Source organism: Leucopleurus acutus (genome assembly GCF_964270905.1).
Source record: "Leucopleurus acutus genome assembly, chromosome: 2".
Classification (NCBI taxonomy): Eukaryota; Metazoa; Chordata; class Mammalia; order Artiodactyla; family Delphinidae; genus Leucopleurus; species Leucopleurus acutus.
The window spans coordinates 43,666,359-43,738,447 of NC_139143.1; the positions used below are offsets into that span (position 1 = coordinate 43,666,359).

A 72,089-nucleotide genomic window follows, 5' to 3' on the forward strand; every position below is an offset into this window, starting at 1 on the left:
TTACATTCCCAACAAGAGTGTACAAAGGCTCCCTTTTCTCACCTTCCTCACCAACACGTTACTTTTCATTCTGTTGATAACAGTCATTCTAGGAGGTATGAGGTTAATATCTCATCATGGTTTTGATTTGCATTTCTTTGATAATTAGCGGTATTGAACACCTTTTCATACACCTGTTGGCCGTTTGTATGTTTTCTTTAAATAAATTTCGATTCAATTCCTTTGTCCATTTTTAAATTGAGTTATTTGATATTTTGCTATTGACTTGAGGGGGTTCCTTATTTATTTGGGATATTAACCCCTTATCAGATATATGGTTTGCAAATATTTTCTCCCATTTCATAGAGGCCCTTTCATTTTGTTGATGGTTTCCTTTGCTGTGCAGAAACTTTTTAGTTTGATGCAATACCGCATGTCTATTTTTGCTTTTGTTGCCTTTGTTTTTGGTGTAATATCCAAAATTTTGCCAAGACCAATGTCAAGAAGCTTCTACCTATATTTTCTTCTAGGAGGTTTATGGTTTCAGGTGTTACGTTTAAGTCTTTAACCAACTTTGAATAGATTTTTGTGTATGGTATAAGATAAATTGTCCACCAATAAAATAATAAAAATACTGGGAAAATGTACATAAAGGATGTTTTATCTTTGCCTTATTTACAATAGTGAAAAACTGGAAAAAAACCTAAGCATTCAACAATAGGAGAATGATTAATAAGTTACTGACAACATAGAAATGGACTATATTTTAAAAGTTTTTATTCATATAAGAATGTTCACCATATAATATTAAGTAAAAAATAATATGAGAGAAAAAAGTCAGGAGGGAATACACCAAGATACTGAGTGGTGACTTCCGATCGTTCAGTTAGAAGTTTTTTTGTCTTTAATTTATATTTTACTCAATGTCAATAATATGAAATCTATATTAGTATGTAATATGTGATTTGACACTAATTATTTTCTCTTTTTTAGAGGTAATTCTGACTAACAAGACAATTGTCAAGCTTCTAGAAAGCCAAACACTCATAGATTATGTTTTGTATGCATCTTCATATCTTTTTATAACAAAACTTTGATTGCTTTCTGCTCAGCAGATTAAAAAGAAGTGGTTAGTATTTGTGTAAGATGTAGAACAGAAGAAAAAGAAGATAGCAAGTGGGAGAAAGAGAAGTTTGGGAAAGTCCAGGTGTTGTTGTGCATGTGATGTTGTAGCTCTGGCAATCTATTTGGGAATCTGAATTCCCATCAATTAAAAGTTCACTGCACAAAGCTTTGCACATAGTAGACAATCAACAAGTATTGAATTAATTAAAAGTTTAGGAGGTTCATATTTCACCTATTCAGAATATTTGTTCTTTAGAGTTTTCTTCAGGTGAAGTTTGCCTGTAATTTAAAAAGCAGCAGCTAAAAAGGAGTTAAAATTGTAGAAAAATCTGAGAAAGGTTTAAAGAGTCTTTTCCTGGAGGATTTGCCATTTAAAACTGCAATTGTTTTTATTGCCAGGTATCCTTGGTGGCCAGTGACTCGTGAAAGCTTAGAAGCTGCAGAAAGCAGGGTTCAAGCGCTCCCGGAGGGCATGGCTTGTAGTTTTCCACCCGTTATGGAATCAAACCTTGAAAGCCAGTGCCCAAGCTGAGCCCACTGCACCGCCCCACCAGAGAGAAAGAAGAGGTAAGAGGATCTGAAAAGTAGAAAATGGAAGACACTTGGACAGTTATTAAATTTAAGGAATCTAATTGTTAAAAAGATTTATGCCTCGTTTGGATATGAAGAGAAGAACAGTAGAACATATGGCAGAGCAGTAGCTAGGCTGACGAAAGGGGTAGGAGATAAGGGTGAATGAAATTTCCTGTGGAGTATCCTTGGAGGTATAAGATGCACGATAGTTTCCTACTTCTCTCACTTTTGATTTCAATAATATCAAAAGGATCTTTCCTCCTTTGCTTCCTCCTGATTTTTCCTGCACTTATCTCCTAGGTCCTGAGGCAAATTCAGTGTGTGTCATAATTATGTCTAACACTTCCAAACCACTTTTAACTTAATCAATCCTGTTTGCATGGAAAGAATAAAGGCCTTGGAGCTGGAAAAATTTGAGTCTGGTCCTCCTCCACTACTTCCTAATTGTGTGCTCTTGGGGAGTTGTTTAGCCTCTCTGATTCTCAGTCTCCTTGGATGGAAAAGGAGGATCAATACTACCCACTTCTAAGGACTATGCAGTAGCCCAGTGCCTGGTGCCATAGTAACCACATAGTGAATTTCAGTTGTTAGTATCTGCTCAACAAAATAACATATTTCAGGCTCTTTATTTACTTAATATATGCTACATACTTAACATATAGGTCCTTGCTTTCAAAATCAAGGTAGAAAAATGCAGTGCAACAAACCAGCCTAGGCAATTTAAAAAAGTGATTGAATAACAGTAAATAACATGGGGACCCAAGGAAAAAAGAGATGATAGGGATGAGCCCCTCTCAAACCTCCCATTTCATTTGACCCTCAGTACAGTTCTGTTAGGGAGGCAGGGAAGTGATGAATGTGTTTGACAGAATGGAAAACTGAAGCACAGGCAAGTCCCGGCTGCATTTGTGATGGATTAAGAAAATTCTGAAATTTCTTCCATGGCTCTGTTTCTATTATTCTTTGTCTTTCCTTAAGTAAGACTGCTCGTTACTAGGAGATTTGATACTGGCACTCACATTTCTTGATTCTAAGCCCAGGACTTGGTGCCTAAACCAGAAGTGCTTGGGAAGTAGGAGAATCTTGCTTCAAAGGAAAATTAAATTTCCAGCTGTGCAGAAATGTCCTTTTCCCTTTTCTACTGACATCATTTTCATATAGGCTTAAAATCTCAATACAGTGGCTGTGGCAATGTGTGTTTAAGTGTGCTCATGCCTGAATAACAATTTCCATCTTCGGACATCAAAGAACTTTCACTCTGTTGTAATTACACCTTCTTCCTATACAATCATGTTTGTTCAGTTCTCTTTGAAACTCCTCCACACTCCCCGTACCAAAAGAAACAAAGTTTTCCACCTCTTGGTCTTACTTCCTTTCTTTTTAGTTGTTTACTCTATTAAAATAAGTCAATCTTGCTTTCCAACAATAAGTATTTAAGTTGAAGTTCTATTCTTCTGTCAAAAGACAAAATAGACATCCTAGTAAAAGAACCAACCACATGTTTAGAGTACTAACAGTGGGAACCCAGGATTTATATTTGTGGGTACCTCAGTGTATATATGAACATATACTATGCTTCTGGTGTACTTTATGGCTGACTTCTTTAGACTCCAATTTGATCTAAAGTCCAAAGTGGCCTCAACTCCCCAAAGACCTTGGGGCTTTATTTTGTTCCAAGAGACAATGCCATAGCAATATCATGTTTGCCTAGTTACAGAGACTTCCACAGAGGCCAAAGTATTCCTGGCAAGGTTTAGCAGGCACTGGATTTGAAATAATTACAGCATCTCTATAATTTGTTTCTGACTGCTTTTCTTCAATGAAGTCTGTCAACAGGGATGTATGTAGTGCCTCCCTATTATGCGGATAAAGGAAAATATACATGACTAACTTTTTTAAATGGATAAATTACATTTGCATTAAAGGTAAAAATTGCTTTTGGGTGTCATCTTTTACAAAATTCATTACTTTATTATACCTATTAGATGATAAGCATCTTGATATGTGGAACTTGTTCTTACTGCCCTCATCAAGGACCTAGAATAGAAATTGGTACAGAAGGGATGCTACATAATGTGTGATCCACATAAATGTTAAGAGCAATATGACATATCTATCAAGATGCTAGATACATGACATAATCCACACTTATTCTGCTAGTCATAAGTAGACCAAGAACTTCAAGTCTAAGAATAAATGGACATTACAGAAGGTCCACTAGAACTCCAAAGGGACTATATGAGAGACGAAGGAAAAGGTGAGGAAGTCAAAGATTGCCCGGGTTTGTCAGAAGAAAACACAAAAATAGCCAGTACACAACTTAGGCAAAGTCAATATCAAGATGGTCTTTGTTTACATCTTCTTCTTCTTTTCTCTCCTCTGTTACCTCATATTTATTGAAATCTTATTTCTCTCAAGCTCTGTGCTAGGTCTTAGATTTCAAGAGCAAGCAAGACAGACATGGCCCCTTCCTTCCTGGACCTGACAGTTGCTCCTACTCGTCATGTCCACCTATGTATTGCCTGGAAGCTGGGGACTGGATCCCATGGCCATACCAAAGCCCAAAAGTAGGGAGAGGACTGACCTGCAGCCGTATAGAACAAGGGGCCAAAGCCATTAAATGGGGTCTGTCCATGAGAGCACTTCTTGTGAATACTTTGACCTTTTTCCTTGTATTCTCTTGGACTATGGTTACAGTTATGTTTAGCCAAGAGTTTTGGTTGTTATTGTTTTGGTTTGCTTATCTTTTAAATTTCCCATTACACAGTAGGATCTCTTTACCTACCACCAACTTGTCAGAAAATTTGATGTATCAGGATAACTTTACATGATAATGTTGCAAAGAATAAATGGATGGAGAATTTTTTTAAAAAGTGTGGCCTGTCCTATATTTACCCCTCTGCTGAATTCCAGCATGACTTTGAAGAGGCAGTGTCCATGTGTTCCAAGTGGTGATTGGCAGCAAAGAAAAGTTTTCTCCTGTTGGGTTTAGGAGAGTGGAGGAGAGTTGAGGAGAAGCAGACAGTGGAGTGAAGCAGCTTCCAAGGGCTCAAGAGACAAAGCCTGCCTTCTCCTGAAACACTGGTGAAGTGAACCTTAAAGTGTGTTTCCCTAATTAGGGAAACTCCTCCACTGAGATTTAGAGAGAGAGATGTTGGGGAGAGTGTAGATATTTGAGAAAAGTGGAAAAAGTGTGAAATAGGTGAGATGGAGGATGAAAGAGAGATTTGGTGGAGAAACACAGTCCAGATGATTTAGTGGCCATTGGGTTGTCTTTATTTTCTCTAGTAGATTGCCTGAAGATTTCGAAATGGGCTGCATGGGGGTTCATCCCTTTGGTATTTGATCAGGCAGGTACAATGGGAGAACAGGGTAAGAAAGTTAAGGGCATTGAAAAGAAAAATGAAGTGATGGGTCAGAGAATCTCAATCAGAAAGGAAGAAATGAAAACAGGAGTTGAGAGAGGGTTAGAAAGTAGAGGAATCTATGTATTGGAAGTCTCACTGAGGACAAAGAATGGTAGATTGGGAGTAATTGATTAAAGGTTATGTTCAGAGTCTGGTGTCTAACAAAATATTTTTGGAGCCAGAACAATTCTAGGTGAAAAGTTCCAGGGTGTGTCTACGGAAATGGGTGGCTGAAATAGGGGAAGTCATTGAAAATAAGGAAATAAGTGTCTAGGATGTTAAACATGGATATGATGACAGCCTGAAAAATGGGTGGATTCTGGATGGAGAGGAAGCCTGTGAGGATGCCAAAGGCTTCAATAAATCAAGAGCAGTGGTAAAGAGAGGTCAGGAGCTGACAGCAAGAAGAAGGCATGGAATAGTATTGCTCAATGGAACTGTTTCCATAGAGGCTGGATATTTTTTAAAGAGATGGTGAAGAGAAAGAATCTGAAATTCTTTATTTACTAATAGAAACCACAGAATTGGCAAGGCTGTGTTGGCATTTTTAACTTTTTCTTTTAGAAAATTTTAAATAGAAAATGAATTAGCATCTTGTAGATAGCATGTATTTTGTTCGCTTGCTTGTATATTTTCTGTGTCATGTTTTCTGCCTCTTGAGTTTATCCTAGTTTTAGGCTCTCTTAAAACGGATCTGTTCTGCTCTGTGTGTGGTAGAAGAGTTGACTTGTTTGGAAAGTAAACAGCCCTGTAGTATATTATGACAGAGGGAATCATGTACCACACCCAGATCCCTGTGACTCACAATTCCTAGGAAAGATTGAGAGATATTTAATCACTCATTTGCAGCTAAGTGATCTGATACTTTATTATTATAAGTCCATGAGATGGTGGCTACTATGTGCACAGCCCCTGACAAAAAGAGTTAATGAAAGGAAAGAGAATTGAATCAAATCTCTGTCCTTGGCAACTTCACTCATTTATCCATTTATTCACATGTCTATTGAATGTATCTTCTACGTCATACACTGCTAGACAAACATAAAGGTAGTTGCTAGAAACATAAAGGTGTTTAGTTCCTAATCTTTATTTTTGAGAGACCATGGTTTGGTGGCATCAGCAAATATAGTTGACCATATAACAGCACGGGTTTGAACCTTGTGGGTCCAATTATGTGTGGATTTTTTCAATAAATGCTACAGTACTGGTAGGATACCTTCAAGATGGTGAAGGAATAAGATGTAGAGAACACCTTCCTCCCCACAAAAAACATCAGAAATACATCTACATGTGGAACAACTCCTACGGAACACCTACTGAATGCTGGCAGATGACGTCAGACTTCCCAAAAGGCAAGAAACTCCCCACGTACCTGGGTAGGGCAAAAGAAAAAACAGAGACAAAAGAATGGGGATGGGGCCTGCACCTTTGGGAGGGAGCTGTGAAGGAGGAAAAGTTTCCACACACTAGGAAGCCCCTTCACTGGAGGAGACGGGGGTGGGTGGGGGGAAAGCTTTGGAGCCACCGAGGAGAGTGCAGCAACAGGGGTGCAGAGGGCAAAACAGAGAGATTCCCGCACAGAGGATCATTGCTGACCAGCACTCACCAGCCTGAGAAGCTTGTCTGCTCACCCGCTGGGACTGGTGGGGACTGGGAGCTGAGGCTCCAGCTTCGGAGGTCAGATTCCAGGGAGAAGATAGGGGTTGGCTGCGTGAACACAGCCTGAAGGGGGCTAGTGCACCACAGCTAGCCACGGAGGAGTCCGGGAAAAAGTCTGGAACTGCTTAAGAGGCAAGAGACCATTGTTTCGGGGTGTGCGAGGAGAGGGGATTCAGAGCGAGCTACGGAGACGGGCGTGAGCTGCGGTTATCAGTGCGGACACCAGAGACAGGCATGAAATGCTAAGGCGGCTGCTGCAGCCACCAGGAAACCTGTGTGCAAGCACAGGTCACTATCCACACCTCCCCTCCCGGGAGCCTGTGCAGCCCGCCGCTGCCAGGGTCCCGTGATCCAGGGACAACTTTCCCGGGAGAACACATGGCGTGCCTCAGGCTGTTCTAATGTCATGCTGGCCTCTGCTGCCCCAGGCTTGCTCCATATTCCGTACCCCTCTCTCCCCCAGCCTGAGTGAGCCAGAGCCTCCAAATCAGCTGTCACTTTAATCCCGTATTGTCTGAGCGAAGGACAGACTCCCTCAGGTGACCTACATGCAGAGGCGGGGCCACATCCAAAGCTGAACCCCAGGAGCTGTGCGAACAAAAAAGAGAAAGGGAAATCTCTCCCAGTAGACTCAGGAGCATCGGATTAAATCTCCACAATCAACTTGATGTACCCTGCATCTGTGGAATACCTGAGTAGACAACGAATCATCCCAAATCGAGGCGGTGGACTTTGGGAACAACTGTAGACTTGGGGTTTGCTTTCTGCGTCTAATTTGCTTCTGGTTTTATGTTTATCTTAGTTTAGTATTTAGAGTTTATTATCAGTGGTAGATTTGTTTATTGATTTGGTTGCTCTCTTCCTTTCTTAAAAAAAATACATATATATATGTATATATATATATTTTTTCCTTTTTCTCTTTTTGTGTATATGTATGTGTATGTTTCTTTCTGTGATTTTGTCTGTATAGCTTTGCTTTTACCATTTGTCCTAGGGTTCTGTCTGTCCGTATTTTATTTAAGTATAGTTTTTAGCACTTGTTATCATTGGTGGATTTGTTTTTTGGTTTGGTTGCTCTCTTTTTTCTTTCTTTTTTTAATTATATTTTTATTTTTAATAATTAAAAAAATTATTTTAATAACTTTCTTTTCTTTTCTTTCTTTCTACTTTTTTCTTTTGAGCTGTGTGGCCGACAGGGTTTTGGTGCTCGGCCCAGGTGTCAGGCCTGAGCCTCTGAGGTGGGAGAGCCAAGTTCAGGACATTGGTCCACCAGAGACCTCCTGGCTCCACGTAATATCAAATGACAAAAGTTCTCCCAGAGATCTCCCTCTCAATGCTAAGACCCAGCTCTATTAAATGATCATCAAGCTAACAGTGCTGGACACCCTATGCCAAACAACTAGCAAGACAGGGACACAACCCCACCCATTAGCAGAGAGGCTGCCTAAAATCATAATAAAGTCACAGACACCCCAAAACACACCTCTGGATGCTGTCCTGCCCACCAGCAAGAAAAGATCCAGCCTCATCAACCAGAACACAGTCACCAGTCCCCTCCACCAGGAAACCTACACAACCCACTGAACCAACCTTAGCCACTGGGGGCAGACACCAAAAAGAATGGGAACTATGAATCTGCAGCCTGCGAAAAAGAGACCCCAAACACAGTAAGTTAAGAAAAATGAGAAGACAGAGAAACACACAGCAGATGAACGAGCAAGGTAAAAACCCACCAGACCAAACAAATGAAGAGGAAATAGGCAGTCTACCTGAAAAAGAATTCAGAGTATGATAGTAAAGGTGATCCAAAATCTTGGAAATAGAATGAAGAAAATACATGAAACGTTTAACAAGGACCTAGAAGAACTAAAGTGCAAACAAAAAATGATGAACAGCACAATAAATGAGATTAAAAATTCTCTAGAAGGAATCAATAACAGAATAACTGAGGCAGAAGAATGGATAAGTGACCCAGAAGATAAAAGAGTGGAAATAACTACCACAGAGCAGAATAAAGAAAAAAGAATGAAAAGAATTGAGGACAATCTCAGAGACCTCTGGGACAATATTAAATGCACCAACATTCGAATTATAGGGGTTCCAGAAGAGGAAGAGAAAAAGAAAGGGATTGAGAAAATATTTGAAGAGATTATAGTTGAAAACTTCTCTAATATGGGAAAGGAAATAGTCAATCAAGTCCAGGAAGCACAGAGAGTCCCATACAGGATAAATCCAAGGAGAAGCATGCCAAGACACATATTAATCAAACTATCAAAAATTAAATAAAACAAAAAATATTAGAAGCAGCAACAGAAAAGCAACAAATAACATACAAGGGAATCCCCATAAGGTTAACAGCTGATCTTTCAGCAGAAACTCTGCAAGCCAGAAGGGAGTGCTTTAAAGTGATGAAATGGAGAAACCTACAACCAAGATTACTCTACCCAAGAAGGATCTGATTCAGATTTGAAGGAGAAATTAAAAATTTTACAGGCAAGAAAAAGCTAAGCGAATTCAGCACCACCAAACCAGCTTTACAACAAATGCTAAAAGAACCTCTCTAGGCAGGAAACACAAGAGAAGGAAAAGACCTACAATAACAAATCCAAAACAATTAACAAAATGGTAATAGGAACATACGTATCGATAATCACCTTAAATGTAAATGGATTAAATGCTCCAACCAAAAGACATAGACCGGCTGATGGATACAAAAACAAGACCTGTTTATATGCTGTCTACAAGATACCCATTTCAGACCTAGGGACACATACAGACTGAAAGTGAGGGGATGGAAAAGGAAATTACATACAAATGGAAATCAAAAGAAAGCTGGAGTAGCAATTCTCATATCAGACAAAAGAGACTTTAAATTTAGACTATTACAAAAGACAAAGAAGGACACCAAATAATGATCAAGGCATCAATCCAAGAAGAAGATATAACAATTGTAAATATTTATGCACCCAACATAGGAGCACCTCAATACATAAGGCAAATGTTAACAGTCATAAAAGGGGAAATCGACAGTAACAAAATAATAGTAGGGGACTTTAACACCCCACTTTCACCAATGGACAGATCATCCAAAATGAAAATAAATAAGGAAACACAAGCTTTAAATGATATATTAAACAAATGGAATTAATTGATATTTATAGGACATTCCATTCAAAAACAACAGAATACACTTTCTTCTCAAGTGCTCATGGAAAATTCTCCAGGATAGATCATACCTTTGGTCACAAATCAAGTCTTGGTAAATTTAAGAAAATTGAAATCATATCAAGTATCTTTTCTGACCACAATGCTGTGAGACTAGATATCAATTACAGGAAAAAATCTGTATAAAATACAAACACATGGAGGCTAAACAATACACTACTAAATAACCAAGAGATCACTGAAGAAATCAAAGAGGAAATCAAAATACCTAGAAACAAATGACAATGAAAACATGACGACCCAAAACCTATGGGATACAGCAAAAGCAGTTCTAAGAGCGAAGTTTATAGCTATACAATCTGACCTCAAGAAACAAGAAAGAACTTAAGTAAACAACCTTACCTTACATCTGAAGCAATTAGCGAAAGAAGAACAAAAAACTCCCAAAGTTAGCAGAAGGAAAGAAATCATAAAGATCAGAGCCGAAATAAATGGAAAAGAAATGAAGGAAACAATAGCAAAGATCAATAAAACTAAAAGCTGGTTCTTTGAGAAGATAAACAAAATGGATAAACCGTTAGCCAGACTTATCAAGAAGAAAATGGAGAAGACTCAAATCAATAGAATTAGATATGAAAAAGGAGAAGTAACAACTGACACTGCAGAAATACAAAGGATCATGAGAGATTGCTACAAGCAACTATATGCCAATGAAATGGACAACATGGAAGAAATGGACAAATTCTTAGAAAAGCACAACGTTCTGAGACTGAACCAGGAAGAAAAAGAATATATAAACAGACAAATCCCAAGTACTGAAATTGAGACTGTGATTGAAAATTTTCCAACAAACAAAAGCCCAGGACCAGATGGCTTCACAGGTGAATTCTATCAAACATTTAGAGAAGAGCTAACATCTATCCTTCTCAAACTCTTCCAAAATATAGCAGAGGGAGGAACACTCCCAAACTCATTCTACAAGGCCACCATCACCCTGATACCAAATCCAAACAAAGATGTCAAAAAGAAAGAACACTACAGGCCAATATCACTGATGAACATAGATGCAAAAATCCTCAACAAATAGAAACACCAGCAAACAGAATCCAACAGCACATTAAAAGGATCATACACCATGATCAAGTGGGGTTTATCCCAGGAATGCAAGGATTCTTCAATATATGCAAATCAGTCAACGTGATACACCATATTAACAAATTAAAGGAGAAAAACCATATGATAATCTCAATAGATGCAGAAAAAGCTTTCAAGAAAATTCAGCACCATTTGTGATAAAAACTCTGCTGAAACTAGGCATAGAGGGAACTTACCTCAACATAATAAAGGCCATGTATGACAAACCCACAACCAACATTTTTCTCAATGGTGAAAAACTGAAACCATTTCCACTAAGATCAGGAATAAGACAAGGTTGTCCACTCTCACCACTATTATTCAACATAGTTTCAGAAGTTTTAGCCATAGCAATCAGAGAAGAAAAAGAAATAAAAGGAATCCAAATCAGAAAAGAAGAAGTAAAGCTGTCACTGTTTGCAGATGACATGATGCTATACATAGGGAATCCTAAAGATGCTACTAGAAAATTACTAGAGCTAACCAATGAATTTGGTAAAGTAGCAGGATACAAAATTAATGCACAGAAATCTCTGGCATTCCTATACATCAATGATGAAAAATCTGAAAGAGAAATGAAAGAAACACTCCCATTTACCATTGCAACAAAAAGAATAAAATACCCAGGAATAAACGTACTTAAGGAGACAAAAGACCTGTGTGTAGAAAACAATAAGACACTGATGGAAGAAATTAAAGCTGATACAAACAGATGGAGAGATATATCATTTTCTTGCATTAGAAGAATCAACCATGTAAAACAACTATACTAAACAAAGCAATCTACAGATTCAATGCAATCCCTATCAAACTGCCAATGACATTTTTCACAGAACTAGAACAAAATATTTCACAATTTGTATGGAAGAACAAGAGACTCCAAATAGCCAAAGCAATCTTGAGAAAGAAAAACAGAGCTGGAGGAATTAGGCTCCTGGACTTCAGACTATACTACAAAACTACAGTAATCAAGACAGTATGGTACTGGCACAAAAACAGAAATATAGATCAATAAAACAGGATAGAAAATCTAGAGATAAACCCACGCACATATGGTCACCTTATTTTTGATAAAAGAGGCAAGAATATACAACGGAGAAAAGACAACCTCTTCAATAAGTGGTGCTGGGAAAACTGGACAGCTACATGTAAAAGAATGAAATTAGAACACTCCCTAATGCCATACCCAAAAATAAACTCAAAGTGGATTAAAGACCATAATGTAAGGCCAGACACTATAAAACTCTTAGAGGAAAACATAGGCAGAACACTCTATGACATAAATCACAGCAAGATCCTTTTTGACCCACCTCTACAGAAATGGAAATAAAGAGAAAAATAAACAAACGGGACCTAATGAAACTTAAAAGCTTTTGCACAGCAAAGGAAAACACAAACAAGATGAAAAGACAACCCTCAGAATGGAAGAAAATATTTGCAAATGAAGCAACTGAGAAAGGATTAATTTCCAAAATTTACAAGCAGCTCATGCAGCTCAATATCAAAAAAACAAAAAACCAATCCAAAAATGGGCAGAAGACCTAAATAAACATTTCTCCAAAGAAGATATACATATTGTCAACAAACACATGGAATGATGCTCAATATCACTAATCATTAGAGAAATGCAAATCAAAAGTGCAATGAGGTATCACCTCACACTGGTCAGAATGGCCATCATCAAAGAACTACAAACAATAAATGCTGAAGAGGGTGTGGAGAAAAGGGAACCCTCTTCCACTGTTGGTGGGAATGAAAATTGATACAGCCACTGTGTAGAACAGTATGGAGGTTCCTTAGAAAACTAAAAATAAAACTACCATATGACCCAGCAATCCCTCTACTGGTCATGTACCCTGAGAAAACCATAGTTCAAAAAGAGTCATGTACCACAATGTTCATTGCAGCTCTATTTACAATAGCCAGGACATGGAAGCAACCTAAGTGTCCATCAACAGATGAATGGATAAAGAAGATGTGGCACATATATACAATGGAATATTACTTAACCATAAAAAGAAACGAAATTGAGTTATTTGTAGTGAGGTGGATGGACCTAGAATCTGTCATAAAGAATGAAGTAAGTCAGAAAGAGAAAAACAAATATCGTATGCTAACACATGTATATGGAATCTAAAAAAAAAAAAAAGTGTTTCTGAAGAACCTAGGGGCAGAACAGGAATAAAGACGCAGACATAGAGAATGGACTTGAGGATGTGGGGAGGGGGAAGGGTAAGCTGGGACATAGTGAGAGAGTGACATGGTCATATATACACTACCAAATGTAAAGTAGATAGCTAGTGGGAAGCAGCCACATAGCACAGGGAGATCAGCTTGGTGACCACCTAGAGGGGTGGGATAGAGAGGGTGAGAGGGAGATGAAAGAGGGAGGAGATATGGTGGTGTATGTATATGTATAGCTGATTCAGTTTGTTGTACAGCAGAAACTAACACGCCATTGTAAAGCAATTACGCTCCAATAAAGATGTTAAAAAATAAATAAAAAAGAAAAAAAAAAAACTACAGTACTACATGATGGTTGAGTCTGCGAATGGTTGAATCCATGAACCCTACAAGGTCTGTCTGGCCATCGTCAGGGTCTGAGCTGTTATCCTGGGAGAGACAGGAAACTGCTGGTACATCTGAGCTGAGAGGGTCTGTGCTTGTTATGCTGAGAACATACTTCTACAGAGTCAGGACAGACCAGGAGACCTGAGCGGAAGCAGTCATCCAATCTAGAAATGAAGCCTACTCAGACAAGACTGTAAAGGGTGGAGGTGGGGAGATGGAGTCAGATTTGGGATGTATTTGGATGTAGAGACAACAAAATTTGCTGATAGATTCTACACAGGATGTGTAAAACAGTGAAGCATCAAATAAGACTCCCAGGATTTTTGGCCTGATCTGGAAGGATGTGGTTTTCATTAACTACGATGGGGAAAACTGACGTTGGAGGTGGGGTAAAAAATAGGAGCTCGGTTTTTTACCTGGTAGGTTTGAAATGCCCATTAGGTCTCCAAGCAGAGTTGTCAATTAGACAATTGGGTAGATATGTTTAGAATTCATGGGAGTGATTCAGACTGGACATATAATTTTAGGAATCATACCAACAATTTAGACTAGATGTCATCAAGGAAGTACGTGTTGATAGAGAAGGGAACAGGTCAAAGGACTGAGCACTAAAGCACTGTCTTTAGGACTGGGGGAAATTCAAAGGAGGCAGCAAAGCCAACTGGGAAGACACAACCAGAGAAATAGAGGAAAAACCAAGAGAATGTGATATCCCAGAGAAGAAAGTGCATTAAGAAGAAACAAGTGGTCAACTGTGCCACGTGCTGCTGCCAGTCCCAAGAAATGACCATTAAGAAGTGTGAGCATCATTAATGACCTGGATAAAAGCAGTTTTAGTAAAGCGATGGGGGGAGGGGCAAAATCCTGATTGAAATAAGTTCAAGGAGGAGAAAAATTAGACCCAGAAATTATTTACAAATCTTTTGAAGAGTCCTAAGGGAAATAAAAAATGAGGCAGGGGGGCTTCCCTCGTGGCACAGTGGTTAAGAATCCACCAGCTAATGCAGGGGGACACAGGTTTGATCCCTGGTCTGGTAAGATCCCACATACCGTGGAGCAACTAAGCCCAAGTATGCCACAACTACTGAGCCTGCATGCTGCAACTACTGAGCCCGCATGCTGCAACTACTGAAGCCCACGCGCCTACAGCCCGTGCTCCGCAACAAGAGAATCCTCTGCAATGAGAAGCCCACACACTGCAATGAAGAGTAGCCCCTGCTCGATGCAACTAGAGAAAGTCCGCACAGCCACAAAGACCTAACACAGCCATAGATAAATAAATAAATAAATAAATAAATAAATAAATAAATAAATAAATAAATAAAATGGGACAGTGGCTGAAGGGAGAAGTGGGTCCAGAGAGGACTTCTGTTTCTTTGAAAATCAGAGAAATAAGAGTATGTGTGTATGTTTTCAGGAAAGATCCAATTGAGAGAAAAAACTGATGATGCAGATGAGAGGCGAGACAATTGCTGGAAGAATGTCCTAGAGTAGGAGAGGTAAAGATGGGATCCAGGGCCTGAGTGGAGTCTTGGAGCCTAGACAACAATACACACTGAGTCCTGGGTCCAGCATGCAGGCCGCAAGTTTGCAACATCAGCACATTATATCTGCTTATCCTGAAAATATACTAGACATTGTGGGTCCTTCACAGCAGAAAAAGCTTTCTTTGGAAACATCACCAACATTCAGATTTTCCTCATTGTAAACATTGCCAAGATAAAGCTTCTGCCCATAATTGGTGGGACTTTGAGGGAATCATGTGCTCTGGAAATAGCTGAATTTGGGTTTGAAATGAATAAATAAAGCTTGAAGTGATTTAAAATTGTATCATCCACACTAGAACTACTTACATTTCTTTTTAATATTTTGGTCTTAGTTCACCAGGAACAGATAGCCACATAAATTCAGCCCCTAGATTAAAACCACTGACATCTCTCCAAGAATCTGATTTGCCTTTTAAGTGTATGTTGATATCATCACAGAAAAATTCTTAGTTTGGGGACCTCCTCTTGGAAGCTTGGACTTGTCACATATTTGAAATGATAAAAACTTTATTTCTGAAATAGTACTTCAGTTAGAAGTAAAAATATTAGTGCTCTGTGCACAGATTGAGCTCCTGTGATCCTTGGCCGCCCTTCCGTATTGGCTGCTTTAGAGAAGGAAGGCTCTCCTTGGGTCAACATGTCCCATTACTTTATCCATGGTGAATAGCACTTTGTCAAATGATTTTATTAAGAAACGTGACTAGAACCTGAAGATTGTCTTTAGTAACTCACGATTGGCTTAGGAGGCCATGTATTGACGCACTTTGCTGCATTTGAGGTAATATTTTGGATAAGAAGAGCCTACTCTCTAAGCCATTTAAAAGGAAACAACTAATCCACAGTTTGCCTTACTTGCTGGATGTTTCTGTCCTAAGGACAAAGAAGATTTTTAAACTCTTGACTCTTTTCTCTATTTTTAATTGATATATCTAGTTTTCTCAAAGTTCCTACCCAGATGCTAAAATAAATATTGGCTGATAAAGATGTTTCTGTTCTTTAAGTGACAATAGCATCACACGAAATAGTTAAGTGGTAAATATATATATATATACACACACACACACACACACACACACACACACACACTCACACACACACACTGACTTCTGGTTTAAAATGATGAAAAATGAATATTCATGTTTATTATACTCTTTCCCAAAATGCCACTAAAGTGATAGGAAAGGAATTTTTAAAAATAAATTTATTTATTTATGAATGATTTATTTTTGGCTGCATCGGGTCTTCACTGCTGCGCGCAGGCTTTCTCTAGTTGCCGCGAGCAGGGTCTACTCTTCGTTGCAGTGCGTGGGCTTCTCATTGTGGTGGCTTCTCTTGTTGCGGAGCACGGGCTTTAGGCACGTGGGCTTCAGTAGTTGCAACACGCGGGCTCAGTAATTGTGGCTTACAGGCTCTAGAGCGCAGGCTCAGTAGTTGTGGCACACGGGCTTAGTTGCTCCGCGGCATGTGGGATCTTCCCAGACCTCGGATTGAACCCGTGTCCCCTGCATTGGCAGGTGGAATCTTAACCACTGCACCACCGGGGAAGTCCAGGAAAGGAATTTTTTTTTAAGGCAGAAAAACATAAGAGAATGACCATGGGTGAGGATATGCACACGGGTGTCCGAACGGTAACTAATTTAGCAGAGAGTAGGAAGTTAAAACCTAACTGCCTGCAGAGGGAGAAACTGGTCTGTTTATGCTGAAGAACCTCAGAAAAGCTGAGAAACTGGAGGCACCAAGAACCTCTGAAGATGGGGGAAAGAGGGTTTGAACTGAAATTAGGAGAATGGGTTGAAGATATACATGAAGTATATAGACCTCCAAGGATCCTTCTCATATCCAGAGCATCCAGGTGACTACCTTGGCAGGAGGAAGCGGGTATGAAGTGGAAAAATCAAGACAGAGTAATTCTCGACTCTAAGATAACAGAAAGCAAAAGAAGAGGGGTAGGAAAGACAAATAGTAAGATCCCAGGATGTTAGGAGCCAGGCTTATACCTCTCTGTTCCATCCCAGGCAAGGCTTTGGAGGATTTCTTTCTAGAGAAACAGATAGACCTAAGAGAAAATATTTTCAGACAATAACATATGGGGCTACTTCCTACTGTCAATAACTCTACAGTCAAGCCAACGAGGAAACCAACCTGGACCATACACACACAGAGGGATTTGTACCAACTTTTTGGAGCCTTACTCTTCAATATTAAAGGAAAATTACAAATCATAAGAGAGCTGAGAAGAGCCTCCAGCATGAGAAACAGAGGCCAAAACTAAAAAAAACAGAGACAAAAAAAAAAGGAACTCAGAAGACACATGCAGACAGTGCAAACAGTGGAAGAGTTACCCACCACCAAAACCAAACCAAACCTGCATAATTAATATCATCATCTGTAAAAAAAGATATTATATCTATGAAATGAGAAAAGGATGCTGGTAAAAGCAAAGGAATATTCAGAGACTAAGTAAGAGCTAATGGTAACTGAAAAGATCATAGCAGTAATAAAAGTCAAATAGAAGGACTGAATGATAAAATTGAGGACATCTTTAAGGAAATATAACAAAAGGACAAAGAGATAAAAGATAGAAAAAAAATACAAAGTTTAGAGAACTAATAGGAATCTTAGGACTAATGGTCTAACTAATAGGAGTTTAAGGAAGAGAATACAGAAAAAAAATTATCAAAAGAATAATATAAGAATACTTCCCAAAACTGGAGGATATGAATTTCTAAATTGACTTGTCCAGCAGAGCGAATGAAAAAGTCTAATACAAGGCATATTGAGATAAAATTTCAGAGTTCCAAGCTCAAAGAGAAGAAAGTATAGCTTTATAGAGAATCAAACTGGGCCAAACATAAAGAATTTGGGGTCAGAATGACATCTAAATTCTGGAAGTTAGTAATCCTGAAAATAGATGACAATAGGGAAATGCCTTTAAAATTCTAAGGAAAAGAAATTTCAACTTAGATTTAAAAAACCTAGACATACTTTCAGTCAAGTTTGTGGGTAAAACCAAGATTTTTCAAACATTCAAAAAATTTAGAAAGAGAAAATTATCCCCAATGCTCCCCCTCCCCCTTTCAGGAAGCTATGAAAATGAGGAGAAACTCAAGACAAGAAGACAGAGGTGCAGGAAGCAGGAAATCCAATAACAATAATAACAAAAGAGGCAAAGTTAATTCTCAGAATCATGATAAAAGGAAGTCCCAAGATGACAGAGGTACAGATTGGTATAAGATAATGAAATACTACAAAAGTTTGTACTCCGAGAGGAAGAAAAAAAATGGAACTCATAGTTTATTTAATGTTTGACCGTATTTTAGGGAGTTTTACAGTTCTGTGTAAAGTTAGTGAGAGGTACATAGAAAAGTGAGCAAACAGTAGAATGAGGCAATTATCAATGGAAAGAAATATTTTAAAAAGTAATGCAAAAAGAAAAGTTAATAATAATGTACTACATACGAATCTGTTAATATTTATAGTACTAATATATAAATACTGAATATTACTTTATGTAAAGATTGTTATATAACTATATTGAGAGCATGAGGGAGACGGGAAGTATGTGGGGAGAGTAGGGGTGTAAGAGAGTTAAGTTCTAATCTTCCATAAGAAGAAGTCAACAGATAAGGTCTAAAAATTGATAAAGAAATAGTAAGACATGAAGAATAGAGTTATGGAGGTATATACCTGAAGATATAGTTAAAAGTGCTGAAAATTGCTACCTTTTAGGAGGATGCTGGGTCAGGGAACTACTGCTTCATGCCCTTAAAAAGTACTGTTTGGATTTTTCTTTTTTTTTTTTTCGGTACGTGGGCCTCTCACTGTTGTGGCCTCTCCTGTTGCGGAGCACAGGCTCTGGACACGCAGGCTCAGCGGCCATGGCTCACGGGCCCAGCCGCTCCGCGGCATGTGGGATCTTCCCGGACCGGGGCACGAACCTGTGTCCCCTGCATCGGCAGGCAGACTCTCAACCACTGCGCCACCAGGGAAGCCTGTTTGGATTTTTAAATTGCACGTACACACACATATAATCTAAAATTTATATTAAAAGTCACATATAAAGCCATGTAGGGAAAAAGATTTATTGTGAATATTTAGTAAAATAATGGGTGTACAGCACATAATATAGTGTTGATACATCATAGATTATTAATAAATTCCTAAGATTTACCAATTTGTAATATAAAGGTGGTCTCATTAACAGAATAATCAGCAAATACATGTACATCTTTACTCATCATTCTCTAGTAAAACATTGTTTTACTAAGAGCTGTGGAAGATATAAAGAACTATGAAACATAATCCTCACACTAAAATAAGCCATGACAGCTACTATTTAATTGGTGTAAAATGCACACCAAGCATGGTTCCAAGTACTTTAAATTAACTCACTTAATTCTATGAGTTAGATACTATTATTATCTCCATTTTATAGATGAGAAAACTGAGGCCCAGTAAAATGAAGTAACTTATCCGGGTCATGGAGCTCATAAGAGATGGCGCCAGAATTCAAACCCAAGTAGAAGGCTTGAGAGTTGATGCTGTTATCCACTGTGTCAGACTGCTTTATGTCCTAGTTGAGAAGAACAAAAAGAACTAAATGACCTTATGAGATTTAAAAGAGTTCAACATAATGCTAGAAGAGATGTCTCAAATGCATGTAAGCATTATTTTAGGGAAAATACGTGTATTACTGTAAGATTCAGAGGAGAGTGAGAATCCTTCAGGCTAATGGTCAAGGAAGAATTTACTTGGACCAAGCTGGGCAGCGAGGGCATTCCTTGTGAGTAAGTCAGGATGTGGAGGTGGGAACTGGATGCCAGAGGTCAGCAAGGAAGGTGATTTGACCAGGGCATTGCAAGTTTTGTTCATCCACACACGAGACCAGTGAGAACAAGGCAGGAAGGACCTAATGTCAAATTACAAAGGGCCTTGACGGCAGGCTAAGAAAACTGAACTTGATCCTGTGGAAATGGGAAGTCATCACTGAGCAGGTGGGAGTTTAATCTGGACACGGTACCCATAATCAATGGATAGGAGAAGAGGAAGTGGGAAGAACACGGAAGGGCTTATTGTGACAGTCTGGATGAGAGTTTTCAAGATCAGACTGGGGTTAGCGAGAGTGCAAAGAAAGGGCTGGATTCTGGATGGGAAGAACCATCAAGACTTGCCAAAAAATGTTGGATTTTGTCTTCTCTACCAAGGAGAAATTTTTTTCAAACTAGAAAGGATGGAACTGATATGATCAAAATGGAATTAAATTGCAAGAAGTTCAAATAAATAAGTTCAGATCACTAGATTCAAACAAGTTACAACCCAACACAATCAAATACTGAGCAATTATGATCTTGAATCAGCAGATAGGATTTCTTTTAAAATGAGAGTAAGGATTTCTAGAATTAATAGTAATGTATGCTCAATAGAGAAAATAAATTAAAATAGAAAGAAGAAAAAAATCAGTAAGCATACTCCACAGATATATCCTTAGTTGACATTTGGGTTTATTTATTTATTTATTTTTAACATCTTTATTGGAGTATAATTGCTTTACAATGGTGTGTTAGTTTCTGCTTTACAACAAAATGAATCAGTTATATACATACATATGTTCCCATATCTCTTCCCTCTTGCGTCTCCCTTCCTCCCACCCACCCTATCCCACCCCTCCAAGCGGTCACAAAGCACCGAGCTGATCTCCCTGTGCTATGCGGCTGCTTCCCACTAGCTATCTACCTTACGTTTGGTAGTGTATATATGTCCATGCCTCTCTCTCGCTTTGTCACAGCTTACCCTTCCCCTCACCATATTCTCAAGTCCATTCTCTAGTAGGTCTCTGTCTTTATTCCTGTCTTACCCCTAGGCTCTTCATGACATTTTTTTTTCCTTAAATTCCATATATATGTGTTAGCATATGGTATTTGTCTCTCTCTTTCTGACTTACTTCACTCTGTATGACAGACTCTAGGTCTATCCACCTCATTACAAATTTTTTTTCAATCTCTTTTATATATAACTTTGTTTTCATGTTGATACATAGATTGATGATCATAATATGTATAGAATTTATAATTTTTATCTTGCTTGAATAACATTGTAATAAAACATTTCATATTCCGTTACAAATTTATTTGTATATATAACTCAATCACTACATAACGTTCAGTATTGTGGGTATACATACCAAAAGGTATGTAACCAAATATCATTGGATATTTAAGTACTTTAAAAAAGTTTTTTTTTATATAAGTATAGTATCTTTTTGCTTAAAGTCTTTTTTTTCTGAATTGTGAATTAGGTCCTTAGGCTAATTTTCCAGATAAACATCTTTAGGAGAAACAAGAGAGTATGAAATGAGCAGCCAGTTTAAACATAACTTCTATTTAGGTGGAGGTGAAAGAGTTAAACTGCAAAACCTTAGTGAGACAACAAAATGACCGTTTGTTTTAACCACACTGCTGCCCCTGAAGGACAACTGATAATGACACATGGGAAATAGCTCATAGAAAACGTCCAAGTAGGCACAACTATGGTCTGATAATTAACATCAGAAGCACACTCTAGTTATGTCTATATTTATGTGTTTTTATATTGCATTTACCTTTACAGGTATTTTCTAAGATAACTGGGAAAATGGACATAGTACATTCTTAAGTGTGGATACAGTTATTCTCCTAATTCATCCTACTGTTGTTTAAAAATCCTGAATTCATGGAAACAGTAAAGATTATGGGAAAGAGATATCTGATCCAGTTAGTACCCACTGACACTTAGAGTGAAAATCATGTGCTTGGAGTGGTGCCTGCAGGAGCTGCCGTTTCATTTTGCAGGACATATATTGTGAGGTGTGAGTGGTATGACGGACCAAGTGAAAAATCTGTAGTCAGATGATTTGGGTTCAAGTTTTGCCCTGATCATTACCAGATGTATGACTCTGGACTAGTTAGGTAATCCTTGAAACTCCCTTAGGGGAGGATCATAGCACCTATCTCAAGGAGAGGATGGAGGACTAACTGAGATATCAGTGTAGGGCACCCTAGAGGCAACGAGACCCTCCAAGCATCTGAATTGTTGCTGTCATCACATCTGTCCCCTACATTATGCTGGCACAAGGTTTAGTGGGGATTCACTACATGGGAGAGGTCATTGGAGGAGAGCCAGAAACTCTCCTCACTAGCTCTGAGAAATCAAATTAGTGGCTTGTTCTCGCAGCTCCTCAGATGGAACAGTGAGAACAAGCGGGGGTCAAAACTATACAGTTAATGGAATCTTCCTGGTTTCCTTTTGATGGTAAGTCACGCTGGAAGTTCCCACGGATGTTCTGGTAATGGTGAGCCCTCTGATTTGGCCCCGGGCCTCTCAGAATATAGTAAACAACCAGGATTATACTACCCAAATCAGAAGATGGATCCAACATGCTTATAATTTTTTGTCATGTTGTCAATTTTCTCATATATAATAACTCAGTTTTTTGGAAGTCAGCAAAGGCCACTACTGTTGTTCCTTATAGGCTAAGATTATTGCACAACCAAGGTTAACACTACTTAATTAAAACTGTTCTACTAAATTAGGGAGCAAAAAGGGAAGAGGTACGTTTGATTGTGCTGTCCTCGATATAATGATTTACTTGGTCCTTTGTTGCTAAAGCCCACCAACTCCAGAACTGAAAACTTTGATCTCATTTTATGGTTCTTAATCAACTTTATGGAGGTGCACTTGATATAAGCCAAATGGAAACATTTAAAGGATTCAGTTTGATGAGTTTTGACAAATGCATACATGCATAACCACCACCCTGATCGATACACAGAGCATTTTTGTTGCCCTCAGAAGTTCCCTGTTGCCCTTTTACCAGTCCTCCGACCCCTTCGCAGTGCCCACTCTAGACAGCCACTAATTTGATTTCTATCACAGTAAATTGATTTTGTGTGTTCCAGAACCTCACACAAATGGAATCATATAGTATGTACTCTTAGGTGTCTAGCTTCTCTTGGCTCACCATGTTTTTGAGATTCATTCATGTTGTTGTTTGTACCACTAATTTGTTCCTTTTCAATATTGAGTAGATATGGAAGTACCAGTGTATGTAGGCACTACAATTTGTTTATCCATTCTGCTGTTGATGGACATTTGAACTGTTTCCAGTTGTGGCTAATTAGGAATAAAGCTGCTAAGAACATTTATGTGCAAGTCTTTTGTAGACATGTTTTTATTTTCCCTGGGTCAATACTTAGAATTGGAATTGCAGGGTCATAAGGTATCTGTTTTACTTTATAAGAAGCGACCAAAGTGTTTCCCAAAGTGGTTGTACTATTTTACATACTCAGTAACAGTGTATGAGAATTCCAGGTGTTCTTATCCTCACCAATGAAAGGTCTTTTTAAACTTTAGTCATTCTAATGGGTGTTTAGTAGTAGCTTATTGCCTTGTTGCTTTTCATTTCCTTGATGAATAATGATGTTGAGCTTTTCTTCCCCCGTGCTTATTTTGGCCATTCCAATACTGTTTTTTTTTTTTTTTTTTTTTTTTGGTAAAATGTCTTCAAGTGATGAAAGCAATAGATGGCGAGGCACCTAAATCTGGGTGGATAAAGATACCATTCTTTGAATGAAGCAGGTTTGAAGTAGAAAGAGAGGTGATTGATCGAATATAAAACTGAGCTCACTTCCATATAGTTCTCAAATAAATTCAAAATCTTCTTTATAGTTCTTTTATCCTGGAAAATTCTTTCCTCTCTTTTCTATCTAGTGAAGTTCTAATCTGATACAGAGGTCAGGGAAAGTTTACCTAAACTATGAATTACGAGGGAGGAACGGCCAAAGGTTGAAATAATGTTTTCAGTCCTAATCTTACTTAATATATCTGCAGTACTTATTAAACAAGTCAATAAATTCCAGGGTCATAAAGAAGATAGACTGGTAAATACAACTTAATGACAATTTATTCAGTGCCTACTTTGTGCATGGAATTGCACTAGGGAATAAAAGATAAAATGGTAAATTAGATCTTATACTTGCCCTCAGTAAGTTCAAATCTCCTTGCAGTTTAGACTGGTCCTACAATTAGCCCATATGTGGCAGAACAGACTAAGAAAGTACCAGCAGGGAGAAGCCAAGTGCTTCGAACCACAAGGATTCATGTGTAGGAGAGGGGAAGAAAGGATACCATGGAAGTCTTAGAGGAGGTGATAATAGATGGAGACCTTGAGGAAAGAGCATTTTTAACAGTGATTGCAGTTAATGCTTGTTTGAGGTAAATTGCCTTCTTTATAGCAAACTATTTGGCTTTATATGAGAAAATACAATTTATCCCAAGGAAATGCTCATCTTTAGGTAATTGGGTTTTATTTGACAACTAAAAGAGAAGTGGTAGGAAAATATTTACCCACTAATGAATACTTCTGAGAAATATCAAGGAACAGTTAGCTTTAATTATATACCAACAACTATAAAGTAATGTGTAGTGGAAGTAGCATAATTTTTTTTTTTTTTTTTTGCGGTACACGGGCCTTTCACTGTTGTGGCCTCTCCCGTTGCGGAGCACAGGCTCCGGACGCGCAGGCTCAGCGGCCATGGCTCACGGGCCCAGCCGCTCCGCGACATGTGGGATCTTCCCGGACCAGGGCACAAACCCGTGTCCCCTGCATCGGCAGGTGGACTCTCAACCACTGTGCCACCAGGGAAGCCCAGAAGCAGTATAATTTTAAAGCTACTTAGACCTGGATTCAAATCTTGGCTTTGCCGTCTGTATCCTTTGGTCTGATCATTTTCTCCTCTGAGCCTCAGTTTTATCATGTGAAAATGGACATAATAGTAGTTTACTCATGGCACTGCTGTGATGGTTAAGCAGTTAGGTTAAGCCTCAAACTAAGAGTAGCACATGTTATGTGATCCTTAAATACAAATTTCTTTCTTCTCTTCTCACCCTTGTGCAATTCCAATGAGCTCAGATTGTAGTTCTGTTTTTTAATTTGCAAGATCATAAATCAAGGCAAACAAAACACAGATGGGACTACAGGGGAGGAAGGGAAGGAGGACAATGTTTAGACAAATCTGGATCTTTGTAAATGACGTAATCTTTGCCAAAGAAGAAATTCTACTGGGTGGGGAAAGAATAAGGAGAATAACTGAATGATCTCAACACTATTAGCATCTCCTTTATATTTCTTTTATAGATTTTTCAAATTCTCTGTCATGACATGCTCTTTTTTATAAATTACATGAAAAGTGGGCACATCCTGGTATATGAAGTGTTCATTCATGCCTGTCATTGCTATCAATTGTTGCCAATATTTATTGAGTATTTATTGTGGGTCAAACAATATACCAAATGCTTTACATACATCATCTCATTTGTCCATCACAAAAACCCTATGAGGTAGGCAACATTATCACACCTGAGTTATAAATGAGCAATTTGTGTCACAGAGTGGTTGGATACCAGCCCACCACACAGAAAGTAAGGGAGCAATAGAGTCAGTATTTGAGACTAAGTCAGTATGACTTCCAAGCCTGCCCACTCAATCTTTGTGCTATGTTGTCCTCCATCACACACTCATACACACACGCTAATACACATACCTACACATGGATGTACATACACACACCACACTCACACATCCACATCCTCTCAGATGGACAGCCACACACACATTAATACACATAAATACATGCACATAGATGTATACTCAAACACACACACACCACACACAAGTTTCTGGCTCCTGCCACCACCTCCACTTTGGCAAAAATTCATGCTGTCTCACAAAATTAGGGCTCGACAAAGAAACATTTGCTTATGTGAGTCAAGCGTCACGCTTCCATTTGGCTGCTGAGCCCTTCCTCACACACAAGGAAGCCAGAGGCAGGGCAGGATGCCATTGTGCCAGGTGAAAATGTCTCACGGTATTAGGTCACTTTTACTGGGTATTGCTAAACCGCACCCAGTGGAAAAAAAGAAAGCTATATCTGATGTAGTAGACTGATGCCTTGATTAGTGAATTCCTGGAGAATAAACTCCCTTTATAAGAAATGGGAGTCTGCTCATTTGTTTTCACTTACTTTTTAAGAATACACTTTACTTATTCTGCACAGCACAGCTGCTCTGGTTTGCAGCTGCATGACAAAATACCTCAATAAAAAGGTTTTGTTGGCCATTTTAAGACTGATTGGGGATAATTCTAGGCTGAGTTATGAAGGCAAATATGAAACAGACTGATTTTCTAGAATTGAGGCACTGAAAGACATTGAAAGACTGGGGTACTTTGGTACTAGGTCTGACGTCATGGTCAGGGAGGTTTCCCAGAGGTGATGCTGAGCAGTGTAACAGGAGTTAAGATCCTAAGCCCCAGCTCCACCCCTCATAATCCAAGTGATTTGAGGCTAGTTACTTCCCTAAACGCCAACTGTCTCATTTATAACTAGGGTGATAATATTTGGCTCATGGTTTTGTGTCTCTAGGCTTTCAGGAAATTACGTTCTCCTCTTCCCTTTCCACTATGGTCTCCTTCCACTTTATTATTTGTACTCTAATGTGGGGGGTGGCAGGGAGGGGGGGTAGCAAGGCTCACTCCTCTGGCCTTTGAGCTTCTGTTTACACTCCTTCCCTTGGTTACCTTGCCTTCAAGCCAGGTCTCATCCACGCTTCAGCCTAATCTCTCCTACATTTTCATCTCATGCTGTACATCTCCAAATGGACACCCTGTCCAGGCATTTTGTATTCAACAAGTGCTCAGTCAAATTTTTATTTCTTCCCTAAATTACCTCTTGACTTTGGAATAGAAAATTCTTTCAAATAGGGCCTCTAGTCTCACAGACACCAAACCACTGAGCCGGCTTTAATGCTTTTTTCCCTTGTTCCTTATCAGTCACCAAATTCTGAGTTCTTCCATTGAAATGTATTTGGTCGGAACAAACATAGAAACTCAAATGGCTATAATAATTGTGTCAGGGGATTTTAAGAGGAACAAGATTGTGTCCTTAATATAGATTTATTAATTTAAAATTAAAGACGTTTCTGACCTCCAATCTGAAGTCACTGGACCATTGCATAGTTAGCTAAATTGAGTCTTTACTCACAGTCATCCCCAGTGCAACATCTTATACACAACTGCCAAATTAACCTCATACTTCCTGCTTAAAATGTTCAACTGGCCTCCAATGCTTCTGAATAGCATAAAATGTGGAAGCCTTCTGTTTAAGGCTCTCTCAAGTCTGTTGCCAGCCTATCTTTCAGCCTCTTCTTCCATGAATCCAATTCAGTTCCCCAAGCTCTCCCTAAAGGAAACTCCTTACTATTTGTGGAATCAAATGAGATATTCCTGACCCCAAACCTTTGCTCATACCATTCTTATCTTTTCTCATATTTTCCCTATTGCATTGATATTCATTTTTCATATTTAGCTGAATCACTAGGCCGTTAGCCTCTTCCACCCCAATTGCCATGTTCCTTTTTCTCTTTTCTGAACCCCCATACTACGTTGATTGTGGCATGTTCACAGTATTTATCATGTAAAACCTCTCTCCTAGGTTACAGATTCTGGAACACAAGTATTGGCACCTTTTTAGTGTGCTTCTGAGTACTAAGTGGCCCTCAATTTATTAAAAACCTTTGATGTAGTCATTGGATGGTTCCTGGGACAGCGGTGGGAGCCGTGTTTTCTAACCTCTGCCAAAATCATAGATCTATTTTCTATTTTGTTGAATGTTTTTCAATTTAGTTATATAACACTGTTTTGGAATTGGAGAGCTCTATAGAGACTATTTTAGTCCCAAACTCTTTCTTAATCAATGGGTACATGAGTCCCTGAGAATACATAGCTGGTTTTTGGTAGATCAAGTATGAAGGCTCAGCACCACTGCTGACACCAGATGCAGCTGGGTCTCAGATCACCTCCCCAAATTGCCTAATTCAGTGTCCTCCACGCAGAAGAAAGCTTTGCTGACTGATTCCAACAGAAAGGATATAGTGTGGTAGGGTAAGATAGGTAAGTGTACTTTTGGGAATCAGACAAACTGGATTTAGGTTCTGGCCTCGTCACTTAGTAGCTGCACAGATGTGGGTAAATTGTTTGCCTACACAGCTTGTTTCCTCATCTATAAAATGTGGACAGTTGTCTCCACTTCATGAAGTTGTACTGGAAAAATTGTATATAATGTATATGAAGTGACTGGAACACAACAAATGGAGGCCAAAACAATCTTCAGTAAATTATGAGTTTGCATATTTAATTTTTCTTAATCATGTATAGATTTTTGTCATAGAACCTTTTTCTAAATTGAATAAATGGATACTGGATTTCTTTTTTTTTCTTTTTGCAACATTCTGAGGAAATGTTGAAATTTCCTGGGAGTGGTATTACTAAAAGTGTTACTAAAGAGTCCACCCAGTTATTTCTCATAAAAGTTCCTTTAAATAATGTATTATCAACTAAGTAGTTTGGAAGGTAAATGCTTAGAGCATTTAGTGTGGCTAAGCTGGGTGAGAGACATTTTTTTTTTTTGCAGACCTCATTGTTTTCTTAGGATAAAAAGCTATTATATTCACTTAATAAAAACTTAGAGAGCTCTAAGTTAAGTCTTAAGCCTCAAAGTGAAGCCTTCTAACAGTTCCATAACTGGACTTGACCTTCAACTATTTTTTATGATGCCACCTTGCCTTTCACACGAATTCTATGAGCTCCAGCAGGAATGTACATTACCTGCCTATGATGATGTGGCAGAAGGGAGTGGTAGTTAAGGTCATGGGAGGCTCTTTGGAAGAATAAATGAAGACCTGGTATTACTTCTAAAACACTGCTGGGCCCTGATATACTTTGTGTTTTTATGTCAAATATGGGAGTAAAAATAAGGTGTTTTAATATCAAATATGAAGATCATATTAGATGGTTTTAAAAGCACCTCCCCTACCCCCCTTCTAAACTCTAGAATGTTTTAATACTGATAGGTCATGAAAGCCTATAGGAGTTCCTTTCCTGGAATCTGTACAGGACTGGAACGCACTGGGTGACACAAGGTTCCATTCAGTACAGTAAGCATGAGTTAGAGAAAACGCTGTTGTCAAAACTGTTGTTTTCCTCCTTATAAAGCTCATACAAACCAATAAAGAGTGATCAGAAAGCATTTTGGAAAGGATAGGGGTCATGGTTTCCACAGCTGGTCTGTGGAACAAGGCATAATTCCAAGTCAGGGATTCCATTTAATTAGGTAAAGTGTTTGAAGGGCATAGGAAACCTAGGCTAGGACTCTGCTAACCAGATCAGGTAAATTACTTAAGGGAAACATGTACTTTGAGTTACTCTCCTTGAAGATGAGTAAGTGGCCTTCTCATCAGTGTCCTTTAGTGTTTTTGACAGAGACAGTCCTGGGCTGGGTGGATCTTCACTCTGACCAGCACCATATAGCTCTGTGATTCTCAACCTGGCTGCAAAGTAGAATTACCTGGAGCGCTTTAAATAATCCTGATGCCCGGTCCTATCTCCAGAGATTGTAATTTAACTTGTCAGGTGTAGCTTGAACATCTGGATTTTAAAAACACCCCCCGCCCCCGACAAACCCCATGGGATTCTAAGGTGTGGCCAGCCTGGCAAACCCTTGGCATATACTTAAGGTCTTCTAACAAACCTTCCTCTTAAAATCCACCATACTACCATTTAGCTTTCTGGCTCTCAGTTTTTGTTTTGTCACCTTTCTCCCGGCCCGACACACACGCATACTCCACAGGATGGTGACTTTCTATCTGCAGTCACACTACAATAGTCCCTAAGTTGAATTCAAGAGGTGTCCTTGGTATATAAGGAAAACCCTGGAGAGGAATGCGATTCTCATGCAAACACGGTAAAAACAATGTTCACTCCCTGTTGTGTTTCTTGACCTGTTTTCTGGGGTGGTTTCCCACTTGCTGTTTTCATATTACAGAGTTTCCTAGGAGACAACACACTGTGGTTTTTATTCTCCCATCCCCTTGTTGGCATTTGACAGACCTCCTAGTTGAAGACACCATGTCCCTGGGTGGGTCCTATTTCTCAGCTCCGGGAGCAAACTCAAAATCCAACGCACATACAGCTCAGCTTTGTAGCACTCAAGTGCGCTTAATTTCCACTTAAACTAATTCAGACTCCCGGGGAGCAAAGCCTGCGCCTCTTAACCATTCCGCTCTCTCTTCAGTTCCCCCATTTTTTTGTTTACTTAAGAAAGCCGATATTTACATTTCCACTTGGCGACTCATTGCAGCTCCCCCCGCCCCACCAGCGTCCAGCGCCGGAGAGCTCCTCTCCTTGCCCAGGATCCCTCTTTCCTCTGCTTGGGTCCCCAGAGGCCACTGACGATGGAGCCCCCGCCCTTACCCAGCCCAGCACCTGGTGTGAGCAAAGCCCTTCTCCACCCATCTCTTTCGGAGATTCAGAGCCCCGGCCCCGCCCAAGGCGCTAATTTAACTCAAATTGAAGAACTACCGGGCGCTGCTCCTACTTCCAGCTCCTGGCTCGAGCCTGCTTGGTCTTAACCTCAGAGACCGCGGAGCCCCAACGCCGGATCCCCGTCCCCGCTCGCCATGAGTCTCGCGCGGCGGAGCGCCCCAGTTGTGCTGCGCCTACTGGGCGGGCTGGCCCCGCCGCTGCTGCTGCTGCTCCTGCGTCCTCCGGCTGCGTCGGGTGAGTGGGGGTCGGGGACCCCCCAGGGACCCCCCACCCCACCCCACCCCTCAGGCTAAACCTTTAGGCAGTGTGGGAGGGGAAGGGCCCGTCTCTACAACAACCGGAAAGTCGGCGAACCAGGGTCGCTGAGGAATGTCGGCATCCCTAATTGTTCCCGTAATCCTCTACCTCTATCAGCGCTCCTACTGGCACGATCTCTGGGGACGGGAAGAGGCTCTCCGCTGCTAGCCGGCAGTTAGGAAGCTTGCTGTGCTGGACCCCAGCTGGCAGGGTTTTAGGAGTGAGGCGTGGAGGGTACAGGGAGCAAACACCCGGAAGCCAAAAGGTAGGGCTCGAATAGAGCGAATCCTCAGCATCTCCTTAAGGGTGGAAGGCCAAATAGTTGACCACTCTCACCTCTCAACAGGGTCCAGTCGTGTACAGACTTGGCGCTACAAGTTTGCGCTGTCATCTCCTCCAGGTGTAACGTTCCAAGGGGGCGTCTGTCTTTATTGTGTGCCTAGCAACAGTATGTATGTGAAAGTCTAAAGCACTATATATATATTATATATGTACATATGTGTATATATATATATATGTGTGTGTGTGTGTGTGTGTATATATATATATGTATGTATATATTAGATAACGAAGGGCAGGAATTTATTTTCGACTATTTTAGTTTTGAATTAATTGACACAGGAAGCCTAGCAAGTTCTCGGTATGTCAGCTGAGCATTGGATGGGAATGTTATGTGGGCATAGAAAGCCATTGCTGCTTCCCTTATTCGTCTTGGGAAAGGAATGCTGCAATGAATTGAAAAGTTGTATTTCCTTCAGTTCTGTTTTTTCCTCCCTAGGTGACTGCAGCCTTCCCCCAGATGTACCTAATGCCCAACCAGCTTTGGGAGCTCTTACAAGTTTTCCCGAACAAAACACAGTAACATACAAATGCAACAAAGGCTTTGTAAAAGTTCCTGGCAAGGCAGACTCAGTGGTCTGTCTGAATAATAAATGGTCAGAGCTTGCAGAATTTTGTAATCGTAAGTTTTTCATTTCATTTTAGAAAAGTTATGGGAATGGAATGTTTCTTAAGTTTAATTTTATCCCTGTTTGGAGTGACTGGTAATCGATAGTTTTCTAGCATTATTAATCGCCAGGGTATACCTGTTGGCACTCCACAATCTAGCTAATTGACGGCATTGCTTTCCGGAATAGGTCCTGCACTTCATTAACGGGTTTTTTTCCCCCTTAACACTGTAACTCTTGAACTGAGTAATAGCAAAAATAAACAATAGGTACTGTTTAGGGAGTAAATTATATATAACTACATTTGGCAATTACCTTGAGACACATAACAGAGATCCTCTGTTTTCTTAAATTTCATTTTGTAAAGTAGGACTTACCCAATACAACTCTGTAGTGATATTTTTAAAAATTCTCAATTTTTATCTCAAAATCTATCATTATAGGCATAGCCCTAGATTAGCTTTGACATATACAAGTAAAGATAAAGGTAAGACTTGATTCCTGCCTTTGAACAACTTGGAGCAATGGAAGCTACAGTAAAGATAGAAACTGCCACAAGTATTTTTTGAAATCAGGTGTGAGATCACCTTTAACTTTTTATCTATCCATGATACAAAGCAGGAGGTTGAAGTACATAAGTCTTTGCACATGTATCATGTTTTAGAGTTTATAACTCTTCTGCATATAGTACTTCATCTAATCCTTCCGACAACTCCCTGAGGTTAGTTAGGGACTTATCCACATTTTACAGTTGAGAAAGCAGCCCCCAGTTAAACAACTTCCTTGAGATCAGGAGCTCCCTTATGCAGGAGAGCCAGGGTGGAAACTTGAGTCTTTTGACTATAAATCCAGTGCCCCTTCCACTATACCGTGCCACTATAAATTCACATTTGCCTGGATGTTTACAGTTTGTAAATACTTTTAGGTCCACCATTGGCTCATCTGATCCTTGTCCCCATAGGTTGTTCTGAGGATTAAATGAGTTTATATGTGTAAAACATTTAGAAGCACTCAATAAATATTAGCTATTATTGTTAACTATTATCGTTGTCCAGGACACTAGCCCAGGGATCTGGAAATACCAGTTATCATCTACCCCTATGCTACATGGGGCAGGATAAGGGAACTGGCATTGAGTCAGTTCCAGAACTATGCCAGGCAACTTAAATGAGTTATATTTTCTGAATTGTGGGCATAGTGACTTCTATGTACCAAATCTACTTCACAGGCCTCTAGTAACTAGGAAATGAAAATTTATATGTGAATACGCTTGATACACTGTCAATGCCATAGTGACATTAATATAAATACCAAATATGTACAAAGAAGTATAGAAAAAGGAGTGATATAGGACCAGATAATTAAACATAGGTTATAAAATAAAGTGATATTAATTTTTTTGTTGTTGCTTTTGTTAATACTTTTAGGTAGCTGTGATGTTCCAACCAGGCTACTTTTTGCATCTCTCAAAAAGTCTTATACCAAACAGAATTATTTCCCAGAAGGTTCCACTGTAGAATATGATTGCCGTTTGGGCTACATGAGGGACCATTCTCTCTCAGGAAAACTAACTTGCCTTCAGAATTTTACGTGGTCCAAACCTGATGAATTTTGTAAAAGTGAGTATAATTTTTAAAGAGTATTCTTAATCATATGGTGTTTGGGGAAAATAGTGTTTCTTCCTTCACTCATAGTGGAACTCTATGTGTACATGTTATTATTTAGAATGATTCTTAAATGAACCATTGGAACCATTTTATTTTAAATTAGGGAAACTAAATACCTGTGAGCTAGAAATATTACTTTACTCACTGATTTCTCATTTAATTAGTTTAAGGTTACCTAAAATCAAATAGTGTATAGTCTAAATATGTTGCTTTCTTGAAACTGATAAAATGAAGGTACGATTTAAATAGTCTAAGGATAAGTAATATCAATGGTTCAGATGATGAATTTGCATAGATGTGCCTGATAATTTAATTTAAAAAATCAATTTGTGTTCTCTTCTAGAAAAATCATGTGCTAACCCTAGAGAAATAAAAAATGGTTATGTCAGTATAACACATGACCTATTATTTGGATCGCCCATCCATTTTTCATGTAATACAGGGTAAGTTTGGGTATATGAAACACTATATTTAACAAATGGAAAAACAAATTAGGATTTAAGATGGAAGCTTTTAGATTTGTAGCCAGTGTTTACAAGCTAGTAGCAATAAAACCACCCCTCTGTTCAAAGATCCTTTATCATGAACTCATCACAGTTAAATTTAGTAAAATGGGGCAAGAAAGGAAGATTTCTTATAATACCATCAAAATTCTCTCAATGGTTAGATTTCAGTACATATGTGATTCACTATAAAATTTTAAGTATGATATGTATAGGAAAATACTTGTGATAAGTTGATGATCCTTGGAGAAATTAAATCCTTTCAGTGTTAAATATGAAACCATTCTTTACCTAAATAATGAATTTGCATTTGTTTTTTCTATATACGAACAATCTGTTATAAAATATCATGGGTTAAAAACAATTATTCCTAGTGTGAAAATATCATTCTGACCTAAGATCTTTTATAAGTTCTCTATGCAGGGAAAAGGAACTTACTCACTGAGTATTGTCAGTGTCTCAGGTGCTGCTAAAACCTTTATACTCATTCTCTCAGTTAATATCTGCAAATTGAATTATGATATTTTATTCTCTGTGTGTATCCCTGTTCTTTATAAAACTATCATTATCACTTGTCTCCTGTACTAAACATAGATGTTTGGATCACTAATATCATTAATATTAAATCTGGGGGTACTTTGAACCCTTTAAATAGAAGTACATTGTATTATTCTATGGTGTCTGTAGTGATCTTTTAGAACTCAGAAATATAAAATATTTAAGCATCTGTATCTTTTAAAAATGTTTTAAAACACTTTACTATTTTCTAACATGTGCCCTACCCAAATCAAAAATATTTTGCCTGTCTTATACTTTTTTTCTTTTTTTCGGTGAATATTTTTATTAAACTCTACTATGTAAGAGAAGCCTGGGGAGAGCTGCTGGGAGGCAGGCCTGGCAGCTGAGTCTTCTAGAGCAGAGACTCCTGGAAGCACATGGGTTTTCAGTTTCCTTCTGCTTGAGACGCTGCCTGGCAGCCCCAGGTTCCCAGGTTTTGTCCAGAATGAGTTTGTTCCTGCCACCTCCTCAGACAGAAATCTGGGTCTCTGGACCAGTCCTGAAATGAGGCCCCTGCGTGGCTTTGGAACAGGTCCGCAACCTCCACTGAACTGATGGTCCATTTGCTTTGAAGTCACAGCTGGGTCTTTTCCTGCCACATTTTATTAGGAAGATAAAACTATGTACAGGACACATTGGTGTCGGGGGTGAGGGGCTCACTGGAATTTCTACAAGGAGGCCCACGGCTGGAAGAAGTTCTCTTGTCCACCTGGTGCCTGGAAAAGGGCCAGGTGCGGCCCAGTACTCAATTCCTTCTTGCTTGTCTTTGATGGCCACCCAGAATCGCTCTTCCAGCAGGGAGAGCTCACTAATGAGGTCTGTGATGGCATTGGTGAAGGCCTCCTGGGGGCTGTAGTCCCTCTGCATGCGGATGATGATCTTGTGTTCCAAGGTGGGGGGAGGGGTGTGCTTTGTAGCCAGCAAACAGCCCCTGTGGGTCCATCAGCAGCTGCGATTTAATGATGTTTCCTAGAGTGGTCTTCCTTGTTGACGGTGAACAAACAGGCATTGGGTACCTTGGTGTCCTTGTTAATAGTGATCTTCTTTTTGCCCTCAAAGAGCGACAAGGACTCGAAGGTGGGAGGGGCGTTCATCCTAGCATCACAGCCGCCTCCAAAGCCGCCCTTTTTTATTCTTTAATGTCACCCTTTTAGATATAATTTTTTCTTTTCCTTTAAACTGCCACATGGACTTTTATCAACTATTGTTTTGTCTCTATCTACTGGTGTCATAAATATTTTAAGATGATAATCTGGAGAATTTAAGGGAAGTCAAATATATGTGAATGGAACTTAATTTTTTTTCTTCCCTCATTGTTTTAGGTACAAATTAGTTGGTGCAACTTCTAGTTATTGTTCTCTTGCGGGAAATACTGTGGAGTGGAGTGATCCGTTTCCAGAATGCCAAGGTAAGACTGAAAAATTCTAAGCACTCAGGTGTGGGACTGAATAATTAATAATAAATTGCTTCCTGCTCTTTAAGAACAACCCACAGTATGTATCTGTAGTACCCTCACCTTCCAATGTGTGTGTGTTTTATGTAATTTAAAGATCTCTATTAGTAATGCTTCTTAATTTATTAACTGTGCGGATAAAGGATTAAAAACAAACTAAGGTTTATATTGTTCTTGGTCATCTTACCATTCCTTCTAAGAATCAAGTAAAATAGATATGTTTTTTCCGCCCATAATTTTTAATTTTATGGATTAAAATGCCATTGATCAGAGGGTCTGTATGACTTGATCCTGTATGCCAAAATAAGTGGCAAAAGAAAGCATTTAACCCAGGTCTCTTGATTTCAAACCCATAAGTCTTCTAACGCCTAGTGTTACCTATGTGTTCCTTTAAGGATTATTAACTGAGGTAGTTATGTAGAAGTGTTTTAAAGTGTGGTATATTATTTTATCATTAGAGAAATAACCTTACATAATAAAGAAGAAGTATGGTTTCTGTACTTGAAAATCTTATCTTCTCAAGGCGGGAATAGGACACAGAGATAATTTCCTAAATGGATATATCAAGTTAAATGTATGTGCATTAGAGACATATGTCTCCTGAAAATTGAGATGACTAAATATATGTAATATTCTAAAAAGTTGGCTTTATTTCTCTCATTGTCATTAAAATTATTGCTAAGTGCAAGTTTTGGGGGTTTTTAGGAGCAGGAGACTAGAGTAGATGCAGTGTAATTTATCAAGCATTTATTGACTGACACTCTATGGTAGGGAATGTGTGGGGTCAACTGATATGAAGACAAATAAAATGAAGCCTTGCCAACCAGGAGTTTACTCCAGCCACACCCATCTGGCGCCCTGCCCTCCCATAGCTACTATTTCTCCCTTTTTCTCATTATTATTTTCAAATATCCATCACTACTACCCACCATCACCTTTCCTGTTTCCACCATCCAGTAAGGGATGCTGTAAATGATACTGAACCAAATATGGAAAGCAAGCAGGGGCTGGACCATATCTTTTTCTAACACAGGCAACAACTTGTCACAAAGCCTGAACAAGTGGTTTCCCAGTTGAGGCCAATATCTTTACAAGCAATTGTTGTCATGAGTGTCACAAATGTGGACAGCAAGCACGTATTCCAGCATAGAAGAGCTTTTGCACTGCAAACCCACTCTCTTTTCGTGCTTGCCCACGGCTAGGCCAGGTTCTACTCTCTGTCTGGTATCTTCAACTCTGTGGTGAACATCCTCATGTTCATATTTTCCTCTTTGATTCTTTTATCTGTCTCTGCAACTCAGCAAGCACTGACATCTGAACCCTGCAGGAAAGAGCCCTTTGTCCTCAGCAACCCCAGTGTCTTCAATTATCCCTATTAAAGCCCTACTTCTCCTAGGGTTGATTTTCCACATAACTTTTCTGTTTTCACAGTACCAAAAACATCAAGTGGAAAGTATAAATTCTTAAGCAATGAGCTGTTTTACCGCAAGTATGCAGCCCTGGCCTCTATCAACACATGAGACAGCATTGATGTCCATGTGTGGATGTGGATATGGAGGTGTGGATATACAGAACGAATGAACAATGGACATATTCAAAAATTATCCTTGGTTATAAATCAATCAAGAGTGATAGTTGTTTACCCCTGAACAAAGCCTCAGTATCAGAAAGATCTGTTTTCCTCTCTCTCTGCCAATATTTTCTTTTTCAAAAATAATTTTAGTAGACTGCTAGTACATGCTAGCCTGGAATCAATCCCTGCTAGATAATATCTGTCGTCCCGGGCCCCTCTCTTTATCTTCTCACTTCTAATCACTAAATCATTTTCCTTTACTCCTTAATCTATTTCTCAAACCTGTATTTTTTTTTTTTTTTTTTTGCGGTACGCGGGCCTCTCACTGTTGTGGCCTCTCCCATTGTGGAGCACAGGCCTCCGGACGCGCAGGCTCAGCGGCCATGGCTCACGGGCCCAGCCGCTCCGCGACATGTGGAATCTTCCCGGACCGGGGCACGAACCTGTGTCCCCTGCATTGGCAGGCAGACTCTCAACCACTGCGCCACCAGGGAAGCCCTCAAACTTGTCTTTTATCTTCCACCTATAACACTTTTAATATAGTTTATTACCCCTTGTCTGGACTATTGCGATAAGGGTCACCCCTAACATTTTCAGGGTCCAGGACAAGGGTATAAATGGAAGTCACTTGGCCTAAGACACAGACTTTCTCAAGTCAGCGCCCCCTTTGTGCACTGTGAGGGGTCTCTGATGTGTGTAAATGGATAGCTCGGCCTACACACCCAAGTCACATCCCCTGTAACCCTTATCCCTACTCCATTGAACTTTGGCCTAAAGGTGAACACATCCACAGTATAGACCATCCTCAAGAATATGGACCAGGCGAAGACTTGAAAGGGGTGTTGGCACAGGGAGTTCTGGCTGCCAGTTCCTGGAGCATGATTTAGAATGGGGTGGGGGAGGAGCTCTCATTGAACATGCCCCCTCAGCCCTGCAGATTCCCCATCTAGTAGAGAGAGGCACAGCCAGAGGAGGGCCAGAGCATGGCCTTTTAAGCTGTGGGAGCTAAGGCAGGAGTCCCATTTGCTCGAGTTCACAAGTGATACTGATTGCAGTGGCCTCCAGCCTCCATTCTTACACTCCATTAATGTTTCATCTATACTCTACCTAGTGATTCATCTAAAACACGAATGTGACTTGTCTCTTTCCTTCTTAAAGCTTATTAGTGTCTCCTCATTGTGTACAAAGTCTAAACTCCTCCATACAGTGTTCAAGGCTAGACATTATCTACCTGCTTCTCCATGCTTATGTCTTGCCCTCATCCTTTGCAAACTTCTGTAGTTGTCCAGATACCTCAGACTTCTTCATGCCCTCCCATCATTCCTTGTGACACTGCCTCTGCCTGGAATGTCCTTCAGCCCATTTTTTGCTTAGTTTTTTTTTTTTTCTCTTAAGGGTCTGCTCTTGTAGTTCTCCTAGAAGCTTTCCCTGACCCCCCAGGCTGGTTAACTGTCCCTCTTCTCTCTTTCCACACCACTGTGCATGCTTTTGTGATAATCCTCACCATTTTGTATTGAAATGATCTCTTTGAATGTCTTTTTCCACTGTGTTTTAAGACAGAGGAACTGTATCTTATTCGGTTTTTCGCTTCTATTTATAGAACAATTCCCGGTATGTATTAGGTGCTCAGAAAATGTTGGAACTGAATTGATGGTAATATGTGTTGTCATCACCCACCCAGCCCAGTGTAAATCAGATTAACTTGTTCTTGTTCCTTGCTTTGATCAATGGCCTAAAAGTAATTCGTAAATTGCTAGTATTCTCTGGGTACTTAAGAATATTTGTGTAATATAATTTGATGTTCACATGTGATCACATTGCTTTCCTGCTTAAAAAAAAAAAAAAAGGAGAGAAAGAAAGAAAGAAAAACAACTTCATGGCTCCAGAGAACGTGGAACCATTGAATTTTTTATCAGGGCAACTGCGAGGGAGAGGCTTCTTTTTATAATATAACAAGCAATACTCTGCTTGTATTTGTCTTACAAATTCAGCTGCTCAGTAAGATTTACTTTAAATAAAAGGCCAAGAGTTAACACATGCTTAAAAAATTTTATCCTGAAAGTCAAAGTCTAATCCTGACATTTAAAATCTTTTGCTCTATTCAAAATTCCTGTTTCCCAAACTTGCCACTTAACATTCCCAACTCCTTTCATTTGGCATCTTTTCCCCTTGGAATGAAAAGCAGAGCCCTCTTCTCTGCTCTAAGAAGAAGGGTACATCTTAGGTTTAAACTCAAGTCCATTTACTCCCTAAATGGAAATCTCTGCCCTGCTTCATCTCACTTCTGAGATGAAATGCTTAATTTAGAAGAATACGTTTTTTTCTGTAAATAAAATCTTTAACAAATTTTAGTCTTACTTGTTTATAAAAATACTTTGCCAGTTTAATTAATTTAAAATATGTTGGAATTTTTTTAAAGAAATTTTATGTCCAGAACCACCAGAAATTGACCATGGAATGATTGAAAAGAAACAAAACAGTTACGCATATAGACAATCTGTAACATATAAGTGTATTAAAGGCTTCGCCCTGCATGGAGAGAGCTCTATCAATTGTACTGTAAGAGATGACCAAGGAGAGTGGAGTGGCCCCCCACCTGAATGCAAAGGTAATCAGTTTGCAGAGTTATATTTCTGATTTATTCTTGCCTTTAGGTCTATATATGGGCATCTGAGAATCTATGAACTCCCTGAGAAATGAATGTAAAATGTTGTACATATGCGTATTTGCATTTTTCTGGGTGATACAGTTTTTCATCAGAATCTACAAGGGGTCTATGACTTCCAAAAAAGACGAACCACTGATGTGGAGAACATATGGTAACATATAAATAAATAAATACACACATGACCTTTATTAATATACACACACACACACACACATACACACACACACACGTACACATACACATTATATGTCTCATGTTTTTAGTGAATTAGCTTAAATTTGCTGTTTCTTACCATGTTACTTTCAGTAAGTCAATATAGATATCTCTTTGTTTATACAAAGAGTGTATAAAGTGGTTTATTTTATTTAATTGGGAGAGAATCTTAGATTGAACTAAGGGATCTAGATGATGATTATATATGTTGTGACAACAAAGAGAAACTCTTGCCTACCTGTTGACTTCATTGAATTATATTATATTTGTTTTCTGCCTCCAGAATTTCTCTCTTATTGAGAATGCTCTCTTCTTCATCTTTCTAGACCTCTTCTTCCCTCAGTGCTTTTTGATACTCAGGCTGTACTCTCAGAATCTTTAGAACTGCTTTTTAAGTATATTTTTGAAGAGATATTTAGAAGATCAATGAAGCTGGATTATAACATTGCACAGGACCAGGAGGTGGCATTTATTTAAGCAGTGTCATATTTGAATGCCAATATAATTCAAGCAAATACTACTTCTATAATTATACTTGAATTCTATTAGATGCTATTCTATTAGATTCTATTAAATTAGATTCTATTAAATTAGATTCTATTAAATTAGATTCTATTAAATACTATTGCTTGTTAATAATAGTTTTTTCATATAAATGGTATACATAAATATAGTGAGGTAATATTAAAACCATGTCGATGATTGTATAAAATGAGAAGTAAAATTCTCCTCTAATCTTACTCTCAGAAGTAGCCACTGTTTACAAATTTTTGTGTTTTATTCTAGAAAATAAATATATATACACATATTTCTTTTTTTAAATAATATTCATTGTATGGATATATTATTTATTTAACCAGTCTCCTATTGAAGGGAATTTAGATTTTGTTCTAGTTTTTAAAAAAATTATTTTACAGAAGGTGCTACAGTAAGTGTTATTGTATATCTGTTCATTGTACATGTGTGCAAATACATTTTTTACAATAAATTCCTTGCAGTATAATTACTGTGTCAAAGGTATATGCATCTAAACTTTTGAAACATTAACAATATTGTTTCCAAAGAAATTGTACCAATTTACCGTCCCACCAATATTGTATTTTTGTTCTCTGTACCATTAATGAAAATGGTTATTAAGATATGGAGATGTGATAGTATAAGTGGTGAAAATTTCATTTAATTGTTGAATTCATTTAATTGTGAGTAACTTTTGATATTTTAAAATTTAGCTATTTGATCCACTTCATATTTACTTTCCCCTGTTTTATTAAATCATCAGTTATTTAGAGCTTACAACTCTATGGCAATGCCCAAGGAAGTCATGGCAGGCCAGTGCTCCCATGACAATGACTGCAAAACTGGGTAGATTTTTTTTTTTAAATCATATTTTAAAGGCATAGGTTGTTCCCTCAGGGGAACAACTAGGGCTGAATGAGCTAAAATTCCTGGGGGTAGGGAGTGAAGGCAAACCATTCTGAGGCCCATCTGGGCTGAGGATCCATCTTGACACAGATAAAAGACCATTGCCAGGAAAGAGAGACTCTAGCAAAGCTTTCAATAGTTGTGGTAAGCTAGGATAATGCACTGGAAATTGGAAGTCCTCAAATGCTGACCCAGTTTTTCCCAAGAGCCATTTGCTGATTTCTGGGAGTGCAGGTGAGACTGGGGAGCTAGACCCCAAGCTTCCAAAGTACAAAATGAGATCTCCCTGAACCTTATGGTATTTGGACAACAAACCCATCACAGGAAGAGGCTTGTATCAAGCATATAGCCAGTGTCCTCCTTACGACATTTAAGCTCATTTTGAAGCTGTGTGGGGAAGGAGGCTACGTTGCTGGACTGGGACACTGCTGAAGGACAGACCTGGCTCTCCTGCAGTCTCTCAGGGCTGAGGAAACAAAGATCCACCAGGCTGTCAAATCAAAAACCCAGAAGGTCTACTTCCAAGGAGCAGAGACAAGAGCAGAAGTAGACTGAGTCTTACAGAATCAGTCCCTCATAGGCTGAGTCCCTCATAGGCTGAGGATATGATCACTTCAAACCAATCTGCCTATCAGAAAAGGAGACCCTCCCTTTGGTGGATCATATCATCTGAATTGTATGGCATATAATAAAAAGTTATTAGATATGGAAAGAAGCAAGAAATTATAACCAAATTAGGAGAAATGAAAATCAAATAAAAAAGATCTGGATAATTGAGTCAGCAGACAAGGACTTTAAAATAAGTGTTTAATATATTTAAGATACTAACGGAAAAGATAAATAGAGAACTTCAACAGAGAATTGGAATCTATAAAGATGGTGTAAAATAAACATTCTGCAATGGGAAAATATAATATCTAAAGTTAAGGGCACAATAGATAGGTTTAACAGTGATTTGGATGTAGCAGGAGACAGTATTGGGAACTGGAAGAAAGGTTAATTAAAACTGAAGAACAAAGAGAAAAATGAATGTAAAATATAGATCAAATTTAAGAGACATTTGAGACATGTTAAACTCTTCTAACATATGATAAAAAAGAGGGGAGAGAGAGAGAGAGCGAGGGAAGCAGAAGAAATACTCTAAGAGATAATGACTGAGAATTTTCCCAAACTGATGAAATACATCAACAAACAGATTCCAAAAGCTCTCAAGACTCTAAGCAGAATAAAACCAAAACCACTTCCAGGCACCTCATAGCAAAACTTTGGCAACTTAAAGCAATGATAAAAGCACTAAGACACATTGTTTTCAATTCTCATTTTACAAATGAGAAAACAAGCTTAGAGAAGTTGACAACAGTCTCTAGTATGTGGTCAAACAGGCTTAGGCACTGCTCAGTACTGCCTTATGATGGAGACTGCATAAGCAACCCAAAATCAAACAGGCACTGAAGGCCTAAAATTTTAATGTTAGATTTGTGACTCTCAGAATAGGACCTTCACATAATTTGCACTTGAGATATTTATTATCTCACCTAAAATCCAAAGAGGAACTAAACTAACCTATGTAAAGTTGGTAACCAACACAAGAGGAGAAAAAGGAAGTTATTTTATTCTAATTGAATTTATTGCTTTAAAAAAGAAGTGAAACAAAACAAGTTCCCAAGGTCACTAACATGTCCTGAAAGCTTTGGAAAAAGTAACTATGTTGTGATTATCTTTGTTGGTTCAAGGTTGCATCCTGCTGTTCTTTGGTCTTGGCATGAGGTAAAGAAGACAATTTATGAGAAAAACTATCTTTATTTGGGGTGTGTCACTGAATGAGATCACTGCCAACTCTGACTTTGGTTTCCTTTTTCACATAGAAAACAGTTTTAAGAACCTCAACACTACTTGGGTGTAAATTCACTTTAGTTGCCTAAAGGTATAATTTATTTCAAAGCAAAGATAATATAACATTTTAGTTCTTTGGGAAATACATGAGAATACTTGGTTTCCTAAAAATCATATTTAGTTGTTTGTGAGGAAAGAGAAGAGTCATAAAGAAAACAATTGGTTCCTAAATTTTAACTTGGACAACATTATTTAGCTAATTTTTTAAATAACATTTTTCCTCCACAGAAACGTTTCAAATTTACAAAGTCACACCAGCAGTTCAGAAACCCACCAGAGTACATGTTCCATCATCTCCTCAGAAATCCACCACAGTGAATGCTCCAGCTACAAAGGTCCCACCAACTCCTCAGAAATCCACCACTGTAAATGTTTCAGGTACAGAAGCCCCACCAACTCCTCAGAAACCCACCACTGTAAATGTTTCAGGTACAGAAGCCCCACCAACTCCTCAGAAACCCACCACTGTAAAAGTTTCAGCTACAGAAGCCCCACCACCTCCTCAGAAACTCATCAAAATAAATTCTTCAGCTACAAAGTCCCCACTAGTTTCTCAGAAACCCACCACTGTAAATGTTCCAGCTACAGAAGTCTCATCAGCTCCTCAGAAACCTTCCACAGCAAATGATTCAGCCACAACAGCCCAAAATTCCCCCATATCAAACATTGTCTCTACAGCAGCTCAGAATCCCATCATGGCAAATGCTTCTGCATCACAGGCCATACCAACAACCCAAAGATTCACCACGGCAAAATCTTCACTTACACAGAATCTTAGAGCAACACAAAAGTCCACTGCTGTACATACCCCAGTGATCAAGAGTCTCCATGCAACACAAAGATTGACCTCTGCTCATGTTACAGCAACAAGGAGTCCAGCTGGTCACAGGGCAACCACACGTTTTCATGCAACAAGCACACCTAAAGGAGGAGGAAGCTCTACTTCAGGTCAGTTGACTACTCTGTTCAGGTTTCCAAGTATGGATTTTATGTGCTATGGTGGAAATTTCAAATTGATTGGGATTATAAAATTAAATAGTCTCTGGTTTATTGTAGCAGAGTGTCTTCATACTGATGTTCTGACTTTCTTCAGAGGCAGACTTGGATTGTGCTAGGGCACACCTTTAAGAAAGAAACATTTTGCAGTAATATAGAAAAATGTTGTGGCTCCATAAAAGCAATGCTAAATTAAGGTCAGTGAAGAAATTCTGTTTTTGATGTTAGCTTTAGGGAGTCACTGAATTCCTCAAGACCCCTCAAAGATTCAAATATGGATAATCCTTAAGGTTTATTTCTGGGTCTGATTCATTGACAGAGACCCATCCTTCAAGCATGCTAATGGAACTCTCCAGATTCCCTAGAGTTGCTAATTTGGTAAAGCACCTTAATAGTATCTTCTAAGTCATTAAAAACAGAGTTCTTTGAAATAGTTCATATTAACTCTTTAAATGACCGTTTTCATGAAAGCAGAGTAAAATATGCTGTAGATTTCAGAAAAACCTGTTGAGTGAATGAAACCCCTCTTACTAATTAATGCTGTTTCAGACCACCCAGATGTCTTCTTGTTTTACAACTTGCTTAATGTATAGCTATATTAATAGACATTCTTGTTCTCTAATAGAGATATGTGGTTTTTGTTTGTTTGTTTGTTTAGTTTTTTGGAAAATCTCAATAGGACTGAGCCAAGAGATAATTTTTAGAATTATTTTCATTCTTCATTGACGTCAACACACAGAAAACTGTGTGAAATATACATATAAGGCTTAATAACTTTTCTAAAGCAAATATTGGTATAACCACCACATATTTCAAGAAATAGAGCATCAGCAGCCCCTCACTTTCCAGATGCCCTGTTGATTCTGAACTCTATTCTCTGACTTCTCCAACCAGTGAAACTGTGGCTTTCTGCTCCCTGCACCAAGTGGCCTAGGGATTTCCCCCTGCAGCATCCATGCAAATCTCACTCCCTGCAGCTTAACCCCTGCCTGAGCTCTTCAGCTTTGATTAGTTTCTGTCTGAGTTAGTTTGCTCTTCCATGCCTTCAAATCATTGTTATTGTTGTTTTTAAAATATTTTGTCCAGATTTCATAATTGCCATGATCAAGTTCATTTGGCCATTACCCAGAATCTTTAAGAACTTAAAACATTACAGGTGTTATTGTTGAAATTTCCTTTGTATGTTTCTTTATTCCTTTAGGTAAAAGGCCAAATACCCACAAATACACAAACTCTCACTCCATTTAGTTCCCCTTTTTAAAAGGGGAACTTCAATTCCTGCCTTCTTAAAAAAAATTTTATTCAAGTATAGTTGATTTACAATGTTGTGTTAATTTCTTTTTTTTTTTTTTTTAGTTTATCTTCTTTTTTTTTTTTAACATCTTTATTGGGGTATAATTGCTTTACAATGGTGTGTTAGTTTCTGCTTTATAACAAAGTGAATCAGTTATACATATACATATGTTCCCATATCTCTTCCCTCTTGCGTCTCCCTCCCTCCCCCCCTCCCTATCCCACCCCTCCAGGCTGTCACAAAGCACCAAGCCAATATCCCTGTGCCATGCGGCTACTTCCAACTAGCTATCTACCTTACTACGTTTGTTAGTGTGTATATGTCCATGACTCTCTCTCGCCCTGTCACAGCTCACCCTTCCCCCTCCCCATAACCTCAAGTCCGTTCTCTAGGAGGTCTGCGTCTTTATTCCTGCCTTACCCCTAGGTTCTTCATGACATTTTTTTTTCTTAAATTCCATATATATGTGTTAGCATACGGTATTTGTCTTTTTCTTTCTGACTTACTTCACTCTGTATGACAGACTCTAGGTCTATCCACCTCATTACAAATAGCTCAATTTCGTTTCTTTTTATGGCTGAGTAATATTCCATTGTATATATGTGCCACATCTTCTTTATCCATTCATCCGATGATGGGCACTTAGGTTGTTAATTTCTTCTGTACAGCAAAGTGACTCAGTTTTATATATGTTTTCTCATATTCTTTTTCATTATGGTTTGTCACAGAACCTGCCCGCTTTTGATCACTCTTCAGTGGCATCAGATAGTTGTGTTTTTTAGAATCGTGTTTTATACATTATGACCATACTTTCATACTGATTTCATACATTTAATAATGGTTATCTTGAGGCCTATTTTGCCATTACCTGAATATTTTTAGGAACTTAAACATTACAGATCTTACTGTTAAAGTTTCCTTGCACATTTCCCTGCTCCCGTTTCTCTTGTTCTAAGGCAATCACTGCAAGCTTCCTCTCTGTTTTTATTCTTTTGCTACATGTATGTCACCATAAGTAGTATATATTATTGTTTTTTTAAAAAATTTATTTTATATTGGAGTATAGTTGATTTACAGTGTTGTGTTAGTTTCAGGTGTACAGCAAAGTGATTCAGTTATATATATACATATATCTATTCTTTTTCAGATTCTTTTCCCATGTAGGTTATTATAGAGTACTGAGTAGAGTTCCCTGTGCTATACAGTAGGTCCTTGTTGATGATCTATTTTATATATAGTAGTGTGTAAATGTTAATCCCAACTTCCTAACTTATCCCTCCCCCCAACCTTTCCCCTTCGGTAACCATAAATTTTATGTTCTAAGTCTGTGAGTTTGTTTCTGTTTTGTAAATAAGTTCATTTATATCATTTTTTAGATTCCACATACAAGTGATATCATGCAATAGTTCTCTTTCTCTGTCTGATTTACTTCACTCAGTATGACAATCTCTAGGTCCATCCATATTGCTGCAAATGGCATTATTTCATTCTTTTTTATGGCTGAGTAATATTCCATTATATATATGCACCACATCTTCTTTATCTATCCATCTTTTGATGGACATTTAGGTTGTTGCATGTCTTGGCTGCAAATAGTGCTGCAGTGAACATTGGGGTGCATGTATCTTTTTGAATTAGAATTTTCATCTTTTCTGGATCTATACTCAGAATTGCTGGATCATATGGTAACTCTGTTTTAGTTTTTTAAGGAACCTCCATACTGTTCTCCATAGTGGCTGTACCAATTTACATTCCCACCAACTGTGTAGAAGGGTTCCCTTTTCTCCACACCCTCTCCAGCATTTATCATTTGTAGAATTTTTGATGATGGCCATTCTGACTGGTGTGAGGTAATACCTCATTGTGCAAGCTTCCTCTCTGTTTTTGTTCTTATGCTACATGTACGTCACCATAAGTAGTACATATTATTGTTTTGTATATTTTTTATAATTTAAACAGTATGCCATATATTTCATTACCTAACTTGACTTTTTGCACTCAACATTGCTTTTGTGGCTTATATTGATATATTTAGATTCAGTTCATTAATTTTAACACATATGTGGTTACTGACTTCTTAAAATTTTATGGCATCTCTGGGCCTAAAAGTTTTAGGTTGAATACATCCAATTTTTAATAGGGCAAGGCAAAGAGAAACAAGTTCCACCTTATATAAATTTGTTATAGAGCTAAATTTGTTGAAATATTTTTTTCTGCAAGAATACAAGATAATTTAACAAATTTAACCTAAACCTAAGTCAATTATTGTGATAAACAAATATTTGGGATCAAATTTCTCTCATATACAATTAATTTACCTTTTAAATATTATTTACTATTTTTGCTCTTATTGAAAAAATAATAGTAGCTACTACTTACTGAGTGTGTTCCATAGTGTCATGTACCATGCACCTTCCATTTGTTAGTATTAATCCTTACAATAACCTTGACTTGCCATCAAGTCATACAACCAAATTTACATGGTGTTTGTTTCAGTATTTAATAACTCATTATCGTATTTTATGTTTATAGTGTTGACTCTGTTTAATAGAGATAGCACTGCTATATATGTTACTTGATTAAGTTAATAATGTATAATTGTTTTCATCAATTTATTTACAATTATTTCTTTTAGTTATGAAAATCTGAGTTACTTTTGAACTTTCAAGTACTGTTGTTGATAAATTTATATATTTGTGAAATTGCTAACAAATCAATGACTTTAAAATATTTTTAGTTTTGTAATTCTTTCCTTTTTTTTTTTCTTTAGTTGCTAGCATCATTGCATCGGGTAAGTGTGGCTCTCTGGCAGTTAACAGAACTTGTCCTCGCTTTTGGAAGTGTAATCTATGTTCCTGGAAAATTATATTGTCTTTTAAGTGTCTTAGGAATACTATTAAAACACAGTGTTTACGGATGCCAAAGAGAAAACAGGTAAATGCATTTTATCGATGTGTTTTGTACTACCATCAGGTGCTTGGTACGTTCCTAAGTATTCCCCACCATGTTCTTGTTCCAAGATAATTTTAGGACAACTTCAAATCATTTGGCCAATTGATCAAGTATTATTGTGTGCCTGTTGTCTCAATACATCTCATTCTAGTGGCTAAAGAACCACAAGAAGAGAGAGTTATCAATACAGTTTCTATCATCAAGTATTTTATAATTAATCATAAACTACTCCTTGACCATTTCTGGATGTCTGTCTTATCCCAAGTAAAACAAAGAGTCTTACCTTTGGTTATATCCTCTTCATTTACCCTTCCCTGTCAATGGTTTAAAGTTATCTTTAAAAAGTATTCTGTTTCTATAGGCATGAGGCCAAAAACATACCTGTGTTGCAGTTTCTTCTAGCATTTGGTCTAGTCCTTTTCTTGTTCGTAAATAAATTATTTGATGTTATGCATTAACAAGAAGATTAATAAACTCCTAAAGAAGATGGTAAAATAAATGTTTGTTAAGAAGCAATACAGCTAAATAGGCATATATTGATAAGTAATGTCTAATGGAAAATATTAAAAAATGAATTTTTTGATTTATGTGTTAATAAGCTGAAGTCTCCTATCTTATGCATGCGTGAATTAGCCAAGGGACTATAAAACTGAAAGCAGGTACTTGTTTTATTATTTTCATTGTTATTTATTATAGTTTTTATATTTTAAATGAACCTCTTTTAAGCTAAAAGATTTATGTTGAAAGATTCCAACAGTTAGAATTCACTTTATTCATTCTATATTTTAAATAAAAATAAATGTATTCTAAATGAAAATCTCATGATTTAATGATTTGATGACATTTTTAATAGATGAGCTTAAAAATTTAATAGGTGAGCTTTTTCTTACAAGCTCAGTGGCATTCAATGAAGGTTTGAGGTGCTTATTATTTTCTCTGAAATTCTGTAAGTGTATACTGTGTGTTTTCCCAGAAACCTTCCCTTAGGGTTAGTTTTAATTCCTACATGTGCTCAAAAATAAAGAGGAACTCCTCCCTCTTCTATCAGACATATGACAATATTTTTCTTTAGGATCCTATACTTGTAAAATATAAACCTGAAAATTATTGATATTTTTACTTCTTAAATGTATTCTGTGAATGAGGTCACTTTTCTCATTTTAAAGATAAACTCTATAGCAAGGAAATTGCTTTTATTGATTACATTGCAGTGCACATGAATGATACAAATGATATTAGAACTTTGCAAGTATTTAATATTTTTCCTATTTAATTCTGCTAAGAAGTAGAGACTGACGACTCTTCCCAGAACTTTCTATTCTGCTATGTAAGTGAAGCCTGCATTTTGATTTTTAAAGCTATTCTCTGCTGGCTCTGTATCAGTGTTTTTCAAAAAAATTTTTTTTCATTATTACCCTCTCCCCCTCAAGGAGCTTTTAAGGCATTTTTTCTTAATCATCCCTATGAAATAGTAATACTACAGATGTAATATAAATCTATTTATGTACTGTATGCACATTTGTACTTTATACATAAAAAAGTGAGATTTTTTTTTCCCCTCTAGGGATGATACTAACCCCATTGAGAATACATGCTCTATATATTTGTGGGGTTTTTGTTTTTGTTTTTGTCAACAGTGTCATATAGAAGGAAGACTTGTGCTTTGGAGTCAGTCAGACCTTGGTTTCAATCCTCTTTTGGATTTTTTTTTTCCATTTAGTAATAATTCAACCCAAGTGATTTGCTTAATCTCTCTGACTCCCAATTTTCTCATTTATGAGATGGTGATAATGATTCCTATTTAAAGTCTTGGAAGCTTAATGAGATAACAGATGTGAAAACTACTAGCATAGTGCTAAAAATTGAATAAATCCTAGCTTTAAGAATTCATTTTTATTTAATCACTATTTTCCTAAGATGGATTTCTGATAATTTTATCATTCTCTCTGGCCACACCAAAGAATAAGAACAGTCCTTTATTAGAGCAATATTTGTGTGTTTGGTGTGTGACGAGGACTGTACTGAAATATGCCTATGTATTATTTCATTTACTTCTCACAACAATCCTATAATGTAGCTATGTTCCACTTTTTAGCTGAGAGAACTGTGGCTTTGCAAGATTCTTAACTTGCTCAAGGTCACACAGCTATTAGGCTCTTAAATAGACGCAGATGACTAGCTTCTTCAGCACTAATACTTGAAAGGATAGAAAAATTCTTCTCCTAGAGCTACAGAACTCAAATTTGACAATTAAGATAGTCCTGATTCTTTACAAGTATTGCTTTTTTTCCCTCCATTTGCTGAAATTCTATATTGTGACATTCATATATCCCTTGTGGGAATTAATAGGTCAGTTGGAGGAATATTAAAGAAAAAATTAGAGAATGCTCAGTGAAATATCTAAAATACTTTTTCTTTTAAATATCACATGCTTATTGACTTATATCTTTATGTTAAATAGGATTATAAGGAAGAACAAAACCTATTCATAGCTTTCTTAGTTTTTCATAGTATATAGACTGCATTTCCACTTTATGAGATGTATAAGTGAGACCTTTCGAAATGACTGGATGAATCCACATTTCTTCAGAAAAGGAGACAAGCCTCATTTGATAATACCAGATCTTGTAGTTAGGTTCTGACTTGGGTTGTTCGGGAATGGAGATGATACTCTATATATTAATGTAATACCCATCTAATACAAATTTTGTTTGAGTAATCTCAGGTATTTTTATTGAGAATATTGTGAACAGTTAAAATCATGCCCTGAACCAGGGGTTAGAAATAGGTTTTCTCTGGTGATAAACTGTTTGTCTTATTCATTTTCAGTCTCAGTGTTCTCATCTGTGAAAAGAATATCATGCAATGCAATTTAATAAATATTTACTGAACACTCTTTACTATTTACAAGTACCATGCCAATTATTGGAGATAATGAGATAATAGGTGACAAATTGCCTTGCAGTGTTTTAAGTACTAGGTAAATATAATTCTACATAATGGGGAACATTACTAAATTACTCCTTTTACATTTTCTAAAATTATGTAGTTTTCCTACCTATGATCTCTTCAATGAATAATTAAGAACATTGGAATCGTAATCATAGTTTCATTTATAATTTTATAGTTTCATGTAGCTCAAGTTGTGTCAATCTTAAATTAACACTGATTCACCTTTGGGTGAATGCTCAGATCATTGCCTTTATACTTTAAAGTTTCCTTGGTTTCTAATTTGCAAAATAATACTCTCATTAATTATTAATTATTGAGGAATCATTTATTTAGAATTATATTTCTCAATTTCTGTATTTTGCACTGGTTTTCTGTTAAAACATCAACCTCCACACACTTTCTTCCTGAATCACTTATATGTGCTGATCAGTGTTCTAAGAATATTCCTAAGTTATGTCATCCAGACATTCTGGATTGCTTTAAAATATTCTATTTTCATTTATCATTCAAACTGAAAATGGGATCTTTCTGCATCATTTGAAAATGGTAGGATTAATGGGAAGTGGTGAAAGGAAAAGAAACCCCAAATTTTTGAGGAGCCATGATTTATTTTATGAGTACAGTCTTTTCAAACTAATGCTATGGTGCTAAGGGATCAATTAAAGAAATTGATTGGGTAAAATAGTATAAAACCTGTGGTGGAAACAGCTATTTTTAAAATTATGTATCGACATGGCCGTTCAGTTGTGCGACATCTGTAGTATTTTGCTGATTTGGAACCAGATACACTTGTTAGTCAAGAATAGTTAAATCCAGCTTGGCCACTTAATCTCAAGAAACTAAAAACTCAAGTGTCATGTTTTAGTTGGTATTGCTATAACTACCGAACTCTAAACTATGCTGGCTGAGGTTGTCCATACTATAACTTACGAATTTTGCATTTGTTTTGCACCCCAAATTAACCAACTAATTCTTTTTCATGGTTTATCACATAGTAACTAAAAAAATAATGTTTATCACCAGTAAATAAAATTATTTTGATTTAAACTTTTTTTTTAACTTTCAGGACATATATGTATGACATTGACAGTTTTGCTTATGATGCTAGTAACTATTGGCTAACTGAGCCAAAGAAGAGTTGAGAAGAAAGTGCACATGAGTACACAGAATATTTCTAATTTTGTAGAACTTTCTGGTGGAGCGAACACAGTATATGTGGTAGTGTTCTTCGTTTTGCATGTTATCTTGTCTTTAAGATGCATAAGAATGTCCACAAAACAAGGAAAAACGAAATCTGTCCTGGAATCACATTCTCAGCACTCTTAAGACTCTTGAAAATAGAAGAACTCACAAGATTGAGAGTGATTACTTTCATAAAAGTGTGGGAAAGTGGAGAGATTTGTTGATACTTAGAATGTGAGCAAGAAGAAAAGGAAAAAAAGTGAATTTTTTTTCAACAAATGTGTAATGTTATTTTTACTTACAAAGGACACAACAAATTAAAAACATTAATTGGATATTGAAACCAAATAAACCACTCTCTTCTAAGAAAAATTGCCAAAGACTGATGAAAAATGTTTCCTTTTATTCCTAAAATAATCCTTCCTGACTAAAAGGCATTTTCATCTTTTCTTATTCCATTAAAATGAGTCTGAATCAGTTGGCAAAATTTTTTAAAGGAAAAACATGCCAATGACCCAAGAGTGTTGAGTTTCTTGGGTTATTTGGTGACAAAGGAGGAATACAGAATGAAGGAATAATTCTTCCTTTGTCATACAAGTACAGATAGTGAATTAGCTCCTTATTTGTTAGATAGATCAGCTATAATTTTGTTCTTAAGATAATGTAAAAAAAAAAAAAACAGCCCCGTGAAAGGGTGCAAGGTGTCTTTATTGACTTAATGTCTTTAAAGGTCTCCAGAGATATTATAATATTAATATAAGAAAAGATTCTGTATTTCTAAAGTGAGATGTTCATATTCAAATTGTAAATCTTATTCTTTTGTAATATTAAGCTTAATTTATATTTATTTATATTTTACATGTATACCAAAAAAGTTCAAGAAGATACGTAAAGAAAAATTTGTTTTCCCTAAAAAGAAATAATTGATCACACTTTTGTCTCAGGTGGTATTTGACATTTATTTTCTTAAATGTAAATAATTTACTTATAAATAAGAGAGTCCCTTCCTGCCTTTCATAAGTAGTTTAGAATGCTGCCCTTTGGTTATCCTAGGGTGAATCATTTTCAGTTACTTTTAATGTATCACTTGTTATTGATTTACCTAACTGGCAATCACATCAATTTCCAGATTCTTAATATGTTCTTGTCATCTTGTCAATTACATGTTAAGTGTTGGAATAGACTAGAATATATACATAACTAAATTTAACAATAATTATTTTGTCATATTGCTTCATCTTCTTTGTTGTTAAAGTATTTTAAAATAAATTCCATTAGCATCATGGCATTTCACTATAAATACTTAAATATGTATTTCTAACAATAAAGACTTTTTTTTCCTACCTAACCACTATCATCACAACTAACAAGATTAATGGTAATTTCCTAATGGCTTCTAATTCTAGGAAATTCTTTTAACTTCCTTAAGAGTTCTGCAAATAGGCTCACATCCATCTATTAATTCATTCGTTTGTTAAATAGGAGGACCTACTCTGCTTACTCTGTGACAATCTGCTGCTTCCTGTGGTAGTAGCAAGGATAACACTGATTCAGTTACTCATAAAAATACATGATGGGCTTCCCTGGTGGCGCAGTGGTTGAGAGTCCGCCTGCCGATGCAGGGGACACGGGTTCGTGCCCCGGTCCGGGAAGATCCCACATGCCGCGGAGCGGCTGGGCCCGTGAGCCATGGCCGCTGAGTCTGTGCGTCCGGAGCCTGTGCTCCACAACGTGAGAGGCCACAACAGTGAGAGGCCCGCGTACCGCAAAAAATAAAAACCCAAAAAACAACAAAAAAAAAAAACACATGAGAGCCCACTATGTGCAGGTTATAGTGCTAGGTGGTGAAGCTACCAAATGACTACCACACAGTATCTACCCACACGTTGCTTATAAGACTAAAACGATAACACCTATTGAGAGAAAGAATGTAGAGTTATAAGTGTTACACTTGTACAGAATATACGGAGTGCCTAAGTTGTCTTTGCTAAGTGGATGAGTGGTGGGCTGAGAGCCATTCAGGACAGGATGAAAATTAAGAAAGGACAAGTAGATGAGATTCACATGGCAGGATTGGGGACTGAAAATAGTGCAGCAACCTCAAAGTAGGAAAGGCTTGGAGAGAGGACTATGGTATGTCATGTGTTTAGTGTAAAAGTAAAATTATAAATTCCAAATAGTTTATTCTGCTGTGATTAAATTAAAAGTTGGAATCAATGGTCACAAGTTTATGGTAGCAAGAATTTTAGATATTGGAAAACATTGAACTTTAACAATAAAATACATTGAGTTAGCCTTTGTATCTTACTACTTAGATAAAGGTAAAAGCTGAAAAAATATCTAACAACCAGTTACCTTGAAGAAAATAATAATAGGAACAGGTATGTTAGGGGTAGTGGGATTTTCTTGTAGGACTTATTATTTGTATCCTGTTATCATGAAGTTGAATAGTTTTATATTTTCCCAAGGTAAGCTCTCCTATAATATTATACTTTATTTTAAAAAATATATTTATTTGGCTGTTCTGGGTCTTAGTTGTAGCACGTGGGATCTTCATTGCCGTGCGTGGGATCTTTAGTTGTGGCATGCAGGATCTTAGTTGCAGCATTCGGGATCTGGTTCCCTGACCAGGAATTGAACCTAGGCCCCCTGCACTGGGAGCATGGAGTCTTAATCACCAGGGAAGTCCCCTAAATATTATACTTTAATTGCCAAGATTGTATTGCCTTTACTCTCGAGACTGATAATTATTTGTTGTAAGAAATTATACTTGCTCACCACAGAAATTTGCATTTTATAATAGTTAACCCACAATTACTATCAAATTTCTTGGAACATTTGAACATTAGTAGTTTTTGTCTTATCACACCCTGAGACTGTTTTTTGGTTAACCCAAAGTGGAAATGCCTCATTTTCCACTCGCCCACCTTGAGTGTTCCCTCCACCCCCTTGCCTAAATTAAAAACAGCATCTTCCCTAAAGTTGATTCTTCCTTTGCAGCCCATTCCAGTGGTGGCTGGTTCATTTTCAGGCTTCAGATGCTTCAGTGTTGAGAGGTGGTGGTGGTGTTTTCCTTGCTTCCCCTTGTCACTACTTCCATCTCAAGTCTCCTATATATTCTTTAAAAAGAGTAATTGTTCTTTTACTCTGGTAAGGTAATTAATTTACTAAAATGTTAAAATTTTTTCCCTGTAGTTTTTCCTCTCCCAATTCCAAGCAGCTAGCCAAATTTTGGTCTTCCTTGCCATGGGAACCTCATGACAAAATGGAAGCAGAAAACTTAAAGAAGCTTAAAGACAGCTCTCTTCTTTGTTTTTTGTTTTCTCTCTGAAATCCTAGCTTTCATCATAGACTAATCTGTGGGGAGGGAGGTAGAAGCAGAACCAGGAAGAGAGAAGATTCCAGTAAACAACAAAGAAGACAGATGTTGCTCACAATCTCAAAGTCTCCAAGCCAAGCATCCTGAGGGTTTCTGGGGTGGAGAGGTAAGGACCCAGAGATGAGTGATGGGAATGCATCTTTTGAAGTTGCATATTTTGAAGTTAAGTTTAGCAGGATTTGCTAAAGCATTAGGTGTGCAGTTAAAAAGAAAGGAGTCAAGGATGACACCAAGATTTTTAGCCTGAGCAACAAGAAGGAAGAGGTTGCCACTTACAGAGCAGGGGAAGACTTTGTAAACGAAAGATCAGGAGTTTGTTTTTTGTTTTTAGACATGGTAAGTTTGAGATACCTTTCAGACATCAAAGTGGACATGTTGTACAAATAGTCAAAAATACAAATCTGGAGCTCAGAGAAGGTGTCCAGTCTTGATATACTTGGGAGTCGTCAATAGGAGAACATGTGTCAGGGAACCCAAGAAAGAAAGATGAAGATGAATATTCAACTTTCAGGTTTATAATATGGAGGCTATTGGAGGCCTTGTCCAAAATTCTTTCAGTACAGTGGTGTGGGTAAATGCCTAGATTGAACCTTACTGACACTACGTTAATCAACTGATCAAAAGTAACATTACCAATAATGGGAAAAATAACATGAAGTTGATACTGATAGAACACCTTGAGAAGAGCTCAGCGTCATTTGGGTGTGGTATTCCTGCTAAAAATATATACTCTAGATCAAGTTATAAGGAAGCATCAGAAAAACAGTTTGAGGGACATTCTACAAAATAGCTAGCCTGTATACTTCCAAAGTGTTAAGGTAATGAAAATCAAGTCCAAAAAAAAAAGGAGATGATAAAGATAAGTGCAAAAATCTTTGAGATAGAAAGAAGAAAAATAATAGGAAAAAACCAATGAAATCAAAAGTTAGGTCTTTAAAAAAATCAATATAACTGATAAAATTCCATTTTGACTGATAAAGAGTAAAAGGAGACAAAAATTACCAGTATCATAATGTAATAGAATACATCACTCACTACAGAGCCTGGTCATTAAAAGAAAAATAATACCAATAAATTCAACTTTATACCAATAAATTCAACAAAAAATTGGATGAAATGAACAAATTAGTTGAAAGACACAAATTATAAAGTCTGACCCAATAAGAATACAAAACTTGAATAGTCCTATATTAATTCAGAAAACTGGATTTTCATTTAAAATCTTTCCCAAAAGAAATCTTATGCCCAGATGGCTTCACTGGTAAATTCTAACATTTAAGGAAGAAATTATACCAATCCTACACAAACTCTGTCAGAAAATAGAGGAAGAGAGAATACTCCCAAACTAATTTTATGAGGCCAAAGACATCAGAAAAGAGAACTATGCACCAATATCCCTCATGAAAATAGACACAAATATCCTTAACAAAATTTTAGCAAAACAAACCCGACAATATATAAAAGAATATGGTGCATCATGATCAAATCGAGTTTATACCAGGAGTAAAAGGTTGATTTGGCATCCAAAAATCAACCAGTGTAATTCGCCATATTAATAAAATAAAGAAAAAAGCATATCATTTCAATAGATGCAGAAGAGAGGTTTGATAAAGTGCAACACCAATTTATGATAAAATCTCTCAGCAAGCTAAGAAGAAAAGGGAAATTTCTTAATCTAATTAAGGGCATCTTTAACAAACCTACAACTTTCATTGTACTAAACGGTGAAAGACTCAATGCTTTCTACCTAAGAAAAGGAACAAAGAGTGGATATCTACGCTGCTACTTCTATTCAATATTTTACTGGAGGTTTTAACCAGTGCCATAAAACAAGAAAAAGAAATGAAAGTCAATGAATTGGAAAGGTAGAAGTAAAGTTGTCTTTATTGGCCAATGATATGATTATGTATATAGAAAATACTAGAACTAATAAATGAATTTAGTAAGGTCACATGATACAATGTTAATATACAAACAATTATAATTTTATGTACAAGTAATGAACAATTAGAAAAAGAAAATTTAAAAATAACCCATTTCCATTAGCAACCAAAACATGAAATATTTAGAAATACATTTTACAAAACATATGAAAGAACTCTACACTTCGCTGAGAGAAATTATAAGTCTGAAAAAATGATATATCATTTTCATGAATTGGAAGACACAATTATAAGATGTCAGTTTTTCACACATCAATCTATAATTCCAGCAGGGATTTTAAGAAACTGATCCTAAAGTATATTAGAAATATACATTTCCTCTCTTAACCCTCTTTCAAGAAACTGATCCTAAATCTATATTAGAAATATACATTTCCTCTCTTAACCCTCTTTCAAAGTGTTATTTTTAAAAACAGGTCAGAAAACTAAGAACTGTATTTCTCAGATTCCACTGAAGCTGGGAGTCTGGAGGCAAATGACGTCTACCGTGTAAAAGCAGTATTTGAAGGTCAGAATGAAGGCATAGGCCAAATTCCTGCTACTTCTACTTCTAGAAAGCTAAGAGCAGACAGAGGTAAATGTTTGTGGTGGCCATTTTCCACTTTCCTTTATCTAGTCACAAACTTCATGGGAATAAAAATGTGTTGTGAAAGATAGTGGTATAGCAGTAGCTTCCTGAGCTCCAGCTCATGACTTCAATGATGTGGCTTTGAAGTCAATAGTCCAAAAATGGTTCTCTGACTTCTAGCCTTCCCAGCTTTTTTTTTTTTAAAGAAACAAGGGAATTTCTGTTTTCTGCACTGAAATGTGGCTAATCCAATGTTCCACAAGTCTGAACTATTTTATATTAATCTGTTTCTTCTTCTTTGCTATGAAGTATGGTCTTCCAATCCACTGATTCTCTCTTAAACTGTGTCAACTATAGAGGTAATACAATTAATTGAGATTGCAATTTGAAATGATTTCATTATTCATTTCCAAGTTTTCTAGTTGTTTTATATCTAACAATCTGTGCTTCATACTTGCCCTATTTTAGTTTAGTTATTAATGCATGTTTATACTTCATTAAATTCCCAAAATACTTATTTTGGTGTTTTTATCATAGTTTTTATTTTAAAAAATTTCACCCACAGTGAATTCCTGTCTAAATGTTGATTTCCATTGGCTGTTTCCTATAACATTACATTTTTTAACATATGTTACACTTGTGATTTGAATTTTTTAAAAAAAGATAGCCTCCCTTGATCTAACAGCAAGAAGGAGTTTCTCTCTCTAATTTTCTGAACACTCTTTTTATGGAAAGTTAAAATGCATTTACTTTTACTATTTTTTTACTTTTTAGTTGAAGTTCACAGCATGTATAACACCTTAAAATACAATTTATAAAAGTTGTTAGATAAATTGAAACAATAACAAATTCTGCATACTACATTACAGCATACCCAATGTCCTTTTAGATAAATACTAAATTTGATATGTTACTCTATTTTTTTAAATTAAGGTTTTTATTTTGAGATCATTGTAGATTGACAAGTTTTTTGAAGAAATAACCCAGAGAGATCCCCTGTTTCCTTTACCCATTTTCCTCCAATGGTCACATATTGCAGAACTATTGTACAATATCACAACTAAGATATTAACATACAATCTAATACATCTTATTCAGATTCTTCAGTTTTACTTGTACTCATTTGTTTGCATATTTATTTAGTTCTGTGCAACTTTATCATATGTGTAGGTTCACATCTTTAACACAACAGTCTAGATACAGTACAAGTTTCATCACTACAATGATCCCTCCTGTTGCCCTTTTACAACCACACCCATCTCCCTCCTGCTACCCCTCCCTGCCCCCTAATCCCTGACCCATGACAACCACTAATTTACTTTCCATTCTACAACTTTCTCATTTCAAGAATGTTATATAATGGAGTCATTCAGCATGTAACGTTTTGAGATTGGCTTTTTCATCTGAGTACTTTCTAGAACTGCAGTCTATGTTTGAAGACTGCTTCTAGTACTTTGTCAAGTTACTTAAACATTCCATGCCTGAGTTTTCTCACCTGTACAATGGGCACAACAATTTCTACCTCATAAAGTTGTCTGTAGCATGGAGTATTATCTGTCCCAAGGCAAGTTGGTCCCACCATTGTTGTTGTTCACTTGGCTCATTTGCTACGTTGGATTGTGGGCATTACGTTTGCTTGTAATTCTAGATTTTTCCTGGTGGGCAAGAACCTGATTTCCTGTGGCCATGATAGTTTATTGATTCCAGGAGTTCTGTATTGTGAATAAAAGAGTCAATGCTTTGATGTCATTTCTCTAATTTCATTTTTTGTTTTCAAGATTCACATATCTCATGAGAGAGAAAAAAGGGATATAAGAATTTATTTTTGCAAGTTAACACTCCTTTTAATAAAATATTAATTTCAGTATACAATTTTATTTTTTTAATTTCAACTGTATGATCCAAATCCTTATTCATAATGGAGGCATGTGTCTCTCTGAGCTCATTATGTGCAAGACACCCTTTGTTCATTCCTTCATTCAATGAACCTATCGTTGATTAGTTACTATGTAACCAAATACTGTGAAGAATAGAAAGAGGGTGGGAGAGAGATAAAACCAGGATGATAGAAGAAAGACTTCAGCTTTTGTATCATAGAATGCAACTAGTAGTTTTAATGGTAGTGCAATTTGTTCATGCTAAACACTTTTATAGCTAAGAATAAAATTTTATTGCAATCTCAGTATTAGTTCAGCTGCATGTAACATAGAACAAAAATAACAAGGGCTTAAGTGTGATGGAAATTCATGTATTTCTTAGATAAACTGACTTCTAGCGAACTGACTTCCAGGTTGAACTCAAACCTGGTACCAAAATCATTAGAGACCCCAGCTTATTTTGCCTTTTTTCTCTGTCATTCTCAAACATAATTTCCACTTATGATCCAAGATGGCTGGTGAAAATCCAAAGATTATGTCTGCATTGTGAAGACAAGAAATTAAGAAAGGACAGAAAAGGTACACACCTCTTCCTTTTAAGGTCACGTTCTGGAATTAACACATACTAGTTCTCCTTATACGCAATTGACTTCTACTTATTCACAAGTTTGGTAGATACATTGTCTATTGCAGGTGGCTCTGAACTGATGCAAAAATAGAGAATTCTACTGAAAAGAAAGAGGAGGTAAATGGTTATCGCATCCGTCCTGTATCCAGTTGCTTTCACGAGTGTTTTGAACTTTAGAATCACATATTTTCTTGAAAGCTCTATTAATGTTATACTATTATTTTACTGTGTTTAGAGTTGCAGAGGCGTAATTTGATTATTGGAGGATAACACAATTAATTTGCCTGGATGTTTATAGTATCTTTTTTTTATTCTGCAAATTTGAAAATAATGTCACCGTATGTGGTTTATTTTCATTAAGCTTTCCTAAAACACAATGTCCATTACTAATTTTCATAATAAGGAAGTGGAATTAGATATAAAGTTCACAGTGGTGATAAATTTGTCACAGAATGTGGAGGAATAATCTCTGTGTCATGGAGCTCTTTACTGTGTTTGGATGAATATTTCCAAGATCTTTGATTTTCTTCTAATCTTGGCCAGGCAGATTGTCTTCCTTTTCTATACACAGTTCTTCTCCAAAGAGCATAAAATTAGTTGATTCTGTTTCCATTCCAAAAATTATACTTAAGTTCAAGATTTGTGAGATCACAAATGTACACCTATGTGACATAGATAAGAGTTTTGTGGATTGCAAAATACTTTAATGATACATTTACAGACATTTTAAAGACTTATACCCATCCATTTTATATGGGTATATTTCTACCTTAAATCTGAGTCAAGCTTTATTTTCTCATTTTGAAGAGGGAGTCATCATATACTTGCCATTATGTATGACAATCTATAGCTATGCTTCATTCTCACCCATCTGATAATACAGAATTTTTAGGGTCTTGTCCTTTTTTTTTTTTCATTGTTTTAATGGGAATTTGGTAGAGGATTGTGAGGCTTCTGAAGTCTTGATACCACTTTACCTGGTGATCAAATAATTTTTTCTCTTTTAAATAAATTTAAATTTTATTAATAAATGTAACAGGTACATATGGTTATAAAAAGTAGTGTTATTTAAATTAATTAATTAATTTTTACTTATTAATTTATTTGGTTGCACCGGATCTTAGTTGCAGCCCACTGGCTCCTTAGTTGCAGAATGTGGGCTCCTTAATTGCAGCAGGCGGGCTCCTTAGTTGTGGCATATGAACTCTTAGTTGTGGCATGCATGTGGGATCTAGTTCCCTGACCAGGGATTGAACTCTGGCCCCTTGCACTGGGAGTGCAGAAGTCCCAAAAGTAGTGTTAATACTTGAAATTATTTATTATTTAGGAGATAATGCATCACCAACATATGCATTCCTCAGATCCTTGTAATAATGTCACCACTGTGACCCTTTCACTGGCGTCTACTGCTTATAGATTAAGAACATAAACCAATCATCAAGGTTTATAAAAATTAATAATTTACTAAAGATACATTATCTTCTCCTGTTATCCAAGTGTAAGTTTGTAAAAATGTAGTATTTTACCTTGTGTAACACAATTAGAGAAAACTTGATATTTGTCATTAATGAAACTATACAATATATTTTACATAATTAAATATTTGTGGAAAGAACTGTCATATAACTGTATGTGATGGAAAAAATATCACCCTTGCACAATCACACAATGGCATGATTGCTTTCTTTCTGCCCCGGACTCACTAAAATATAAGCTTTATGGGGGCATTGCACTGTTTCATTATATGTCCCTTGCATAGATGGAGCCTGACATGTATTATCACTCAACACACATCAGCTTAAAAAACGAACTCTTTGGAAATGCAAATTTGAAATTTTAGGAAACCATTTCAGTAAAGTATAAATGACTAAAATTGACCCAAAAGGACAGAAGGCCTCAAAAATGACAAAAAATTAATCAGAAACATTGTTAAAGATCTGTAATTTCAAATGGCCCCAGTTTCAAGACTGGATCTTTTTTTAAGTGAGTTTTTATAAGATATTCATTCTATTATTCAAAATATTCCAAATCATATAAATTTGGAAAGCTTATCATTTTATTTTATAGAGTTAACAAAAGATAACCAACACATCATTAAGATTGCATGAAAAAAATCCCTGCAATTGTACTTTTACTTATGAATAGAAATGCAAAACATTATTAAAATAGAATAAACATTATTAATATAAGTACAAAATGGTATAAATACAGATGAAATTATTATTTAAGTACAAAATATTATTATTAATATAAGTACAAAATGGTATAAATACAGATGAAATTAGCATATTTAATTCTACACTGTATTAAAAGAAAGCTCAATCATGATCAAACACGGATTATTCTGGGGCATCAAGAATGGTTCCATAATATGAAGTCTCTCAAAACAAACCACTGGAAAATCTGGGGATTTGGAGACCTTCACTGGGCTTTCTCCTTCTTCCTTCCCAACTCCAACCTAGTTGCCTTGCCTGAGCCAATGGCTACTGTAAGCTCCAAACAGTTAATTATTATCTGAACTTGTGATTGCTTGAGGTTTTAGCTAGATATATTATAAACCTTTATTCCCTGTCTTGAGCAAGGTATTGAAGAAGATATTTGGTGCCTCGAGACAAAGGAACAAAAGCCATAAAACCCAAGGAAAAGTGTGATGTTCAGTGATCTAATGCAAGGGTCCCCAACCCCTGGGCCACTGACCATTGCGGGTCCACACAGCAGGAGGTGAGCGGCGGATGGGCTAGTGAAGCTTCATCTGTATTTACAACCACTCCCCATTGCTCACATTACTGCCCGAGCTCTGCCTCCTGTCAGCATTATGGTGAGTTGTATAATTATTTCATTATATATTACAGTGTAATAGTAACAGAAATAAAGTGCACAATAAATATAATGTGCTTAAATCATCCTGAAACCATCCCCCCTCCATCTGTGGAAAAATTGTCTTCCATGAAAGCAGTCCCTGGTGCCAAAAACGTTGGGGACCGCTGGTCTAATGAACTTGCTTAGGAAGACTGATATTTGCTCCATGTGATTTTTCTAGACTCTTTAGATCCCCAAAAGGTCAAGAAGGCACTAAGGAGGTAGGCTGAATCTTCCCTGACTCTCAATAAATATAGACCGTTTTGGAATGTAAGTTTTAAATAATGACTTTGTGAGGCTTTAAGGATTGAGGAAATCTGCAAAATAACAAAGTAACATTATTCCCGATAGCCTCATCAGTAGAGAAGGACAGAGAATAAAGGAAGGAAGAAGAAAGAAAAAAAAAGTGTTCCAGAGATCTCATCTAGTTTATGTAAGAAGAAATTTGGGCTAATGCAGCTGTATGGAGAAAGATACACATTCATATATTTCTGATCTTGAGAGCATCATGTGAGCAATGAAAGGGATGAAAACACACAACTAATCTTTGAAAGAACAAGTGAGATGAATTTATACAAAAAAAAAGAAAGAAAAGAAAAAGTTAAAAAAGGAAATAATGAAATAAAATAGGTAACAACAAAAATAAGTTACAGGCATTATATAAAATGTGAATGGACTATCTTATCCTTCCATTAAAGCAAAAAGACTGATGCTCTAGGCTAGAAAACAAAACTTGTCTATAGGGACATGATTAAATCAGTAAAGAAAGATAGAATATAAAAAGATGGGCAAATATAAAATATTGATATAATAGGAAATTTTTACAAAAAAACCCACTCATAAATACGTAGATATCAAACTACATAGCAGCTATCTAAATATATAAACAAAATTATTAGTAATTCACTAAATTTGATAAAATACAATTATAATGAGATTTCAATATACCTCTGCCAGAATCAGATATAGTAGACAGAAAGAGACAAAGGGCAAAGAAAAAGAACCTTATATCACTCAAAGAGAGAATGTGATGGTTTTCCTTTACTCTAAGACACTTTGATGCTGGTGTTTTCTTGACTTCTTGATCTTAGCAGAATGTGTAAACTGAACGTTTTACACAATTACATCACTATTTCCATGGGTTGACAGCCATAATTGCACCTCAATTCCAGAGAGGTAAAAATGTGGGAGAAAATGTGTTTCAGAATGAAAAATATTTTTTGTTTTTCATATGTCCATAAAACTTTTGTGCATGGACATCATATAGTTGGTCACGAAGTGTGTTAACTTTTAAAAAAGGCTACAATAGTAAATATGAAATGATAAGAAGAAAGAAGGTGATCAGCAAAATCTTTACTTGGAAATTAAGAAACACACTCTTAGATCACCCTTATATTAAAGATAAAATTGAAAAATGAACAATTTAAAAAACAGTGAAAAGAAGAACAATTTTCACCAAACCATGTGGAACACAGAGAAAACTGTTTTTGCAGGCCTTTGTTATTAAGAAAAAGGATAGATTAAAACTAAAGTTGGTGAACGTTTGGTAATGTGGGGAGAGTGGCACACCTGGAGAGGGCATGGAAGCTCCTTACCCTTTCACCATCCCTTGTCCCATGCTTCTCTCCCATTGAGCTGTTCCTGAGTTATATCCTCTTATAATAAACCAGTAATCTACTAAGTAACACTGCTAGAGGTGAAGGAGGGTGAAAGTGGAAAGCAAAGTAACAATTACTATATCCCAATACAGGAAACTGTGAAAAAACAAAAAGACTTTAGTAGGAGCCACAATGATCTCCATCATGCTAAAAACTGAGGGAAGAGCATCTCAGGCAGGGGACATAACAAACATTGTGGTAGGCTGTGTGAGACAACAGCCTGCTCCTCCCACCTTATATTTTGACAAGTAACTGGCCTCATTTAAAGATGGACAGGATCTCCCTAACAGTCCAGTGGTTAAGACTCCATGCTTCCACTGCAGGGGGCATAGGTTCGATCCCTGGTCAGGGAATTAAGATCCTCCACACTGCGTGGTATGGCCAAAACTAGGAAAAAAAAAAAGATTAGTAAAGATGGAAAGGAAAAGCAAGCAACCTAAGCCCTCCAAGTCCATCAAAGAAAGATCAAGAAAATAGTGGAAAAGTTCAGATAAATATAATTCTTTTGAATCTTAAAGAAATTATAACGTGATCTCTGAAAGAGAGCTCAAAAAAGAGATTTTTAAGCCAACAGACAACATTTACAGAGAATGATATAAGTAAAATGACAGAGCTTTGGATAAAAAAGGAGATAAAATAGAAATGAAAGCCTCTTTAGTCATAGTAAAAAGTGGACTAAACACAATGAAAAATACAGTCATAATTGTAATAGTAGCTAGAATGGAAAAGGCATGTAAAGCAACATAAAAAGGTCATAAATAAAGGTACTGTGATTGAAAAACAGTACCTGAGAGATGATAGACATGAAAGACAAAAAGAGATCTAACATATGCATAATTGTTGTTTCAGAAGAAGAAACAGAACAGGAGTAAACTTTTTTCCAAAGGTTTAACAGGAAAAAGAGAAACCCTAAAATAAAAACTAGTCTAGGGCTTCCCTGGTGGCACAGTGGTTGAGAGTCTGCCTGCCGATGCAGGAGACATGGGTTCGTGCCCCGGTCCGGGAAGATCCCACGTGCCGCAGAGCGGCTAGGCCTGTGAGCCATGGCCACTGAGCCTGAGCGTCCAGAGCCTGTGCTCCGCAACGGGAGAGGCCACAACAGTGAGAGGCCTGCGTACTGCAAAAAATATATATATATATGGCCTTGGCACCTGGAAAGGGAGTCTTATCATTGAAGGAGTACTTGCCTTGGCGTCCCAGGAAAAAATGCATTTAACCTTTAACATGGACATTATTTCTGGTCAATGTGCCCTTTTCCTAATAATTAAAGCAGATTGCAATACATGTTTGATAGACCACAACCTGGCTGTTTTAGTTGGCATAAAATTCAAGTTAACTCATGTATAATCCAGAATGTCTTGCCCATACCTCAATATGTGAAAATATCTTTTATCAGCTTCAAGCATAAATCCTCCTCTGGCCACTCCCCATCTCCATTCATGTTGGCTTTCACAAATGGTAGGGAGGAAATGACCCTTAAACAGTGACTACACTTTTTTTCCACAGAAAAGAAAGAACTGTATATACTCAGAACAAGTTTAGGTAAGCAGATAAAAGGTCATCTTTCTGCTTGCCTGCTTGACACAGGTTCAAGAGTGAAGCACATATTCAGAAGAAAAAATACACACAGCTTTCCTTTTACGCAGTTCCCCTGAGCTTCCACTTCTGCTAACCAGATCTTCACCTGCGTTGCATTCTCACTCTCCAGATGGTGGCAGTTTCTTGTGGTGAGGAACAGCCTTCTACTAAAGATAGGAGCTTCAGCTCTGTACTCCTAGTCTACCTGTAGTGTTAGAAAACTTTGTCTCCTGAAGCTATAGGTCTCACAAAGGAACAAACTTCTTGCCCCGAAGTAGATAATTCTAACCTAAACACAGAAATATCTATTCCTAAAGACAGACATTAAACATTCGTTCTCTTATCCTGATGCTAGCAGATCTCTTTCACTTTGTTGGGGAGAAAGAAATTTTTCTCCATCCTTCTACTTTTTTCTGGCTGGTCTAAGAATTAAATTGACATGAGACAGATTAACAAGAGGAAATCACACAAAAATTTAGTAGCATATATACCTGGGAGAGACCCAGGAAAACTGAATAACTCACTAAAATGCCTGACCCTCATCTTAAATACCATCTTCAGCTCAAGATCAAAGAGGATGTTGGGGTAGGGGTTTGGGGCTTCAAGGGGGGAGTGGGGAGGGAAGGCAATTTAGCGGGGATGGAAAAGCAAATGTTTGGTAAACAAATGTTTGCTGGGCCAGGCAAAGATAATGGGACACAGAGAGGAATTTTAACAAACAGATGTTGGTAGGTTCCTCCCTGTCTATCATGCCTAGTACATACCATAGTTATCTATGATGATAGCTCCCTTCCTGGAACAGGTCCTCTATCTACATTCTTTTAAGCAGTTAGGGGGAAGGTCAAAATTCTTCCTGAGACTTTTGGGCCTTAAAAACAATCAGCCTAGATTAATCCTTATGCCAAAGAGACAATTTGGCATGGTGAACTTTGCTCCCCTAGGACTTCATTAAGTAAAGCAATAAATTAATTAACAATTGCATGCTGAATCCATCTATACTGTGGTTCCCTACAAGTAAATGGGTAGAAGCTACAAAAATACAATCTCTCAGTGCTTCTGCTTTCCCACAGCATGGTATCCATAGATTTTCTCAGCAGATACGTCATTTAAGGTGGTTCAGAATAGTTTACAGTGAAAAGTTAGAGGAAGGCAGGTTCTTTTAAAAGCATTCCCACTGGGTTTTGTCCTCTACTTCACAGTACCAATTGTTATTTTTTAATGGAAACAAGACAAAGACTTTTAAAAAATCTGTGTTTGAATAAATCTAAAGCTATAGTCTCCCAGGCCTTCCCTAAGTCACAAAAGCCTGGCTCAAGAATTAACGATTCAAGGGATGTGAACATGTAGTGACAAAAATAACAGTTGGGTCAGGAGAATTAATGCTAAAACCCCCACCAAATGGAAGATGTTAACTACTTGATTACCATGAGCAAGTAGTCCCCAGACCAACTAGAGCCTGAAGATTGATAATGTTAATGCCTGTGACACTATTCTGTCACTTCACCATCAGCCAAACACAGAATTGTGCACAAGCTAATCACACACCCTCTGACTCCCTTCCCTCAGCTTGCCTTTAAAAATGCTTTCTTAAAACACATTGGGAGTTTGAGGTTTTGAGCTGCCCAGACTCCTTGCCTGTCTCTTTGCAGTAAATGCTTCACTTCCCTTCACCACAACCTGGTGTCAGTATATTGGCTTTACTGCATACAGGCAAGAGGACACCAAGATTGGTTCTGTAACATAAGGGCTTTCCTATGGTTCCACAAAAAAGAAGTAGAAATGGGATACTCTATAGCAGTGCTACTTATCAGCATGCTCTGCTGCCTCTAAAAGTAACTCCCAGTTTCTACCCTCTTTTTTCTCTATAGAAGTTCAAAGTTGTGGCCACTATCAAGATTTTAAATTCATTTTAAAAGAGAAAGAAAACAATAATTATTATCTAAATATTGGCATGGGTAGTCAATATTTTATTTGTTCTAGTCCAATAATATCATCTTATAAATTATGACTAAAATAAATTAGCAAAAACTACAATCCACTTAAGTATCTATTTTTTTAAACATCTTTATTGGAGTATAATTGCTTTACAATGGTGTAGTAGTTTCTGCTTTATAACAAAGTGAATCAGTTATACATATACATATGTTCCCATATCTCCTCCCTCTTCTGTCTCCCTCACACCCTCCCTATCCCACCCCTCTAGGTGGTCACAAAGCACCGAGCTGATTTCCCTGTGCTATGCGGCTGCTTCCCACTAGCTATCTATTTTACGTTTGGTAGTGTATATATGTCCATGCCACTCTCTCACTTTGTCACAACTTACCTTTCCCCCTCCCCATATCCGCAAATCCATTCTCTAGTAGGTCTGTGTCTTTATTCCTGTCTTACCCCTAGGTTCTTCATGACATTTTTTTTCTTAAATTCCATATATATGTGTTAGCATATGGTATTTGTCTTTCTCTTTCTGACTTACTTCACTCTGTATGACAGACTCTAGGTCCATCCACCTCATTAAAAATAGCTCAATTTCATTTCTTTGTATGGCTGAGTAATATTGCATTGTATATATGTGCCACATCTTCTTTATCCATCTTAAGTATCTTTTTAGTTGGTAATAGATCTTGGTAATGTAGCATATTTGTGAATTAGGTACCATCTTAAAAATGACAAAGCTTACAGTCTTTTAAATTATCACACACACATATTTTAAACATTTTCCTGACCAAGTTTTAAACATGTATGTATCTTCCAACAGAAGTTTTAAAATTATATATTTTTGTCCACTATACCATCCACTTGTCCCTGGAAAAATAGATACATAGATCTTAAGAAGCAAACAAGATTAGCGTGTTCTGTTTAAGAGTATATCATGATTATTTCTTTCACCAATAGCTTTTAATTTTCATAATTTTATATATTTTGTTGTATATGTGTATTTCTATTAAATTAATCTTTCATTTTAATAATGTATTTTTCTCATAAGGGGAAAGAAATTCTTAACATTGCTTTTATGCATTTAAGCTAAGTCTCATAAGAATTCATTTCAGATGCTTAACTATTCTCATTACAAACTTGTATCAAAGTGAATAGAAAAAGTGTGAATGACTTCTGAACTGCTTTTGCACCTCTAACATTATTATAGCCTGCCCACCAACGTATGACTCTTTGAGGTTTCATTATTTATATATTCCATCACTATATTTTCTTATTTTTTTTAATGTCTATTTGATGTGTAGAAGTGAATACAAGTTTATTGAGAAATGATTTGAAGAGATTCGCTTGATTTAAATCTTGTATTAGATCATTCCAAGATAATTAAATTTATTGTCTTTTAGTGGCAAATTCAAACATCTGGAAATTTTCTCAAATTTTGGCTAATAAGTTACAGACATTTTTCCTAGCATTACACTGGTATTATCTGTCCAGATTTTATTGAATTTTCAAATAAATGTTTCTAATGGAAACCATTTTTATCAAGAAATAAATATAAAATTTTATGTTAATTTAGATGTTATGTTAATTCTACCAAAATTATTAAATTATAAGGAATTTTACATTTGAAGAAATTAAATAAAATTAAATAAAATGTCAAATAAAATTTAGGAATAGACTCGGTTCTATGAGGGATCTTAATATATGATTAAGGTATCATATATTATGGTGTGGAAAATGTGGTTTATTAAATTAATAATGCTACAACAATGGTCGACTGATTGAAACAATAATATTGCTTTGTAATTTTTCCTAAGATTTATATTCTCATTTTAGTAGAATATGTGTTGTGATAAATGTTCCATAAACCTGGGTAGCAATGATAAGATCATATCAATATTTTTTGAAACTGTATTAAATATTTTACCTGAAAATGCTTCATTATTTTTTCTATTTAATCATAGTGTTAAAATTATGATGGTTTATTTTAACTTGTTTCATTTATTTTATCCACATACTGAAATAAAATATTTTTTCAGAAATTTTGTTATTTCAAATATTTTAAGGTAGAATTTATTTAATATGTGTTTTTAATTTTTCGTTTTGATGATCACAACTTTTCTTTGAGCATGAGTTTTAACAGAACATTTTAGTCCCGTTTTGATGAAATATATGAGTATTTCATTTTTAAAGACAAAACTTTTGAGTGACATTTTCTCTCAGTTCTTTTCCTCCAAAGAACCTTCACACAAGATGCTAGTTTTATTCTGTAGATTTCAGTCTTAATGACTGTCCTGTATTGGTTTTATATAATTTCAAATCCACTTATTTATAACTTAAGTGGAGTTGTTTTAATCCACTTGTTTATGACAAATATAAAAAAAGTCATTTTTAGAAGTAAAGTTGTTTTGTTATAAGCATGAGGTCAGGATGTCATCATCCCTTCTGTTGTCGTTGATAAGCACTTGCAGGTCAGATGTTGAGGGGCCCCTCTGGGGCGGCAGCTATGTGGGGAAGCAACTATG

At 36.9% G+C, this 72,089-nt stretch overlaps 1 protein-coding gene and 1 pseudogene across 2 annotated transcripts; one reads left to right on the forward strand and one right to left on the reverse strand.

Annotated features, from left to right (window-relative positions):
- Nucleotides 1–30,533: 30,533 nt before the first annotated feature.
- On the forward strand, nucleotides 30,534–53,557 carry CD55 (CD55 molecule (Cromer blood group)). Its single transcript, XM_082832961.1, has 10 exons — nucleotides 30,534–30,806; nucleotides 31,648–31,830; nucleotides 33,244–33,435; nucleotides 33,827–33,926; nucleotides 35,867–35,952; nucleotides 39,990–40,178; nucleotides 43,995–44,144; nucleotides 44,631–44,714; nucleotides 48,827–48,847; nucleotides 53,027–53,557. Exons 1-10 carry the CDS (start codon nucleotides 30,707–30,709, stop codon nucleotides 53,080–53,082), a joined length of 1,161 nt encoding a protein of 386 aa, XP_082689087.1. The 5' UTR covers nucleotides 30,534–30,706; the 3' UTR covers nucleotides 53,083–53,557.
- On the reverse strand, nucleotides 35,013–35,638 carry LOC309958015 (DNA-directed RNA polymerase II subunit RPB11-like; annotated as a pseudogene). Its single transcript has one exon. The product of its transcript is annotated as a DNA-directed RNA polymerase II subunit RPB11-like (transcript).
- Nucleotides 53,558–72,089: the final 18,532 nt, after the last annotated feature.

What these genes read in the sequence shown, in the direction of transcription:
- CD55 (XM_082832961.1), top strand. Translation starts at nt 30,707, where the DNA reads ATGAGTCTCGCGCGGCGGAGCGCCCCAGTTGTGCTGCGCCTACTGGGC. An exon ending in GCGTCCTCCGGCTGCGTCGG is followed by an intron (nt 30,807 to 31,647) that starts GTGAGTGGGGGT and finishes TTTCCTCCCTAG; the next exon opens with GTGACTGCAGCCTTCCCCCA. An exon ending in CATTTTTCATGTAATACAGG is followed by an intron (nt 33,927 to 35,866) that starts GTAAGTTTGGGT and finishes TCATTGTTTTAG; the next exon opens with GTACAAATTAGTTGGTGCAA.